Here is a 72,089-nt window from a genome sequence, read left to right on the forward strand (position 1 = left end):
TATCTCATGGCTATTCTTTTCAGTGGACTCAATCGCCATTAGTCCCGTTCGATAGAGGAAAGCCGAGTTCATTTGATTTTTCAGATTCGAGGACGAATCTTTTTGAGGAAGGGGGGAATGATACGAGTCACAAAGGCCCAACCCAAGCTCAAGAAGGTGATGGGCTTAAATCAAGAAAATCAAGATTCGCTTTCTTGTTTTCAAGAAAGTCAAGAAACCGAATCTTGGCCCAATTTTGCTATTCGAAGCGATTTCAAGAATCAAGAAAATCAAGATTTCGAATCTTGGAAATCTTGGTCCAAGAAATCGAATCTTGCAGCCAAAGCGCATTGGATCTCCTTTACGAGCATCAACGACCCAATTTCGGTAGGAGAAGGATCACGAGCCCAAATTCTTGAAGGCGAGGCCCAATAACCAAATTCTAGCCCAATCAAGAAATTCCTTCATACTTAGTTGAAAATCAGGCCAAAATGTCAAAGGGACCAATTTATAAACATTTTAATTGTTTAATTTAATTTTTAAGCTTTAGAAACATACATGTAATGTGACACCCCTAAAGTGACCCTAGTCGGAAAGCGGTTTCAGGACCGGTAAACCGAGTCACCAAATTATTTGAATGTGATATTTATTGTCTAAAATATGTGATTATGAAGGTGTGAAAGTTTTAGGCTTCGATTTAGTAAATTGCATGTGAATTTAGTCAAAAGGACTTATGGGTGACATTTTTGAAATGTGATAGGCTAATCTTGTGACAGCCCAAAACTGACCCTAGTCGGGAAGTGGTTTCGGGACTGCTAAACCGAGTCACCGAAATGTTTGAATGTGATATTATTGTCTAAAATATGTGATTATGAATGTGTGGAAATTTTCAAGCTTCGATTTAGTCAATTGCATGTGAATTTAGTCCATAGGACTTATGTGAGAAAGTTTTAAAAAATGTGATAGGGTAATTTATAAGGACCAATTTAAGCAAGGAGTGAAAATATTGGCTTTGCATGTCAAATACCCCTTTTTTATACATAGTGGCCGGCCATGATGGAGCATATATTAGACTATGTGGTAAATTTCCATGAAGTGGACATTAGTTTAAGTAAAAGAAAAGAAATGATAAAAGAAATATTAAGGATACTAAAAGAAAAAAAAAAAGGAGGGAGGTTATCACCTTGTTCATCTTGGCCGGTTGTAGAGAGGAAGAGAGGAGGATAGCATTCGGTCATTTGAAACCTAAGGAAGGTTAGTCTTTTGTTTGGTTTTTGATAATTTTCACATTTTTGATATCATTGCTTTGTGTTCTTTAAACCCCATGGTTCAATTTTGTGAATTGATGATGATTTTGTGTTTTGCCATTGATGAGTGCTTGAGCTTTTTGATAGTTGTTGATGAAAAATGAAAGATATGTTAACGATTAATATGTTTTGTGTTGAAGTTTTTGGTGATTTTGAGTAGTTAGGGCTAAATTACAAAAATAAATTTTGAAGGACTCAAAGGTGAAATAAATGAAATGTATGGACTTATATGGGTACTAGGAAGATTCGGCCCTTAAGGAGTGTGACCAAATTTTGTGTATTTTGTGTTTTGTGGAATAAAGACTAAATTGTGAAAGTGCGAAATATTAGGGGTAAAAATGTAATTTACCCATTTATGCGTTATTAGACTAAATTGAATGAAAATATGTTAAAACGAGATTTATTTGAATATGTTAAGATCAAGAAACCAAGAAATTGGATTTAGATCGGGAAAATCGAAAGTAGTTGAGTAGCCGATCAATTAGTCGACGACATCCGAAGAAAGTTATAAGCAATTAGATATTAAATTTCGGAATAAATGTTAGTTATATATGCTGAAATGGAAATATGATAAATGTATATATAGCTGAATATGATATGTGTGAATTATATGTTAAATTAAGGCTTGGTAAGCTAGCTATTAAGGTGAAATGCTAATGTTAGTATTTGATTTGGTAATAATCTGTTTGGGGACAGCAGCAGTAAGGTGATTTTGGAAAATCGCCATAATTTGTAGGAGTTGAATTAGAAGCTGAGTGAATTATGTCATTAAAGCTTGAAGAGTCTATTTTCTTACAAAAGAAACTATAAAAACAAAAGAGTTACCGATCTTGAGATATTTGAAGTATTATGGGGCTGAGTCAAAATGACTACTGGATTCCCTGTTCTGTTTTTAGAAAATCATTATAAATTGTACAAAAATGATTATAAGATAAAATTTATATGCTTAGACTCCTTAATGAGTCTAGTTTCAAATGAGATCAAATACAACACATTTTGAATTCTGTAAAATGAGAAATTGGATTCATAGTGAAGAGTGGTCAGAATAGTCAAACAGTGAAACAGGGGAAAATTTAAGAAAAATCTGGTATTGATTGGCCAAGCCTAAAATTCTGAAAATTTTATGGATGGAAGATATACAAGTCTATATTCAGGGAAAATTAACGGCAAGTGATTTTGAGTTTAGTAGCTCCAGTTATAAATAATTTAGTAACTACTGCTCAGGAAAACAGCTCGTAGTGAATATGTGATTTTGTTGTAAACATTAATGAAAATTTGCCAATGAATTATTTATTGATTATTATAAAGCTTACTATAATCTATGTGTGTGAAAGTCGGATCAATATATATATTATTCTGAAAGTAATACTTGAATAGTCGATTAATGACTATTTTAAATTTTGTTGAACTTAAGCTCAAGAGCAAAGGGGAACTAGATCCGATAAAGGGAAGGAAAAAGTAATTGAATAGCCATTGAAGTCGTTCGACGACATTTGAGGTAAGTCTTCGAGTAATGACCCTACTTGAATTATATTGAAATGATTAGTCATACTATGACGGATAGTTGAATGTGCTTAGAGACTATGTTATAAAGCCAATTGAAATCATGCTCTTTGTGTGTGGCTATTGAGCCGAAATTTGAAAGGTTTAATAAATGTTTTGTGTTTGAGCCTTAGTAACGAAGAAATGATATGGATGTGTTATGATTATTGATATATGTGTGCATGAGCACTGGAATATATCCGGGCTAAGACCGAAGGCAATTACGCGAGTTGATATATCCGGGCTATGACCCGAAGGCAATTATGCGAGTTGATATATCCGGGCTAAGACCCGAAGGCAATTATGCAAGTTGATATATCCGGGTTAAGACCCGAAGGCAATTATGCAAGTTGATATGTCCGGGTTAAGACCCGAAGGCAAATGTGTTTGCGGCTATATCCGGTTAAATACCGAAGAGACTTGGGTTTGAATGTGAGCGCTTGGTGCTGTAATAAATTCTATTAATACGCTCGACTAAACCGAACGATAAGGTATGTTTGCATGTGCTTCAGAAAAGTCGATTAGTTTTAAATTGTCTTCGTGAAATCGACTAATGAATTTTCGGCTTTTAGAAAGGTTGATACCTTGTGTATATATGTTGATGAAGTGTGAAGTAAGTATGATTATGAGAATGTGTGTTAATAAAGTGACTTAGTTAGCTATGTGAATGTAATACTTTAGTCAAAGCCGATTTCATTACTTGAAACTTACTAAGCTTAAAATGCCTACCCGGTTGCTTTGGCTCTCTGTTTTATAGATTTTGTTCGTTAGCTATCGGATTCGGGATCAGCGAAGTCGAAGTCATCCACACTATCAAAGCTCTTTTGGTACTCTTTTAGTTGAACTCTGGATATGGCATGTATAGGACTACCCCCTGTTGTTTAAGTACTTTTTGTGATGTATGTGTGTAAAGCCATGCGAAAATGGCTCGTAGAAGTGGAGTATGGCATTAGACCATTTGTGTTTATGTATGTATATATGGTTTCACGATGTGACTATGGTTTGGAATGGAAGTGTTGGGCAAATGATCAGCCATTGGAATGGCTAAATATGATCATATGTGGACCTATGTATGACAAAACCCTAGTTGGTCCATGGTAACCACGAAATAGGTAAAGTTTACCTTGAAAACAGATGCTGACAGCAGCAGTGGTGTGGATTTGAAAAATCACAAAAATTTGTAGGAATGGAATTAAATAGTGAATAAATTATGTAATCGAACCTTGATGAATCTATTTTCATATGAAAGTAACAAAACAATCATATGAACAGTATATTAAGAGATATTAAAGTTCTCGTGAAACAGGGCCAGAACGGTTTCTGGATCTCCTGTTTCGACTTTGAAAATTTACCTTAAATTAAACAGAGATAATTAGGAGTCATACCATATATTTATAGATTCCTCTCTGAGTCTAGTTTCTATAGAAACAAACGGCATCAGTATTGGAGCCCTGTACAAGGAGATATCCAAGTCGTAATGCGCAAAGGTCAGGGTAGTCGATCCCTGTAACATGGGAGACTTTGACTAATAAACTGTACTAATTGGCCCGACCAAAAATTCTAGAAAAAAATATGTAGATGGGCATGTGAGTCTAGTTTCAGGGAAAAATAACGAAACTGATTTTCGAGTTGTGAAACTCAAGATATGATTTTTAAAGCGACTATTACGCAGATTGGCAGTGTCTGGAAAATTTTTAAAAGTCTGTTAACACCTTGTGTTCGACCCCGGTGACGGTCTCGGGTTCGGGGTGTTACAATTGATTGGTATCAGAGCTACGGTTTAGTCGATTCTAGGACTACCGTAATGCGTTGGGTCTAGCTATACATGCCATTTTATGTGATTATTTGATAGTGTGGATATTTCTGACATTTGCAAATGTGTTTATTTATAGTAATGGATCCCGATCCCGACCGAGCGGTAGCTGATGATCTTGAGAGTGTAGCGCCTGCTCCCGCACAAGGGACAGTGCCGGCGGACTCTCAACCTAATGCTAGTAACCCGAATGATGAAGCTAGACAAGCTTTCTATAGCGTGATGAATGATTGGTTCAACCAATACATTCGAACTAATACGGCTGTTCCACAACCCCATTCCCGACAAACACCACCCCCACCTACAATACCTCCGGTAACTGACCAAATAAGGTCAAATAAGCCCCAGTTGACAGAATCCGAAAACATGGGGCTACTGAATTTAAAGCTACGGATAGTGACGATGCCGAGCAAGCTGAATTTTGGTTGGACAACACTATCCGGGTACTCGATGAGCTATCTTGTACACCCGATGAATGCCTAAAGTGTGCTATCTCCTTGCTACGTGATTCTGCCTACTATTGGTGGAGTACTCTGACTTCTGTTGTGCCCCGGGAGCAAGTAACTTGGGAGTTTTTCCAAACTGAGTTTCGGAAAAAGTATATCAGTCAGAGATTTGTTGATCAAAAACGGAAGGAATTTCTTGAGCTTAAGCAAGGTTCTATGTCAGTTACTGATTACGAGCGAAAATTTGTTAGACTTAGTAGATACGCTCGGGAATTGTTTCGTCCGAGGCTGTCATGTGTAAACGCTTCGAAGATGGGCTGAATGAAGATATAAAAATGTTCGTTGGCATTCTTGAAATACGAGAGTTGGTAGTACTTGTCGAGCGAGCTTGTAAAGCCGAAGAGCTTAGAAAGGAAAAACAAAAAGTTGATGTGGGAACTGGGAGTTTCGTAAAAGATCCTCGGGAAAGTCTCTTCAACAGGCATCGAAGAAATTTGAGATGATGTGGGCCGGTCTAGAGGCACTTCGGGCCTTTTTAGACGAGATCGTGATCGACCCCCTGTGGGTACACGAGGCACTTCGGTCGCCAGTGTTGGGAATGAACGTCGAGACAGAACGGAATGTCGACATTGCGGTAAATGGCATTCGGGGAGTTGTAGATTCCATGACCGCTCCTGTTACAAGTGCGGATCAGTGGACCACTTCATTAAAGATTGCCCGAGGCTGTCTGAATAGAATGTAAATTAGAGTGGGAAACCGGGTGCTACCACTGCTCGAGGTAGACATCTAGAAATACGGGCAATGCTAGTGGTGGTCAGAGAGGATCTAGAGATGCTACGACCAGATCCGAGGCTCGTGCACCTGCTAGAGCATATGCTATACGTGCCCGCGAGGATGCTTCTTCGCCTGATGTTATTACCGGTACTTTTACTCTCTTTGATACTAATGTAATTGCTTTGATTGACCCCGGTTCTACTCATTCTTACATATGTGAAACCTTAGCATCCAGTAAGACTTTACCTATTGAGTCTACTGAGTTTGTAATTCGGGTGTCAAATCCCTTGGGTCGTTACGTGCTTGTCGACAAAGTGTGTAAGAAATGTCCCCTAGCAATTCGAGGTTCCTGTTTTCCGGCGGACTTGATGCTTTTGCCGTTTGATGAATTTGATGTTATTCTCGGGTTGGATTGGTTGACCGTGCATGATGCGGTTGTGAATTGCAAAAGTAAGACTATTGATTTGAGGTGCGCAAATAACGAAGTAATCCGAGTTGAGTCTACGGACTTGGATGGGTTGCCAGCTGTAATATCCTCAATGTTGGCCCAGAAATATGTAAGAAAAGGGTGCGAAGTATACCTTGCGTATGTACTGGATGACCAAGAATTAGAAAGGAAACCTGAATCTGTGCCGGTGGTTTGTGAATACCCGGATGTTTTTCCTGAAGAATTGTCGGGTTTACCACCTGTTCGGGAGATAGAGTTTGGTATTGAGCTTGTACCTGGGACTACGCCGATTTCGATAGCTCCGTATCGTATGGCACCAACTGAGTTAAAAGAGTTGAAAGCTCAGCTGCAAGAATTGACGGATAGAGGTTTCGCTCGGCCAAGTTTCTCACCTTGGGGTGCACCAGTATTGTTCGTGAAAAAGAAGGACGGAACCATGAGGTTGTGCATTGACTATCGTCAACTGAATAAAGTGACGATAAAGAATAAATATCCATTACCGCGTATTGATGATTTGTTTGATCAACTAAAGGGGGCTCAGTGTTCAAATAGATTTGAGATCGGGTTATTATCAGTTGCGGATTCGAGATTCGGACGTACCCAAAACTGCTTTCAGAACGAGGTACGGTCACTACGAATTCTTAGTGATGCCGTTTGGGCTCACTAATGCCCCTGCAGTATTTATGGATTTGATGAATCGGATCTTCAGACCATATTTGGATCGGTTCGTAGTTGTGTTCATTGATGACATCTTGGTCTATTCAAGAGATGAGACCGAACATGCTGAGCACCTGAGACTAGTGTTGCAAATTTTACGGGATAAGCAGTTATATGCTAAGTTCAGTAAGTGTGAGTTCTGGTTAAGAGAGGTTAGCTTCTTGGGTCATGTGGTATCCGCATCGGGTATTCGAGTTGACCCGAACAAAATTTCAGCCATACTTAACTGGAAACCTCCGAGAAATATTACTGAGGTTCGGAGCTTTTTGGGGCTCGCCGGTTATTACCGACGATTTGTCAAAGGTTTCTCGATGATAGCCACACCAATGACGAAGCTACTTCAAAGGGATGTTAAGTTCGAATGGACGGAGAAGTGTCAGAAAAGTTTCGATCAACTGAAAACTCATTTGACTGAAGCTCCAATTCTAGTGCAACCCGAATCAGGCAAGGAGTTTGTCATTTATAGTGACGCATCCCTACTTGGTTTGGGTTGCGTGTTGATGCAAGAAGGTCGAGTGGTGGCCTATGCGTCGAGACAATTAAAGCCACATGAGAAAAATTATCTGACCCATGATCTCGAACTAGCTGCCATCTATTTGCTTTAAAAATATGGCGACATTACTTATTTGGTGAAAAGTGCCATGTATTTTCGAATCACAAAAGTCTCAAATATTTGATGACTCAGAGAGACTTAAATCTGCGACAAAGACGTTGGCTTGAGTTGTTGAAAGATTACGAGCTTGTCATTGATTACCACCCGGGAAAGGCTAATGTGGTTGCGGACGCCTTAAGCCGGAAATCATTGTTTGCTTTACGAGCGATGAATGCACACTTGTCTGTTCTGCCCGACAATGTGTTAGTAGCTGAATTAAAAGCCAAACCATTATTGATTCATCAAATTCGTGAAGCCCAGAATGTTGATGATGAATTGGTTGCAAAACGGGCTGAGTGTGTTTCGAACAAGGAATCGGAGTTTCAAATTGATGGTGATGATTGTTTGAGGTTCAGAAGTCGTTTATGTGTTCCAAGGAATTCGGAACTCATTTCGATGATTCTGAACGAAGCCCATTGTAGCCGAATGTCAATTCACCCGGGGAGTACAAAAATGTACAACGATTTGAAACATCGGTTTTGGTGGCATGGTATGAAACAAGACATCTCCGACTTTGTTTTGAGATGTTTAATATGTCAACAAGTGAAAGCGGAACATCAAGTGCCTTCAGGACTACTTCAGCCGATCATGATACCCGAGTGGAAATGGGATCGAGTCACAATGGACCTTGTGTCCGGACTGCCATTGTCAGCAAGTAAGAAAGATGCGATTTGGGTTGTTGTCGATAGACTAACTAAGTCGGCTCACTTTATCCCCGTGCGTACGGATTTTTCATTGGATAAACTAGCTGAATTGTATGTTTCTCAGATTGTGAGATTACACGGGGTACCGATTTCTATTGTGTCGGATAGAGATCCGAGATTCACCTCGCGATTTTGGAAGAAATTGCAAGAAGCTTTGGGTACCAAGCTGCATTTTAGCACCGCTTTTCATCCACAAACCGATGGTCAATCCGAGCGGATAATTCAGATACTTGAGGATATGTTGAGATGTTGCATCCTCGAGTTCAGTAGTTCATGGGAACAGTATTTACCTTTGATTGAATTCGCTTACAACAATAGTTTTCAATCAAGTATTAAGATGGCACCTTACGAGGCTTTGTACGGTCGTAAATGCCGTACACCATTGTTTTGGACCGAGCTCGGTGAAAGTAAAATTTTCGGAGTTGATTTGATTAAAGATGCCGAGCAGAAAGTAAAGGTAATCCGTGAAAGTCTGAAGGTAGCCACAGATCGTCAAAAGTCGTATGCGGATTTGAAAAGAAAAGACATTGAATATCAGGTTGGAGATAAAGTGTTTCTTAAAGTTTCGCCTTGGAAAAAGGTACTCAGATTCGGCCGTAAGGGCAAATTGAGTCCGAGGTTCATTGGGCCGTATGAAATATCCGAAAGAATTGGTCCAGTGGCATATAGATTGATTTTACCCCCTGAACTTGAAAGGATTCACAACGTTTTTCATGTTTCGATGCTTCGACGTTATAGATCTGATCCGTCACATGTGATTAATCCCTTGGAAGTTGAAATTCAATCTGACTTGAGTTATGAAGAAGAACCGATTCGTATCCTAGCTCGTGAAGTGAAAGAGTTGCGAAACAAAAGGGTTCCGTTAGTTAAGGTGCTATGGCTCAAACACGGGATCGAGGAAGCTACTTGGGAAACTGAGAGCTCAATGAAAGAACGATACCCAAACCTATTCACCGGTAAGATTTTCGGGGACGAAAATTTCTTAAGTGGGGGAGAGTTGTGACAGCCCAAAACTGACCCTAGTCGGGAAGTGGTTTCGGGACTGCTAAACCGAGTCACCGAAATGTTTGAATGTGATATTATTGTCTAAAATATGTGATTATGAATGTGTGGAAAATTTCAAGCTTTGATTTAGTCAATTGCATGTGAATTTAGTCCATAGGACTTATGTGAGAAAGTTTTAAAAATGTGATAGGGTAATTTATAAGGACCAATTTAAGTAAGGAGTGAAAATATTGGCTTTGCATGTCAAATACCCCTTTTTTATACATAGTGGCCGGCCATGATGGAGCATATATTAGACTATGTGGTAAATTTCCATGAAGTGGACATTATTTTAAGTAAAAGAAAAGAAATGATAAAAGAAATATTAAGGATACTAAAAGAAAAAAAAAGAAGGAGGGAGGTTATCACCTTGTTCATCTTGGCCGGTTGTAGAGAGGAAGAGAGGAGGGTAGCATTCGGTCATTTGAAACCTAAGGAAGGTTAGTCTTTTGTTTGGTTTTTGATAATTTTCACATTTTTGATATCATTGCTTTGTGTTCTTTAAACCCCATGGTTCAATTTTGTGAATTGATGATGATTTTGTGTTTTGCCATTGATGAGTGCTTGAGCTTTTTGATAGTTGTTGATGAAAAATGAAAGATATGTTAAAGATTAATATGTTTTGTGTTGAAGTTTTTGGTGATTTTGAGTAGTTAAGACTAAATTGTGAAAGTGCGAAATATTAGGGGTAAAAATGTAATTTACCCATTTATGCGTTATTAGACTAAATTGAATGAAAATATGTTAAAACGAGATTTATTTGAATATGATAAATGTATATATAGCTGAATATGATATGTGTGAATTATATGTTAAATTAAGGCTTGGTAAGCTAGCTATTAAGGTGAAATGCTAATGTTAGTATTTGATTTGGTAATAATCTGTTTGGGGACAGCAGCAGTAAGGTGATTTTGGAAAATCGCCATAATTTGTAGGAGTTGAATTAGAAGCTGAGTGAATTATGTCATTAAAGCTTGAAGAGTCTATTTTCTTACAAAAGAAACTATAAAACAAAAGAGTTACCGATCTTGAGATATTTGAAGTATTGTGGGGCTGAGTCAAAATGACTACTGGATTCCCTGTTCTGTTTTAGAAAATCATTATAAATTGTAAAAAAATGATTATAAGATAAAATTTATATGCTCAGACTCCTTAATGAGTCTAGTTTCAAATGAGATCAAATACAACACATTTTGAATTCTGTAAAATGAGAAATTGGATTCGTAGTGAAGAGTGGTCAGAATAGTCAAACAGTGAAACAGGGGAAACTTTAAGAAAAATCTGGTATTGATTGGCCAAGCCTAAAATTCTGAAAATTTTATGGATGGAAGATATACGAGTCTATATTCAGGGAAAATTAACAGCAAGTGATTTGGAGTTTAGTAGCTCCAGTTATAAATAATTTAGTAACTACTGCTCAGGAAAACAGCTCGTAGTGAATATGTGATTTTGTTGTAAACACTAATGAAAATTTGCCAATGAATTATTTATTGATTATTATAAAGCTTACTATAATCTATGTGTGTGAAAGTCGGATCAATATATATATTATTCTGAAAGTAATACTTGAATAGTCGATTAATGACTATTTTAAATTTTGTTGAACTTAAGCTCAAGAGCAAAGGGGAACTAGATCCGATAAAGGGAAGGAAAAAGTAATTGAATAGTCATTGAAGTCGTTCGACGACATCTGAGGTAAGTCTTCGAGTAATGACCCTACTTGAATTATATTGAAATGATTAGTCATACTATGACGGATAGTCGAATGTGCTTAGAGACTATGTTATAAAGCCAATTGAAATCATGCTCTTTGTGTGTGGCTATTGAGCCGAAATTTGAAAGGTTTAATAAATGTTTTGTGTTTGAGCCTTAGTAACGAAGAAATGATATGGATGTGTTATGATTATTGATATATGTGTGCATGAGCATTGGAATATATCCGGGCTAAGACCCGAAGGCAATTACGCGAGTTGATATATCCGGGCTATGACCCGAAGGCAATTACGCGAGTTGATATGTCCGGGCTATGACCCGAAGGCAATTATGCGAGTTGATATATCCGGGCTAAGACCCGAAGGCAATTATGCAAGTTGATATATCCGGGCTAAGACCCGAAGGCAATTATGCAAGTTGATATGTCCGGGTTAAGACCCGAAGGCAAATGTGTTTGCGGCTATATCCGGTTAAATACCGAAGAGACTTGGGTTTGAATGTGAGCGCTTGGTGCTGTAATAAATTCTATTAATACGCTCGACTAAACCGAACGATAAGGTATGTTTGCATGTGCTTCAGAAAAGTCGATTAGTTTTAAATAGTCTTCGTGAAATCGACTAATGAATTTTCGGCTTTTAGAAAGGTTGATACCTTGTGTATATATATGTTGATGAAGTGTGAAGTAAGTATGATTATGAGAATGTGTGTTAATAAAGTGACTTAGTTAGCTATGTGAATGTAATACTTTAGTCAAAGCCGATTTCATTACTTGAAACTTACTAAGCTTAAAATGCTTACCCGGTTGCTTTGGCTCTCTGTTTTATAGATTTTGTTCGTTAGCTATCGGATTCGGGATCAGCGAAGTCGAAGTCATCCACACTATCAAAGCTCTTTTGGTACTCTTTTAGTTGAACTCTGGATATGGCATGTATAGGACTACCCCCTGTTGTTTAAGTACTTTTTGGGATGTATGTGTGTAAAGCCATGCGAAAATGGCTCGTAGAAGTGGAGTATGGCATTAGACCATTTGTGTTTATGTATGTATATATGGTTTCACGATGTGACTATGGTTTGGAATGGAAGTGTTGGTCAAATGATCAGCCATTGGAATGGCTAAATATGATCATATGTGGACCTATGTATGACAAAACCCTAGTTGGTCCATGGTAACCACGAAATAGGTAAAGTTTACCTTGAAAACAGATGCTGACAGCAGCAGTGGTGTGGATTTTAAAAATCACAAAAATTTGTAGGAATGGAATTAAATAGTGAATAAATTATGTAATCGAACCTTGATGAATCTATTTTCATATGAAAGTAACGAAACAATCATATGAACAGTATATTAAGAGATATTAAAGTTCTCGTGAAACAGGGCCAGAACGGTTTCTGGATCTCCTGTTTCGACTTTGAAAATTTACCTTAAATTAACCAGAGATAATTAGGAGTCATATCATATATGTATAGATTCCTCTCTGAGTCTAGTTTCTATAGAAACAAACGGCATCAGTATTGGAGCCCTGTACAAGGAGATATCCAAGTCGTAATGCGCAAAGGTCAGGGTAGTCGATCCCTGTAACATGGGAGACTTTGACTAATAAACTGTACTAATTGGCCCGACCAAAAATTCTAGAAAAAAATATGTAGATGGGCATGTGAGTCTAGTTTCAGGGAAAAATCGCGAAACTGATTTTCGAGTTGTGAAACTCAAGATATGATTTTTAAAGCGACTATTACGCAGATTGGCAGTGTCTGGAAAATTTTTAAAAGTCTGTTAACACCTGGTGTTCGACTCCGGTGACGGTCTCGGGTTCGGGGTGTTACATAAAATGTGATGTTAAGTAAGTTTTGATGCCTTTATTCTACATGAGTTGTATATAATTGAATTGGATAATATGGTGATGAATCGGAAGCTTTGGCACTAAGTGTGCGATTTAATTAGCTCTGGATACTTGAGGCACCAAGTGTGTGATACCGACTTAGTCTCGGTTATTCGAGATGGCACTAAGTGTGCGGAAATATTTAGCTTCGGCTAATCTTATAGCACTAAGTGTATAGATGTGTAAAAAAAACAAATAACTTATGGAAAGTCATAATATTCATCATGAGGTAAGTACAAAAGTGAATAAGTACGAGAAGCTTAAGGTATGTATAATGCCTAAGTGATAGATGATGTTATGTATATGAATCATTGAGTTGATATAGTTATATGGATTGAAATTGCACAAATACTCAGAGGTTATCATTTTATGTTTATATCCTATAAATGTTTTGAGTACGAGCTTACTAAGCTTTTGAAAGCTTACTCTGTGTGATTACTGTCTATTTTACAGTTATCATAGCTACTGTAGGCTTGGGGATAGTCTAGGATCGTCACCACACTATCGATCTCATTTTGGTACTTTTAAAAATGTAAATATTTGAAGTATGGCATGTATAGGCTAGTAGTTGTGAAGTATGTTTTGTGATGTATATAGTTAGCCATGAGATTTGGCTTATTTGTGTTTCAACTCATATTTGATAATGGCTTATGATATGTGATGTTAATTTGCAACTATGGTATGTCTTAATTGGATAAAGAAGAAGGTAATTTTGATGAGTTCTTGGTATGAGAATGAATGATGTATGTTTTAGAATAAAGAATGGTTGATGGGTTGTACATATATGTTTGTTTCCTTGTTGTAGGTTGCCCCATAATGGGTGGCAAGATGGCTTAAACCAAGCTTGCATTATGCCACATGATCATGGCACACAGGCGTGCCTATTGGCCGTGGGTGAAAGTCAGTATGGTTACCCTGATTTGGCATGACTGGTTCACATGGGTGTGTCTGATACCCGTGTAAGGCACACGGGCGTGTGACCTTAACAGAATAGAAAAATTTCCTAAGTGTTGAAAGTTGTGAACATTTTTAGTCCCGACCTATTCCTGATTCATGTTTAAGGTCTCATTGACCTAAGAAAGGGACTTATGTTGATGTTTGACTATGATGCTATGATGTTTATGAAATGAATGCGAAGTGTTTAGATATGTTTGGTAATGTCGTTTAACCCTAGTCCGGTGATGGATACGGGTTAGGGGTGTTACATTTGATTGGTATCAGAGCTATGGTTTAGTCGGTTCTAGAACTACCATAGCTTATGTGAGTCTAGCTATACATGCATATATCTGAACCGTGATAGTGTGATGACTTTTGACATTGAAATGTGCTTTTATATAGCAAATAGATCCTGATAGAGCTGTAGCTGACGATGTTGAAAGCAATGTGCCTGCTTCCGTGCAAGGGACGGTGCAAGATAATTCCCGACCAGCTATGAGTAGCCGTGATAGCAAGGCTAAGCAAGCCTTCTATCAGATGATGAATGATTGGTTCACCCAATATATTAGAACCAATCCAGTTGTATAACAACCTCCACCCCTAGTTAGTCCTCCTCAGGCTTTTGATATGCCACAAGTGAATCCAGTACAGTTGAGTAAACCACCAGTTGACAAGGTTAGAAAATATGGAGCTGAAAAATTCTGAGCTACAACAAGTGATGATGCGGAAAAGGCTGAGTTCTGGTTAGAGAACAAAATAATAGTGTTTTATAAATTATCCTTGAGTCCCGAAGAATGTATAAAATGCGCTGTTTCACTTTTGAGAGACATGATGTATCATTGGTGGAAGACTTGGACATTAGTGGTTCCAAGTGAACGGGTTACATGGGATTTCTTTCAAGCTGAATTTTGAAAGAAATACATCAGTTAGAGATTTATTGATCAGAAACGTAAAGAGTTTATTTAGCTTAAGCAGGGCTGTATGTCTATTACAGAATACGAGTGAGAATTTGTAAGGTTGAGTCAGTATGCTGGTGAATGTGTATCTTCGGAAGCAATAATGTGCAAGAGATTTGAAAATGGCTTGAATGAAGATATTCACTTGTTAGTTGGGATTCTAGAAATTACAGAATTCGTGGTGCTTGTTGAATGAGCATGTAAAGCGGAGGATCGCGGGAAAGAGAAAAGAAAGGCTGAGTTCGAAGCTAGAGATGTACGAAAGAGATCATCGGGCAAATCATTTCAATCTGGATCTAAGAAGTTTAGAGATGATAGCAGTCATTCAAAGACTAGTGTGGGATATTCAAACAGAGGCCGTGTTAGATTGCAATCGAATTACAAATCTTCAACCACGTCTATTGCTAGTGTTAATAATGCAAATAATAAAAGGCCTGAATGTGAGCATTGTGGAAGACGACACTTTAGTGAATACTGGGGAAAAAGTAATAATCGAGCTTGTTATAGTTGTGGTTCGAGAAACCATTTTATTAAAGATTGCCTAGATCTAGTTGGAAAAGATAATGTTCAGAATCTGAGACAGAGTGGTATTGTTTCTTGAGGTAGATCTCCTAGAAATTCAATAACTATAAGTGGTAGTCAAAGAGGAACGAAAGACACAATTGTTATATCCAAGGTCGTGCACCTGCTAGAGCGTATGCTATTCGAGCTCGTGAGGAAGCTTCATCGCCAGATGTGATTACGGGTACATTTACTCTCTATGATACTTATGTGATTGCTTTGATAGATCCTGGATCAACACATTCATATATATGTATGAACTTAGTAAATAGTAAGACTTTGTCTGTAAAGTCTACTAAATTTGTAATTAGAGTTTCAAACCCCTTAGGCAGATGTGCCTTGGTTGATAAAGGCTACAGGAATTGTCCGTTAATGTTTCGAGACAATTATTTTCCTACTGATTTGATGTTGTTACCTTTTGATGATTTTGATATTATTCTGGGAATGGATTGGTTAACTTTGCATGATGCTGTGGTGAATTGCAAACGAAAAACTATTGATTTGAGATGTAAGAATAATGAAATAGTCAGAGTTGAATCTAGTGATTTGAATGGGTTACCTACTGTGATATCTTCTATGAAAGCATTGAGTATTGCTAGAAAGGGTTGTGAAGCTTATTTTGCATATGTGATTGATTCAAATGTGTCAGAATAGAAAGTTGAATCTGTACCTGTTATCTGTGAGTTTCCTCATGTGTTTCCTGAAGAACTTCCGGGATTACCTCCAATTAAAGAGGTAGAATTTGGTATAGAATTTGTACCTGGTACTACTCCGATTTCGATAGCACCGTATAGAATGGCTCCGACCAAGTTAAAAGAATGAAAGTCTCAGTTGCAAGAATTGACTGATCAAGGATTTGTTAGACCGAGTTTCTCACCTTGGGGTGTTCCAGTTTTATTTGTGAAAAAGAAAGACGCTACAATGAGAATGTGTATAGATTATCGTTAGTTGAATAAAGTAACTGTCAGGAATAAGTATCCTAATCGCATGATTTTGTGATAGGTTTTAAATATTTATAATTAATCGTTCTTGAAACTAACTATTATCACGATGTAGGCAAGTGTACCTATCGAATAGTAGTATAGTTTTAGCAAGACTGGATTGTCGAACCCAAAGGAGCTAAAAGTACTAGTAATGACTGTCTTTTTATTATCTAGCCTAAGAATAAAGAGGTTTTTGTTTTAACTAACTAATTATCTAACTAAGAATTCACAGAGAATGGAATTGGGAAATTGCTTTTGGGAAAACAGATTGAATTAATACAACACCTAAGGAAAAATCCACCTAGACTTTACTTGTTATTCTGGCTCCGAATCGGATGATTTATTTATTTAACTTGTTCCATAGAGATCCCTAAGTTATGTTATTATCCCTATTCAAGACTATTAACGTCTAATCCCTAGATTGAATAATTGAGACCTTTCTCTAATTAACACCCTAAATGTAACATCTCGAAATAGGGCCTAAATGGAACAGTGGTTGCGAAACCACAAACTTGAGATAGAAAAGTTTATTTCGATTACTTTTTATGATTTACCAAGTGATTAGATGCATGTGTTAGAGTATTGATAAAAAATTTTATAGATTGCATGTTTAATTTTCCTATTAGGGCTTATTTGCAGAAGTTGCTATAACAGCCCGATTTAGGGCCTAAACGTAATGATGGTTTTATAACCACGAATTCAAAGTCAAAAAATTTATTCCGATTAAGTTTTAAGGTTTATTTATTGATTAAAATATTGTGTAAAAATATCGTTAAGTAATTTTACTGATAAAGTGCTTAATTGGACTTTTAGGACTAAATTGCAAAAGTTGCAAAATATGTGTTCTAATTCATAAGTACTTGATTGAAATGGGGGTTTAAAGAGGAGGTCCTTAAATGGTAATTAGACCATTATATTTCGTTTGGACAAAAATGGGCATGAATAGGACAAAATTTTAAAGAAATGCCTTAAGGGCATTTTAGTCATTTGGTAGTTAAAAGAAATAAAAAGGGAACATAAAGCCAAAATTGACTCATATTTTTCATGGAGGCCGAAATTAGCATGGGGGAAGCAATGGCTAGGGTTTTCAAGCTTTCCAAACTCAATAGTAAGTCAGTTCTAGCCCCGTTTTTCAAGTTCTTTACGATTTTGGAATCCTGGTAACTTGATTAAGCTTATTCTAGCAATAATTTAAGCTAGGGTTCATATTTGGAAAAATACCCATAGGTAAAATGTGTTTATTTTGATGTTTTATGGTAGAATATGAAGGCTAAAATTATGTTAAACAACTTTTGCTAAGTGGTTTTAAGCAAAAATGAGTAAAACGGCTTAATCGGTAAAAGTTGTTATTGTTCATAACTATGTGTTAGAGTGAGAATTTGATGTTTCCATAGAAGGGAAAAATGATCAGCATGTCATAAAACATAAGAATAAGGGATGAAGTTTAATTCCCAAGCCTAGGGGAAAAAGTGTAAATATGAAAAAGTTTAGGGGCAAAATTGTAATTTTGCCAAAGTTTGAGTTAATGACTGTTTTGAATAGTACATTAATTAAATAAGTAAAATATGATGTTTTAGATCTCGGAAAATGAGATTTGAATCTAGAATGGGAGAAAAATCGAAAATACCGTTTTAGTATCGAGGTAAGTTCATATGTATAATAAGCATTAATTTATGCATGTTTCAATGTAAAATTGATATATTTACTATGATTGCCGAGGTGTTGAAAGTAAGTATAATTATGGTGATTTAAATGTTCAATATTAATTTGACATAGAAATGAGAAAGTATGTAAGTTGGTATGATAATAATACTGTAATAATGTTGTAATTTATATTTGAAAGTTAAATTTAGTGAATTAATTGAATTATGTTAAATTAAATGTTTATGGTGCCAAGTTTATGAATTGATTTAAAAATTTGTCTATGGTACATGAAGTGCATTGAATTATCATACATAAATGTGATTTCTATGATTATGGATATTATGAGCAATTGTAAGTTCACATGATTTTTAATAATGCAATGTGTAATTTAATGTTATTACCTTGATATTAAATGAGATGTATGTTTATATGTAAGTAATACATCAATTTTACTTGTATTATGATATTTTATTATAATATTGGAAATATGTTTGTTGATAATTACTTGATTGGTGAAATTGTTGGAAATGAGATAGAAATCCCGGCTGAACCTTCAGAAAGATTGGATGATACAGATGGTATGTAGCTAGGTCACATGTATGGTGCTGAGTGCACATCATGTGTACAAGAGAGCTACGAGACATTATGATGTAGCTTGGTCGCATGGGTGATACTATGTGTACACCATGTAGGCAAGAGAGCTACGGAATATATGTAGCTAGGTCGCATGCGTGGTTCCAGGTGAAGGACACCATGTAGACAAGAGAGCTACGAGATAAACTAGCTAGGTCACATGGGTGGTACTAAGTGTTCACCATGTGTACGAGAAAGCCGAACTATATGATGGGTGGAGCTATGTGCTGAAACCACCAAGTATCGAGGATTGATCCGAAGTGTTCAACGGGAGACTTACTATGTACTGCTTTGTGAGTTTTGTGATGAATAAGTGCAAGAACTTGGTTATGTGAATCATGTGTTCATTAAGTGACCGGGATGTGGTAAGGTTATAAACAAGTAAGTTATACATGAGGATGATTTTATGGTGACCTTGTAATCATGAGCCTATACTTGTGATGTATGAAATGTGGTGAAAATGATTTGTGATATGTATGTTAAAATGAGATTAATACAAAGAAAGTGTGAAAGAGTGAATTAGCAATAAAACTGTTTTGGACAGTAGCAGTGATGTGACTTTGAAAAATCACCAAAAATAGTAGGAATTTAATTAGAGGCTAAATAAGATATTAAATTAAATCTTAATGAGTATATTTTCATATAAAAGAAATAGATCAATAAAATTAATTCTATATTATGAGATATTTCAGTTTTCGAGAGACTGGTTCAGAATGACTACGTGATCCCCTGTTCTGACTTGGAAAAATCATTAAAAATTGCACAAACATAATTAGGGGATATAATTTATATCTTTGAAATCCTTAATGATTCTAGTTTCAAATTAAATAAACGAGAACATCCTTTGAATTCTGTACGAGGATAAAATTGATTCATAGTGAAGAGTGGTCAGAATAGTTGAGCAGTGAAACAGGGGTAACTTCAATGAATAAACTGTACTAATTGGCTGGACAAAAAATTCTGAAAATTATATGGTAAGAATATATGTGAATCTAGTTTCAAGGAAAATTAACAGTTTGTAGTTTGGAGTTAATTTAGTTGCTGGTACTCTACTAGATAGCTTATTTTGAACCTGTTTATGATTGTAATAGTGAAATTATGTGTGTTTGTGATGGTAATATTCTGGGAACATATTGTGACTTTGTTTAAAGTATGATAATGTATTGTTTATTAATATTTACATACTTACTTACTAAGATATAATGCTTACTCCCTTCCTTTCCTTTTTCCTATAGTGTCGCAGATGTTAGCTCGGGTTGGAGGTCGCCGGAGGTTAAATCACACTATCAAACTATTGATCGATATATAAAGGTTTTAAAGTATTTTAAGTCTTTGGCATGTATGGAGACTCGTTTAATTGTTATTAAGTTGCTAGGAATTGGCTTAAAATATTGACCTATGTTATTTGAAGGTCTCTATTGTATAAAGTCATTTAATGTAGATAGTCTTGATTATGTTATTAATTAAATGATGCAATTTATGAATGTGCATGCTTGCCTATGTGTGTGGTTGAATTAAAACATGATATGGGCCTTGTACGCTCTTTTTAAGGGATAGCTTGAATGTGTTTGAAAAGTTTTTAAATTAGAGTGAAATTATGAATCAGTTTTTATACAATGACTAGTGATTAAGTCCGGTAATGCCTCGTACCCTGTTCCGGCGTCAAACACAGGGTAAGGGGTGTTAGAAGGGTTGCATTAACTCTATCTATGGATCCCCTTATTAGGTTTCACACTAATCTGGCGAAATCTTGTCACCCTATGTCTAGGTGCGCAAACAACTCCGCTTAATTATGACAAATGTACTCTTAGATAGGGTCTATTCCTCCTCTGAATAAGAGCTTATCTTGAGTCAGTATCCTGGAATATCAAAACAAGAATTAAGAACACATAATTAAGAACAAGTTAAATATTTATCATACAATTCAGAAAATAATAACAAGATTCGTCTTAGGTTTCATTCCCTTTAGGTATTTAGGGGTTGTAGTTCATAACTAAATAAGAAAAATAAGAAAACATCTCAGTATAATAAAGAATACAAAACATAAAGAAAACCCAAAACTCCTGAAGGGGAAATTGAAGGGAGATCTTCAGTCTTGACGGTGAATCCGGCTTCTGAGATGGATCAATCGGCTTCCTTGGAGTAATTCCTTACTTCCTATTCTCTACCTCCTTTTTTTTTCCTCATCTAGGGTGTATTTATAGGCTTTGGAATGCCTAAGAGCCCTCAAAATTAGCCTTTCCTGAATTTGACTCAACTTGGGCTCGGTAGGGACACGCCCGTGTGACAGGCCGTGTGAATTGTGCTTCGAAACTTCCAAATTGACACAGCCATGTGGTTTGCCTGTGTGAGGAGGTCCAGGCCGTGTTGATTTCATACTTTGGCCCATTTTCTCCTTTTTCGGCCCGTTTCTCGTTCATTTTGCTCTCATATGCTCTCCTAAGTATAAAACATGAAATTAAAGCATTAGGAGCATTGAATTTACCAATTCTAATAGGAAATCATCCATAAATGCGTTAAACATGGGGTAAAAATATGTATAAATTACGATTTATCAAATACCCCCACACTTAAGCATTTGCTTGTCCTCAAGCAAAATTCTCAACTCATAATCAAAATAAATTCTTCTCAACTTATAATTCCTATCAATAATATCTCAAAATAATCCATAGGTAATCATACATTGAGAATTCAACTAAAAGAACATAAAAGTTTCAAACATTCCAAGTTGAGTATTTAATCATGCAAACATAGGTGCCTCCCTTTATCTAAGTAATTACCTTTGATTCAGAATATCATAGAGTTTCACATCCTCACTAAAGATTCACTTAAATCGCTCGACGTGTTTAAGGACAATAACTGAAGCACTCAATAGTCAATAATGAAAAGTCATTACCATAGGCTTGCATGAAAATCAAATCTCTACAACTATAATTTAAGATGATACATCAATCAAAAGGTCTTTAGAGGGTTGTAATGAGGCTTGGTTAGGGGGTGTGGTCACAAGCTGAAAGAAAGGGTTAGAATCGAGATTGAGTTAAAAATTTGCCTAACTAGAAAAATAGCTAGTTTTCAATTGCGTACAACAAAGCTTTTCTCAAAATATGGAAGTTAACTTCTTTAGCTCAGAAGATTACTACTACTAATATGTATACTTGTTTTTTTTAAGAAAATATAATTACAAAGTAGAATAAAACATAGCTAAGTAACTATTTCAATTCAAATCTCGACAAAAAATGGGGCTCAAATTAGTTTAAGAGATTTCAACAATAATGGGTTCAGGGTTAATATTAAGGGTAATACAAGAAATGGGTTGTTAGGCTCAAGAGGGTTTCCTAGGGGTTTAATCGTGGAGGTAGGCTTTTCATGGCATGAGTGGGTTAATCCTAAGTGCCTTAATCATTTTGACATATCAAATGAAATGGTGTGGTATCGACATGCATAATTGAGCAAGTTCTAGAATAACAATTCAATACTGCCGCACTCAAATCAATAATAAAAGTGACATGAAAGAATTAATAGATGCTCAAAAGGCTCAAAAATCTCACAAAATTTATGGCTTTTTGATATTTAAAACGTGTGAATTCCAACTCAAAGTAATACCTAAACTTTGGGGAAACAACCTAAGATTTTAAATTCTTAAAAATCAACTTATCATGCTTGATTCTCTAATGTCTTAAGGTTTAAACAATTAATGTATAAATGCCTATGTTTTAATTCAAGATATATCAATTAAAATCATAAATCAATCAAAATTTATCCTAAATATGATATGAGAGCTTTTCTAGAGAACAAGGCAGTTATTTAGGGATTTTTCCGATAATGAAATAAATACCCCCCACGCTTAAGATGTACATTGCCCTCAATGTACAAAGATAGATATTAGACTATAAAAATAAGATGGGGGAGAAATGAAACTTACTGTATGATGAATTCCTCGAACTGGAGTTTTGGAGAGTAATCGGTTCGAGAGTGGAGGAGGATACTCCGGCGGTCGTAGAGGTTCATTAATCCATAAGTCCTGCGCCAAAAGAATATTATATCTAGTGGTAGCTATGGTCATGGTCAATCAGGACATGGCAGTCGTGGAGAACCTTTCCCGGTGAAGTTTTTAGTTCCTATGCGATGATGAGCTTAAAAGCTCTATATAACTATGATAAGATTAGGAACTTTTTAGGGGATATTAGGAAGAATAATTACTCATAAAGAAATAACCGAAATTGATAATTAAAAATAAATTTCTAAAATCTAATAAAAATAAAAAGTAGTTTTAATAAAAATTAAAAACATAAAATAATAAATAAATGTTTTTAAACATCTTCATCGCTGGATGGTTCGCGAGGTGGGACTGGTGATGAGATGTGGAGGTGCTAACAAATCTACTGTAGAGTAGCATCAATGTTGTTAAATCATTGAAAACACTGCTGCTCGAATCAAGTGAGGCGCTCAGAGATGTCAGCATATGAAGTCGCCGCATGAACTGGACGAGAGGGTGTGGTGGTTGAGTCGGTGGGTCCTCGTGTTGTGGAGGGACATCATCAGGAATGTCCTTGTAGGCCTCCTCCTCGATAGATTGGGCGAGACGATATTGGGGAGGGTAGGTTCCTTGGCCCCTCTCGATCATCCTCATGCTAAGCATGCTCGAGATGCCTTGTGGAGACATCTGGCCGATGATAGTAAGGGATGATTCTTGGGCCACGGTGCTGAGGAACCTAAAGTGTCGAGCCAACCGATTCACGTAGGTGCCAATGGAGATGACCCCCTTCCTATGCTGCTCCGTCTAGTGCTGAATCTCGAGGGCGATGAAATAGGCAAGGTCGATGACATGCCCGTGCGACATGAGTGTTGTTGACGCCAGTGCTCTCTCACCTCCCTGTAATCGTGTAAGCTAAAATGGCGTGTAGGTACCTCAGAGATGGAGGGAGAGCCGATGCCCTGGAGCGGCTAGGATTGTAGGTGGCCCCACCTGGTACTAGTGCACCCCAGCACCATGAAAGAGAACGATGGATGTGGCGGTTGAGAACATGTAAGTCATTCTCCTCATTGAATTTCTCTGTATATAAACCCAGTACAGCACCGAACTCTGGGACGCTTAGCTGGCGGACTAACCCACCTAGGTAAAACTAGACCGTGCCGGGATCACCATTGTTCGTTATTATAGTTTGAAGATGGAACGTTGAGCATAGTTCCATCGTGAGCGCGAGGTATGTCGGTTCAATGATCCCAAAGAATAGCTCCCAAGGGTCAATGGTTAAGAGGGCCCGAATCGCATCAGCCAACTAAACTTGTTCTACAGCAGCCCAGTCGATGCAGCGGCCCGCAATTAAAGGTTGGACCCGAAGTTTTTGGAAGAGTTCTTCTTGGGGCCCTCGAGGGAACTGAAGGAGAGGGTGATGAATTTTTGTGGAAACACATCCGCGTTCTGTAATTTCAGCCCATGTGATTCGCGAATTTCAAATTTGGGCGCGTCTGACATTCAGCACATGCCCGTGTTCCTTGGGAGTGTGGGTGCACACGACCGTGTCCGATGGCCGTGTCTGGTGTTGTTCGCTTCTCCCACGCTTGTGTATGAAGACCCACACCCGTGTCAATCTAACAGGTTCGACCAAGGGTGCTAGCCACGGGCGTGTCGCATACCGGTGTTGTTTTAATAGGTTCACCCATGGTTCTTCCACATAGGCGTGTCACAAGCCCGTGTTGTTTTGGCAGGCTCGACCACGGCCATGTCGTACGACCATGGCGTTTTATCGTAGCCCGTGTTTGGGGATCCCTTGCCTAGGTTTCACACGGCCCTAAGCACGCCCGTGTGCTTGGCTGTGTCTCAGTGGAAAACCTGTATTCAAGTGCTCTGTTAGTAAGTGAGCTGTTGAATACTAAATTTTAAAGAATTTAATGCAGTTATTGCTTGGGTTACCTCCTGAGAACCGCTTATTTTTAGTCTAAGATCAACTTACCTCTCCGTTGAATGATCATGGTGGTTTAAGGAGTTTATACTCCTCATTCCTGCTATTAATCTCATCAAAATAAGGTTTTAAATGGGTGTTGTGTACCTTAAATGTGCCGAACTTAGGGTGACTTACCTCAACTGTACCGAATGGAAAAATACTAAGTACCGTAAGAGGGATTTCTTCATTCGGTGTAGTAGTGACAATGTGAGGATCAACGGCATCTAATAAGACTTTATCTCCAACCTTAAGTTGATTTGGAATGATATTGAGCTTGTTCTATCGTAGATTCAGTTTGTCGGGTGTTCTCGATTTATGCGTCCGCCATTCATCTAACTCCTCGATTTGTAGCCTTCGATCGTCATGAATAGGTCCTCCACTATTGCTTGAGAATGGTTCATGTACTTCCTTCTAACTCATTTCCTACAAAGAAGGTTACACCATATTGTCAGTTTTAGTAGAATGGTTTAGACGATCACCTTCAATTTCTATTGTGCTACCAGAATTGCGAGCTTGAAGGGTGATTGTTTTGTCTCCCACACGGAGTGTGAGTTCACCTGTGCCAACATCAATAATTGTTTTACAGTTGCAAAAAAGGGCTTTCCTAGAATTAAAGGAGTGTTGTTATCCTTCTCAATGTCTAGAACAATGAAGTCAACGGGAAATATAAATTTATCGATTTTAACTAGCACATCTTCAATAATACCCCTAGGGAATCTTATAGTTTTATTTGCTAACATTTTGTAAGGCATGACGTTGATACTAGCCCCTAAATAAGCTAATGTATTATTAACATCTAAACTACCAATTAAGCAAGGAATCGTAAAACTCCCTGGATCTTTTAGCTTGTTCGGTAGCTTATTTTACAGAGTAGCTGAGCACACTGCATTTAGCTCCACATGCGATGCCTCGTCCAACTTCCACTTATTTGCTAAAAGCTCCTTTAAAAATTTCATTGTGTTTGGCATCTGCGATAGTGCTTCAATAAACGGTAAGTTAATGTGGAATGTTTTTAAGAGTTTAAGGAATTTACCAAATTTTTCATCTGAGCGGTCTTTCCTTATCGCGTTGGGGTATGGCACACGAGGTTTATATTCGACATGAACCATTTTGTTTTTATTGTGATCTACCTCACCTTGACCTTTGCTTACCATAGTTTCTTGCCTCGGTTCTGGATCAGGCTCAACAACTCCTTCTTCATCTTGAACATTAATCGCGTTAAACTGATCCCTTGGGTTAGGTTCAGTATTACTTGGCAAACTACCTTGTGGTCGTTTGGAGATTAATTTGGAAAGCTGGCCTATCTGAGTTTCGAGCCCTTGGATCGACGCTTGTTGATTTTTAAGTGCTGTCTCAGTATTCTGCAAACGTGTTTCTGACACCGATATAAACTTGGAGAGCATCTCTTCAAGGTTTGGCTTCTTTTCCTATTGGTAGGGTGGTTGTTGGTAGCCTAGAGGTGGTTGTGGTCTTTGATTTCCTTGACCACCCCACGAGAAATTGGGGTGGTTCCTCCAACCTGCGTTGTAAGTGTTACTATATGGATTGTTTTGAAGTCGAGGATTATTACCCATGTAATTTAATTGCTCGTTATCCATGTTGTGGCCATAGGGTTGGTGTTCCGAATGGCTTGTTCCACCTCCACTTGCTTTGCACTGCATTACTGGGTGAACCTGTGAAGAACTAAGAAGACCATCAATTTTCTTATTCAAGAGTTCTACTTGATTAGAGAGCATGGTGACTGAATCGTCGTTATAAACATCGGCTGTTTTCGTTGGCTTTGTCCTCATGACTTGCCACTGATAGTTATTCAGTGACATCTCCTCTATAAACTCATAGGCATCTTCAAGTGTTTTATTATTGATGGTTCCGCCAGCAGCTGCGTCAACCATTTGTCGAGTCAAAGGATTCAGGCCATTATGGAACGTTTGAACCTGTAACCAAAGCGGTAACCCATGGTGAGGGCACCTTCTCAAAAGGTCTTTGTATATCTCCCATGCATCGTAGAGTGTTTCTAAATCCATATGCACAAAAGAAGAGATATCATTACGTAATTTAGCCGTTTTAATCGGAAAAAAATATTTTAGTAAAAAATTTTCGGTCATTTGTTCCCAAGTAGTAATTGACCCTCATGGTAACGAGTTCAACCACTATTTAGCTTTGTTTCTTAATGAAAAGGGAAACAACTGAAGACGTATAGCATCATCAGAAACACCATTAATTTTAAATGTATCGCATAGTTCTAAGAAGTTGGCTAAATGAGCGTTGGGATCCTCATCCTGCAAACCATCAAACCGAATAAGTTGCTGTATCATTTGAATAGTGTTAGGTTTCAGTTCAAAAGTATTTGCAGCTACAGTAGGTATAACTATGCTTGATTCAGTTCCTGTTAAAGAAGGTTTAGCATAATCATACATAGTGCGTGGAGCAGGATTTTGATTAACCGCAATTGCAGGAGGTAGCTGATTGTCTTGGTTTTCAGCCATCTCTTCGGTTAGGGGTTGAGTATCATCCTTTTTGTCGTTCTCTGTGTATCTTAAGCTTTGCCTTATTTCTCTTTGGTTTTTGCGAACTGTGCGATCTATTTCTTCGTCAAAAATTAGTGGTCCTGACGGGTTTCTTCTAGTCATAAACTATAAAAACCTGCCAAAAGAAGGAAAAAGTAAATTATAAAAAATAATAATAAATTAAATTAAATTGCAAGAAAAATAAATGGCTAAAGTAATAAAAATTGAGCGTTCCTAATATCTTAGTTCCCCGGCAATGGCGCAAAAAATTTGATCGCATGATTTCGTGATAGGTTTTAAATATTTATAATTAATCGTTCTTGAAACTAACTATTATCGCAATGTAGGCAAGTGTACCTATCGAACAGTAGTATAGTTTTAGCAAGACCGGATTGTCGAACCCAAAGGAACTAAAACTACTAGTAATGACTGTCTTTTTATTATCTAGCCTAAGAATAAAGTGGTTTTTATTTTAACTAACTAATTATCTAACTAAGAATTCACAGAGAATGGAGTTGGGAAATTGCTTTTGGGAAAATCAATTGAATTAATATAATACCTAATGAAAAATCCACCTAGACTTTACCTGTTATTCTCGCTCCGAATCAGACGATTTATTCATTTAACTTGTTCCATAGAGATCCCCAAGTTATGTTATTTTCCCTATCCAAGACTAATAACGTCTAATCCCTAGATTGAATAATTGAGACCTTTCTCTAATTAACACCCTAGGGTTGCATTAACTCAATCTATGGATCCCCTTATTAGGTTTCACCCTAATCCGACAAAATCTTGTCACCCTATGTCTAGGCGCGCAAACAACTCCGCTTAATTATGACAAATTTACTCTTAGACAAGGTCTATTCTTCCTCTGAATAAGAGCTTATCTTGAATCAGTATTCTGGGATATCAAAACAAGAATTAAGAACACATAATTAAGAACAAGCTAAATATTTATCATACAATTCAGAAAATAATAACAAGATTCGTCTTAGATTTCATTCCCTGTAGGTATTTAGGGGTTTTAGTTCATAACTAAATAAGAGAACATCTCGAATAATAAAGAATACAAAACATAAAGAAAACCCAAAACTCCTGAAGGGGAAATTGATGGGAGATCTTCAGTCTTGATAGTGAATCCGACTTCTGAGATAGATCTATCGACTTCCTTCGAGTAATTCCTTACTTCATGTTCTCTGCCTCCCTTTTTCTTCCTCCTCTAGGGTGTATTTATAGGCTTTGGAATACCTAAGAACCCTCAAAATTAGCCTTTTCCGAATTGGACTCGACTTGGTCTCGGCAGGGACACACTCGTGTGACATGCCCGTGTGAATCGTGCTTCGAAACTGCCAAATTGGCACGGCTGTGTGGTTTGCCTGTGTGAGGAGGTCCAGGCCGTATTGATTTTGTACTTTTGCCCATTTTCTCCATTTTCGGCCCATTTCTCGTTCCTTTTGCTCTCCTATGCTCTTCTAAGTATAAAACATGAAATTAAAGCATTAGGAGCATCGAATTCACCAATTCTAATAGGAAATCATCCATAAAATGCGTTAAACATGGGGTAAAAATATGTATAAATTACGGTTTATCATATCCTTTGCCCCGAATTGATGATTTGTTTGATCAGTTGAAAGGAATTACTGTGTTTTCAAAAATAGATTTGAGATCGGGTTATTATCAATTGAGAGTGAAAGATTCTGATATTCTGAAGACTGCTTTCAGAACAAGGTACAGTCACTATGAATTTTTAGTTATGCCTTTCGGATTGACTAATGTGCTTGCTATCGTTATGGATTTGATGAATAGAATTTTCAGACCGTATTTAGATCAATTTGTTGTAGTATTCATTGATGATATATTGATTTATTCACCTGATGAATCTGAACACGCCGAGCATTTGAGAATAGTGCTACAGACACTGCGAGATAAATAGTTGTATGCAAAGTTTACTAAATTTGAATAATGGTTGCGAGAAGTTGGTTTCTTGGGTCATTTTGTGTCAGCCTCTAGTATCTGAGTTGAACCTCATCTATTTTGGATTGGAAACCTCCGAGAAATGTTTCAGAAGTTCGTAGTTTTCTGGGACTTGCTGGATACTATAGAAGATTCGTAAAAGGTTTCTCGATGATTGCGACTCCGTTGACAAAATTGCTCCAGAAAGATGTGAAGTTTGAGTGGTCTGAAAAATGTCACAAAAGCTTTGATCAGTTGAAAGCCGTGTTGACTGAAGCTCCAATATTGGTACAACCTGAATCGGGTAAAGTATTTGTGATTTATAGTGATGCTTTGTTGATTGGTTTGGGATGTGTTTTAATGCAAGAAGGGAAATTTATAGCTTATGCATCGAGACAACTAAAGCCGCATAAAAAGAATTATCTAACTCACGACCTCGAGTTAGCTGCTATTGTGTTTGCTTTAAAGATTTGGCGTCACTATCTGTTTTGTGAGAAATGCCATGTGTTTTCTGATCATAAGAGTTTGAAGTATTTGATGACTCATAAAGATTTGAATTTGCGACAGAGAAGATGGTTAGAATTCTTGAAAGATTACTAACTTGTGATTGATTATCACCCAGGAAAAGCAAATGTTGTTGCAGATGCTTTGAGTCGAAAATCGTTATTTGCTTTGTGTGCGAAAAATGCTCATCTAGTTCTGTCTGAGGATGCTTCAATTTTAGCTGAATTGAAAGCAAGACCATTGTTTTTACAACATATTATTGAAGCTCAGAAAATAGATAATGAGATTTTAGCTAAACGAGTTTAATGTAATGTAGAGACTAATTCAGAATTCAGAGTTGATAAAGATAATTGTTTAAGATTTTGGTATAGGATTTGCATTCTGAGATATCCCGAGTTACTTCAAATGATTCTGAGTGAAGCTCACAGTAGTCGGTTATTTGTGCATCCAGGTAGTACTAAAATGTACAATAACTTGAAACAAAATTATTGGTGGTTCGGAATGAAAAGAGATATATCTGAATTTGTTTCTAAATGTTTGATTTTTCAGCAAGTTAAAGCTGAACATCAAGTGTCGTCTGAGTTACTACAACCGATTATGATTTTAGAGTGGAAATGGGGTCGAGTGACCATGGACTTTGTGTCGGGTTTACCTCTATCTCCGAGGAAGAAAGATGCCATTTGGGTTGTAGTTGATCGTTTGACAAAATTAGCTCATTTTATTCCAGTTCGATCTGATTATTCACCTGATAGATTAGCTAAATTATACATTTCTGATATAGTAAGATTGCATGGTGTGCCATTATCTATAGTATCAGACCGAGATCTGAGATTCACATTGAGATTTTGTAAGAAATTGCAAGATGCTCTAGGTACTATATTGCATTTTAGCACTGCTTATCATCCGCAAACAGATGATCAATCTGAACGGATTATTCAGATACTTGAGAATATGTTGAGATGTTACATTCTTGAGTTTGAAGTTACGTGGGTACAACATTTACCTTTGATTGAATTCGCTTATAATAACAGTTTCCAGTCGAGCATCAAAATGGCACCATACGAAGCTTTATACGGTCGTAAATGTCGTACACCTTTCTATTGGACAGAGCTCAATGAAAATAAGATTCACGGGGTTGATTTGATAAAAGAAACTGAACAGAAAGTAGAAGTGATCCGAGATTTTTTTAAAGTAGATTCTGCTCATCAGAAATCATATGCAGATTTGAAAAGAAAAGATATTGAGTTTGATATCAGTGAAAAAGTATTTTTGAAAGTGTCTCCATGGAAGAAAGTGATTCGATTTGGTAGAAAAGGCAAATTGACTCCAAGATTTATCGGGCTGTATGAAATTATCGAGTGTATTGTGCTGGTTGCATATAGATTGTTGTTGCCACTGAACTAGAAAAGATTCATAATGTATTTCATGTATCAATGCTTTGACGGTACAGATCTGATCCTTCACATGTAATTCTTTCATCTAAGATTGAAATTCGGTCCGATATGAACTACGAAGAAAACCAATTCGAATCTTAGCTCGAGAGGTTAAAGAGTTACGTATAAGAAGATTCCGTTAGTTAAAGTGATGTGGCATCGGCCCGGTATTGAAGAAGCAATGTGGGAGCCTAAAGATACTATGAAACAATAGTATCCAAATCTATTTCACGGTAAGATTTTTGGGGACGACAATCCCTAAAGGGGAGAATTGTAACAGTCTGGTTTTGATCTTAGTCAGAATAGTGGTTTCGGGACCACAAATTTGAGTTCGAAAAATATTTTTATATTGTTTTTTGTGCCTATTATAAGTGAATAGACATGTGTGAAAATCTCGTGTGAAAATTTAATTGTTTGTGTGCCTAATTTGCAAAAAGGACCTAATCGCATAAAATGTAAAAGCTGAGTGCTAGATGTTAAAGTGCCTATTTGAAATGGCTTTCTAAAGTAAGGGTCCTTATGTTGTTATCTGTCCATTGGGAATGTTAATGGACTAAAACAACCATTCATTAAAAGGTTTTATAATTGTTTATAAAAGGGCAAAATGGGAAAATGATTATTAAGTAATTAAAATAAAACAAACGCATGAAATTAGCCATTTGTTCATGCTATTCCACCGAAAATACAAAGAAAAGGAAAAGAGTAAGCTTACTTAGGGTTCGGCACTTTGAATGGTGAATTAGGTATGTGTTTTGCTCGGTTTTTGATAATTTTTATGTTTTGTAATCGTTGCTTCGTGTAATATTGAACCCATGCTTCAATTTACGATTTTGGTGATGATTTTGAAATGTGCCATTGATGAAAATGTGAGCTTTATGATGTTAGTTGATAAATTATGGAAGCTTGATGTTGGGTTTAAATGTTTTGTTTTTGGATTTTTGATGAAATTGAGTAATTTGGGCTAAATTGTGAAAATATTATTTTGGGGGACTAAAATGTGAAATAAATGAAATGTATGGACTAGTATGAGTACAAGGAGAATTCGGATAAGCTTGTGTATATGCAAATTATGTGTATTTTGTGATTTTGTGAAATAGGGACTAAAGTGTCGAATGTGAAAATGTGAGGGCTAGTTTGCAAAATGTCCTAATTGTGTACATATGAATTGTTTTGAATTATTTGGTGAATAAAAGGGTTAATTTTGAATACATTTTGATCAAGAAAAGAGGAATTTAGACTTAGACCTAGGGAAATCAAAGATTGTAGAATAAACAGTCCGAGTCGACAAATTCCGAGTACGAGGTAAATTCGTACTTAAAATGTGATGTTAAGTAAGTTTTGATGCCTTTATTCTACATGAGTTGTATATAATTGAATTGGATAATATGGTGATGAATCGGAAGCTTTGGCACTAAATGTGCAATTTAAACTAGCTTTGGCACTAAGTGTGCGATACCGACTTAGTTTCAGTTATTCAAGATGGCACTAAGTGTGCGAAGATATTTAGCTTCGACTAACCTTACAGTACTAAGTGTACTGATGTGTAAAAAAAAGAATAACTGATGAAAAGTCTTATAACATTCATCATGAGGTAAGTACAAAAGTGAATAAGTACGGGAAGCTTCAGGTATGTATAATGCCTAAGTGATAAATGATGTTATGTATATAAATCATTGAGTTGATATAGTTATATGGATTGAAATTGCACAAATACTCATAGGTTATCATTTTTGTTTATTTAGTATGAATGTTTTTAGTACGAGCTTACTGAGCTTTTGAAAGCTTACTCTGTGTGATTACTGTCTGTTTTACAGTTATCGTAGCTACTGAAGGCTCGGGGATAGTCGAGGATCGTCACCACACTATCGATCTCATTTTTGTACTTTTGAAAATGTAAATATTTTAAGTATGGCATGTATAGGCTAGTAGTTGTGAAGTATGTTTTGTGCTGTATATAGTTAGCCATGAAATTTGACTAATTTGTGTTTGAACTCATATTTGATAATGGCTTATGATATGCGATGTTAATTTGCAACTATGGTATGTCTTAATTGGATAAAGAAGAAGGTAAGTTTGATGAGTTCTTGGTATGAGAATGAATGATGTATGTTTTAGAATAAAGAATGGTTGATTGGGTTGTACATATATGTTTGTTTCCTTGTTGTAGGTTGAACCATAATGGGTGGCAAGATGGCTTAAACCAAGCCTGCATTGTGCCACACGATCATGGCACACGGGCGTGCCTATTGGCCGTGGGTGAAAGTTAGTATGGTTACCCTGATTTGGCATGGCTGGTTTACATGGGTGTGTCTGATACCCGTGTAAGGCACACGGTCTGGTCACACGGCGTGTGACCTTAACAGAATAGAAAATTTTCCTAAGTGTGGAAAGTTGTGAACATGTTTGCTTAGTCCCGACCTCTTCCTAATGCATGTTTAAGGTCTCATTGACCTAAGAAAGGGACTCATGTTGATGTTTGACTATGATGCTATGATGTTTATGAAATGACTGCGAAGTCTTTAGATATGTTTGGTAATGCCGTTTAACCCTATTCCGGCGATGCATACGGGTTAGGGGTGTTACATCATCAAATGCCAGTAACATAAGGTTAGCCGGAAAACAATGACCCTGAATCGTCAAGGGACAATTCTTACAGACTTTATCAACCAGGACTGACTTGCCTAATGGGTTCAACACTCTAATTAGAAATTTTGTACGTTCAATGATATATTCATACTAGACACCAATCTCATGCAAATGTATGAATGCGTCGATCCTGGATCAATTAAGGTAACAACACAAGTATTAAAAAGAGAAAAGGTACCTATGATGACATCAGGAGCATAGGCTTCCTCTCAAGCTTGTATTGCATACGTTCTTGCCAGGGCTCGAGCATCTGATTTCTCGGTGTCTTTGACCTTAACCCGACTACCACTAGTACTTTTAGGATATCTCGGAGGTCTACCTCGTGAAATAGGAGCACTTGATTTCGGGGCTACTTCCCCCTCTTTATCGATTCTCTATACGAAGTCTCTGAGGAAGTGGTCAAGCGAACCACATCTAAAACACGCACCGCTCTTTATTCTCCACTCTCCGAAGTGAAATTTATTGTAGCTTTTACACCTTGGCTTTTGGTCATCTACACTCTCTACACTAGTCACCATTGGGGAAGAAGACTTTTGGTTACGCCGTTTGGAGCTTCTCGCTCTACCTGAATATCCTACCGATGAAGTGGAGCATTCATATTGGCTCCTTGATTTCTTTGTGGAAAATGAGAACCTCCTACCGCTGGATCTCTTGCTTAAAACTAAAGCTTCTCTTTTTGCTTGCTTCCTTTCATTATTGAGCTCTTTTGCCTTCTTGGCCCGATCTGCTAATGCAGTAAACTCTCGTATCTCAAGGATCCCAATCAACAGCTTGATTCCTCATTCAGACCTTCCTCGAAGCGTTTACACATTTCTGACTCTATTTGAACCCATTCAGTCGTATACAGACTTAGCCTTACAAACTCTCTTTCACATTCCATTACAGTCTTATTTCCTTGTTTGAGTTCCAAGAACTCCTTTCACTTCGAGTCTAGGAACCTCTAACTGATGTATTTCTTCTTAAACTCTGCTTGGAAAAATTCCTAAGTAATGTTTTCCTTTGGCACCACTGAAGATTCAGTCTTCCACCAGTGGTATGCAGTATCCTTCAGAAGAGATACAACACACTTTAAACACTCCTCAAGCATGCACGATAATTCGTCTAACACTTGTATATTGTTCACGAGCCAAAACTTGGCTCGTTCAGCATCATCATCAATCTTAACTATAAATCCCTCAGCCCCGTACTTTCTAAGCTTGTCTACAAGGGCTTTACCAATTCTCATAGGTGCTGTACCTTGTGGCACTTCCTCATCAGGTCGGTTAGAGGGTGGGGGAGGTCGTGGTATGTTGGGGGATTTCTCAAATAATCTCCAAACCACTAATCTATCATATTAAAGAAGGCGGCTCTGGCCTCTTCCCGGCCATCAGATATAGACCTTCTGCTACTATTAGAAACAACTCGTTGTACGGAAGCTGGAGCATGGCTTTTAGCTCCCTCAGACTCATCTTGCTCTTGATTGGAAGATATTTACTATATTCAAAGACGATTAAGCAGTTAGGAGATGTCACACTATCAACGTTCGTATAATGGCATGTATAGCTAAACTCAATACACTTTACGTAGTCCTAGAACTGACTAAACCGTAGCTCTGATACCACTAAACGTAACACCCTTTAACCGTAGCTGATATCGGGACCAGGAACGAGGCGTTACCAAATATGTACTCTAACATTTTCAGGAAATACGGGTTGTAAAATTTTGTTCCAATTTAAAACTAATCAAATGACATCTTAGTGTTCTTATTACGGACCAATGAGATCCAAAACATACATTTAAGAAAGGTCTAAGACTAAACCGAGGACCTGAAATAGTTCTTGAAAAATTTTCTAAGTTAAGCCTCACACATTTGGGACACGCCTGTGTCCCCTACCCGTGTGGAGGCAATGCATACGCCTATTGCTTTGGGACACGCCTGTGTCCCCTACCCATATGGAATTAATTGAATTTATTTTCTATTTCAAACCTATAGGGTTTTTCACAAAGCCAATCACACACCGTGTCCTTGGCCCGTGTCCTTCATACGGCCTAGACACGCCCGTGTGGTTGCCCATGTCTAAAAACTCGAGCATTTTGTTTATGACGTCATTATGCCTTCAAGGACACACGGCCAAGACACACGCCCGTGTGCTAGGCAGTGCCCTCCACATGGTTGAGACACACAGCCGTGTCTCTGCTTGTGTCTTTACTACCATGTATTCTGACTTAAAATGTTTGGGCGTAGGAGACACACGACCATACCACACGCCCATAGGGCAATCTGTGTGTCACACACAGCCTAAACACATGCCCGTGTGTCTACCCGTGTGGACCTTGTTAGGCTATTTTCCAAGCCTTTAGTCACCCTCTAACATCCACTATCACTTATAGACTCTAATGATATTTAACATGGCCTAATTATACTATTAAATGAGCTTAATAAAACTAATTGCATGTAACCTCATCTCATCGATTTTTATACATGCTAGATTACCCCATTTATATTAAGGATTTCCATGACTTGTAACTCAATTAAGCTTGGCTCGACATCTTAACTCATTGCCAAATTTTTGCCTAACCACCCCATGTGTTTTGGTGATATTATATATGACTAATTGCACCATATTTAATCATCACAAGAACATTAGAACATAACATGCACAATTTGGCAGGTCATAACTTACACCAAAATGAGCCAATTCCCCTGGCCATATACAAGTGAAATATATACTTTTATAAGCCTTCATATTGGCTTCAAATGACACATATAATAAAATAACAAAAGCCCTATACATGCGATTGAATAAAATAAGAGTATCTATATACCAAAGCTAGACAAGATGATAGTGTGTTGATTCTCCAACCGTCTTCCGACCTCTACGACTCTTCGAGCTCTGTAAGACAAGGAAAAGAGAGGGGTAAGCATTTACATGCTTAGTAAGCCTGAATAAATGGAAAGTAAACTTACCGATTAGTTAGCATACATCCATATTAGGCAAAGAAACCAACAAGCATGAACTAGTTTTCTCTATCACATGCACCCAATTAACAAGTTAGTCTCACAACAATACACCATGTAGATTTGTCTTAGATGAGCTCATCATCCAACATTTTCATTTTCATATCTCATGTTAATCCCGTTAAGTCTCTTGGAAATCTCGATGGATTATCCATTTACTGTCAAGTAGTAAGAGCGATCGTCTTAAGTATATAGTCCAGGATAAATTCAGACCCTAATCGGATTACCCATTCAGGCTAAATCCACAATGCACACATATTCATAAGGAGGCTCGATCAGTCATGGAACACCCATATGGGCTAGATCCTTTCTATATTTGAGATCAACGGATTACCCGTCTGGCCTAAATCCTTTTCTACATTACATGTAGGATCTCAAGTCACTTAAGCCATGGTTTATCCATCAAATTTCCCTATTGACTTCAACCAGGCTATTTATTATCATATCATTATTATTAACACATTTCCTGGATTTTCATGCCATCACTATAACCAATTATCCTACATTATTAAACATGCCACAGACATATTAATAGTTTACTTAAAGTTATTCAAACTTACCTGGTACTCATTTCAGTTTTGCATTTTGGTTATTCCGGTAAGTAAAGAATACAAACCTTGTGTGCCATACGCAAAAGTGACAAGGAAAGACTGCACAAAAGAACAATTCGGTAAATTCCTTAAATTATTAAAAAAGTTACATATTAACTTATCGTTTATTGAAGCTCTTTTGCAGATGCCAAAGGCAGTCAAATTCTTAAAGGAGCTTTTAAAAAATAAACGAAAGTTGGATGAGGTGTCGCATGTGGAGTTGAATGCAGTTTGCTCAGCCAAATTACAGAATAAGCTACCCAACAAATTGAAAGATCCAGGAAGTTTTACGATTCCTTGTTTAATTGGTAGTTTAGATGTTCATAATGCATTGGCTGACTTAGGAGCAAGCATTACTGTTATGCCTTATAAAATGTTTAGGCAGCTAGGTCTTGGTAAACCCGAACAAACTAGGATGAGTATTCAATTGGCTGGTAAAACCGTTAGATTTCCTAAGGGTATCATTGAAGATGTTCTTGTTAAGATCGATAAATCTATATACCCAGTAGACTTTATTGTTCTAGACATGGAAGAGGATAGTGACACACCTTTAATTTTAGGTCAACCCTTTTTAGCGACTGCTAAAACCATTATTGATGTTGGCACAAGTGAACTCACTCTTCGTGTGCGAGGCGAAACAATCACCCTTCAAGCTCGTAATTCAAGTAACACATCCAAAATTGAAGGTGGTTGTATAAATCATTCTACTAGTATTGATCATGTGGTGAAACCTTATGTGCAGTAAATAGTTACGAAGAACGCATATGAGCCGTGTTCAAACAACAACAAAGGACCTATCCATGAAGAACGAAGGTTACAAATCAAGGAGCTAGATGAATGACAGACACAGAAATTGAGAACACCTGATAAATCAAAACCGACCCAAGACGAGCTCAATACCTCACCAAATCAACTTAAGGTAGGAGACAAAGTATTACTAGATGCAGCAGATCCTCGCATTACCACTTCTCAACCTAATGAAGAAATTCCAATTACGGTACTCAGTATTTTCCCAAATGGTACAGTCGAGGTAAATCATCCCAAATTCAGCACTTTTAAGGTAAACAATACTCATTTTAAACCTTATGTTGATAAAGTTTATAGCAGGGATGAGGAGTGTAAACTCCTCACACCACATTGACCATGCAGAAAAGAGGTAAGTTGAGCTTAGACTATAAATAAGCCCTTCTCGGGAGGCAACCCGAACATTTACAGTGTTAATTTCTTTCAATCTTAGTTTTTAACATCTAACATACAAACCGAATCATGGAACGCAGGCTTTCTAAATACCGCACAGCTAGGCATACGTACATGCATTAGGCCGTGTGAAAACAGGGTAAGATTTTTCCCCAACACGGGGTACAAATAAGTTGCCACGGTCGTTCGATATGGCCGTGGGTGAAACTGCCAGAACAACTCGGGCGTGAAACAAGCCCATGCCTGGAAACCATGGTTGAAACTGAGAATATAACACGGACGTGCGACACACCCATGCCATCCACCCGGGGTCGACACTGTCAAAACGAACACAAGCTTGGACCTATATACACGGGTGTGGGAGAAGCAATCGAAGATTTAAACAGCCGTACAACATGGCCGTGTACACCAATGCGCCCAATTTCGAAAACCACGAAACACACTGGCTGAAACGAAGGCACACAGGCGTGCCCCATGACCGTGTGCCCCAATTTCTCTATAAACACCTATTATCTATTTTAGCTTTATCTTTATATTTTGAAATTACTTTTTATTTCCTGTCAATACTATTTTTTCTTAAGTTTTTACAATTTTTATTTTCGGTTATTTCATTACGAGTAAATATGCTTCATTATATTTCATAAAGAGTTCCTGATTTTATCACAATCATAAAGAGCTCCAAAGCTCATCATCAAACAGGAACTAAAAACTTCAATGGCGCAGTACTTATGGACTAATGAACCTCTACCACCACCGGAGTATCCTTCTCCACTTTTCATCATTGCTTTGGCTAATTACTCTCCATCACTCCAATTCAAAGAGTTCATTCATCATTCAGGAGGTTTCACTTCTCTCCCTATCTTATGATTATAAATCTATCTTTGTCAATATATCTTTCTTTGTACATTGAGGGCAATGTGCAACTTAAGTGTGGGAGGTCTTTTATATCATCATTAGAAATCCCTGAATTTTGTCTTATTCTCATGTGAATCACTCATATCACTATTAGAATGAATTTTAATTAATTTATGATTTTTATTGATATGTCTTGAATTAAAACATAGGCAATTATGCATTGATTGTTTAAACTTTAAGACATTAGGGAATGAAGCATGATAAGTTGATTTGAAGAATTAAAAACTTTTAGGTTGTTTTCCTAAGTTTAGGTATTATCTTGAGTTGAAATTCACAAGTTTAAACATCAAAAAGCCATAATTTTTGTGAGATCTTGAGCCTTTAGAGCATATTTTATTCCTTTCATGATCACTTTCATTATGGGTGCATCAGTTTTGATTTTTTTATTCTAGAACTTGCTTGATTATGCATGTTAAGACCACACCATTGATTTGATATGTCAAGATGATAAAGGCACTTAGGTTTAACCCACTCACTCCACAAAAGCCTACCTTCATAGTTAACCCTTAGTGAACCCCTTTGAGCCTAACAAGCCATTAATTGATTCACCCTCAATATTAACCCATAACCCATTATTGTTGAAATCCCCTAATTTGATCCCAATTTTTGTTGAGATTTGATTTGAATTAATTGCTTGGCTATGTTTTGCTCTTCTATGTATTTGACTTGTTCATAAGAAAAAATACGAATGTACTTCAATACATATTAGTTGTAATGCGTCGTTTTTGAGCTTGAATGTTAATTCCACATTTTGAGAAGAAGCTCACTTGTATTCAATTGATGACTAGTTATTTTTCTAGATAAGTGATTTTTCAATTCAATCTCGATTCTAACCTTTTGTTTTAGCTTGTGACCACACCCCCTAACCAAAGACACATTACAACCCTCTAAAAGACCTTTTTGATTGATGTATCAGCTTAATATATAGTGGTGGAGATTTGATTTTCAGGCAAGCCTATGGTAATAACTTTTCATATTGACTAATGAGTGCTTTTATTGATATCCTTAAACACCTTGAGTGATTTGAGTGAATCTTTAGTGAGGATGTTAAAATTTGTGATATTTTGATCAAAGGTAATCACTTAGGTAAGGGGAGACACCTATGTTTTCGTGATAAAATGCTCAACTTGGAATGTTTTAAACTTTGATGAACTTTTAGTTGAATTTTCAATGCATGAATACTTATGGATTATTTTGAGATATTATTGATAGGGATTATAAATTGAGAAGGATTTATTTTGATTGTGAGTTGAGGATTTTGCTTCAGGACAAGCAAATGCTTAAGTGTGGGCATATTTGATAAACCATAATTTATACATATTTTTATCCCATGCATAGCGCATTTATGAATGGTTTCTCTTTAGATTTGGTGAATTCGATTCTCCTAATCCTTTAATCTCATGTTTTTTTACTTAGGAGAGCATAGGAGAGTAAAAAGAGCGAGAAACGGGCCGAAAATAGAGAAAATAGACCCACGTGGGAAATCAACATGACTGGACTTCCTCACACAGGCATGGCACACGGTCGTGTCCATTTTGCAAGATTGAAGCACGACTTACATAGGTAGACTACACGCCCGTGCCTATTCAATAGCCTTGACCATGAGCTGGAGTAATCGTACACGGGCGTGTCCCTGCCAAGCCGAAGTATAGTCCTATTCAGAAAAGGCCAATTTTTAAGGTTCTTAGGCATCCAAAAGCCTATTTACACACCTGAAGAGGCACTTATGGAGAGAATGCAGAGTAGGAAGTAAGGAATTACTAAAGAAAAGCCGATTGATCCATCTCAGAAGCTAGATTCATCATCAAGACTGAAGATCTCCTGTCAAGTTCCTTCAGGAGTTTTGGGTTTTCTTATGTTTTGTTATCTTTGTCCTTTTGAGATGTTTTCTTTCATAAGTATGAACTAAACCCCTTAAATATCTAAGGGGAATGAAACCTAAGACAGATCTTGTTATTATTATCTGAATTGTATGATAAATATTTGACTTGTTCTTAATTATGTGTTCCTAATTCTTGTTTTAATATTCCAGGATATTGATTCAAGTTAACGCTCTTATGCAGAGGGGGAATAGACCCTATCTAGGAGTAAAATTTTCATATTTAGGAAGAGTTGATTGCGCGCTTAGAGATAGGGTGACAAGATTTTGCCGGATTAGGGTGAAACTTAATAAGAGAATCCATAGATCGAGTTAATTCAATTCTAGGGTGTTAATTAGAAAGAGATTTCAATTATTCAACCTAGGGTTAGACATTATTAGTCTCGAGAGAGATAATTATTTAACTTAGGGATTTCTACGGATCAAGTCAAATGAATAAATCGTCTATTCAGAGTCAAATAACAAGTGAAGTCTAGGTGGATTTTTCCTTAGGTATTGTCTCAATTAAATGAATTTTCCCCAAAGTATTTCCCCAAGATTTCACTCTGTGCATTCTTAGTTAGTAATTAGTTTAGATAACCAAATCTCTAAATTTTTAGGCTAGATAATAAAAAAGGAAGTAAATACTAGTACTCGTAGTTCCTTTGGGTTTGACAATCCGGTCTTGCTGAACTATACTATTGTTCGATAGGTACACTTGCCTTAATCGTGATAATAAGCTAGTCTCACGAATGATTCATTTATAAATCTTTAAAACCTATTACGAATATCACGCATCAAGTTTTTGGCGCCGTTGCCGGGGAACTAGGATATTAGGAGCACTCGATTTTTATTACTTTATCTATTTTACTTTTATTACAATCTAAATTTTTATTTTATTTTCTAATTCTTTATTTATTTTCTTCTGACAGGTTTTTTCTAATTTATGACCAAAAGAAACCTGTCAGGACCACTACTTTTTGACAGTGAGATCGACCGCACAGTTCGTAGAAATAGACGAGAAATAAGGCAAAGCCTAAGATACACAGAGGACGAGCAAGAGGACGATACTTCAACCACAACTAAGGAGATGGCTAAAACCCTAGAAAATCTGCTACCTCCTGCGATTGCTGCTGATTCAGTAAATCAGAATCCTGCTCCACGCACTATGTATGGTTATGCTAAACCAAATTTAACAGGAACTGAGTAATGTATAGTTAGACCTGCTATTGCTGCAAATAATTTTGAATTAAAACCTAACACAATTCAAATGATACAACAGTTTGTTTAGTTTGATGGTTTGCAGGATGAGGATCCCAATGCTCACTTGGAAAATTTCCTAGAATTTTGTGATACATTTAAAATTAATGGCATTTCCTTCTATTGTTTCCCTTTTTCATTAAGGAATAAGGATAAACAATGGTTGAACTCATTACCATGAGGGTCAATCACTACTTGAAAACAAATGATCGAAAAGTTTTTATTAAAATATTTTCCGCCAGCTAAAACAACCAAATTACGTAATGATATCTCCTCTTTTGTGCAGATGGATTTAGAAACACTCTACAATGCATGGGAGAGATACAAGGACCTTTTGCAAAGATGTCCTCACCATGGGTTACCACTCTGGCTATAGGTTCAAACGCTTCACAACGGCCTGAATCCTTCGACTCGGTAGATGATTGACGTACCCGCTGGCAGGACTATCAGTAATAAGACAGCTGAGGCAGCTTACGAATGTAACACCCCGAATTTGGGCCTAGAAGTATTGGGCCTTGAGTGCGGGTCCGTAAGGAGGTTGTATATAGGTATTTAATTATGCAATGAAATAACACAATTAAATGTTTGCTTTAGTGGTTAATGGCTTTGAGAAGTGTTGGAGAAATCTTGGGTTTAAACTTGGGCTTTAGCAAAAATTTTGGTATTAAGTGAAAAAAAACTGGATGCTTGGATGAGGGCCTTTTAAATTATTGTGGTAAATAAATGACACAAGGAAGCATGTAGTCTAGTGGTTGTGGCGTCATTAAGGTTGTATGGGAGCCTGGGTTCAAGCCTTGGCTCTTGCAATTTATTTTGGTTTTTTTTAGGGAACCTGGACTTTCGCCTTTAGACCTTATAATTAATTGGGGATAAAATATGACACAAAAAGCCTTGTGGCTTAGTGGCAAGTAGCATGTGGAGCATCTGAAGGGAGGCATGGGTTCGAATCCCATGGCAAGCAAGGAGCATTTATTTTGCTAACAGGGGGTGGCAAGAGTTGGTGTTGAATTTAAGCTCTGATGTTGGAAGGATCCCACATCGGGAAGCTAACATAAGAGGGGATGCGAAGCTGGCTTTAAATAGAGAGAACCATGAGGAGAGTAGAGGTACCTTTCTTAGCTGATCCCTTTCGTTGTATGGCGTGCTCGTTTGGGTTGGGCGTCGGCTAAGAGTGCTCGGAGCGTGGATTAACTCCAGTCTCCTATCCGGTGTGTATTTCTCACTACTCTAGCTGTAGGATGGTTACTTCGGGTCGCGATGGGCCGAAAGGGCCATGTGGGCCCAATGGGCCTACGGGCCCAATTGGATAAGTTGTTTGATTGTGTAGTGAATATTGGACTAGGCTAGATGAATCTCATATTTGTGGCTAGATTTGGGCTAAAAGGGCCACACGAGCATGTGGGCCCATTTGGGCTGAGAAAGGGCTTTAGGCCCATTCGTATTGTTATCCCTATTTAGAATACTTTAGTTTACCAAATTACCAAAATACCCCTGGTTTGTAAAATTACTAAAATACCCTTGGTTTGTAAAATCACCAAAATACCCCTGGTTTGTAAAATTACCAAAATACCCTTATTTTACAAAATTACCAAAATACCCCTAGTTTGTAAAATTATCAACATACCCTTAGTTTATAAAATTACCAAAATACCCCTGATTTGTGAAATTACTGAAATACCCTCGACCTGTAAACTTATTAAAATACCATCGACTTGTAAAATTACCAAAGCACCCTCGATTTACATAATTACCGTTTTACCCTCGATTTACAGAATTATCGTTTTACCCTCGATTTATAGAATTACAATTTTACCCTTGATTTACAAAATTACTGTTTTACCCTCGATTTACAAAATTACTAAAATACCCTTGTATTACAAAATTATCAAAATACCATCGATCAGTAAAATTAGCAAATTACCCTGGTCTGTAAAATTACTAAAATACCCCTGGTTTGTAAAATTACCATAATACCCCTAGTTTGTAAAATTACCAAAATACCACTGGTTTGTGAAATTACCAAAATACCCTCAATTTGTAAAATTACCAAAATATCCCTGATTTACAAAATTACAGAAATACCCTTGCCTTTCTAAAAATTATAGAAATACCATTAGTTTATAAAATTACTGAAATGCCATTGGTTTACAAAATTACTGAAACACCCTTGTAGGGTTAAATGACTAAAATACCCCTATTAGGTAAAAAGACCGTAAAGCCCCTGTAGGGTAAAGTGACCGTAATACCCCTGTATGGTAAAATGACGAATATGCCCTTATATTCCGTATGACTGATGTGCTTAGGATTTACATATATTGATATTGGATTAGTTAAGTTTGAGTGACAGGTAGTGGTTATCGTAGGCGATTGATTTTGGAAACGTTTCAACTTCAACCCGTAACAAGTGTGTACTAACCCTCGTAATAGCTTAGATTAATATTTGCTGAGAAGCCGAAATGCTAAAATACTAGTATTTTGGGAACTTGTAATGTTGCGTTTGGGTATAGATGCGATAAATACGATAAGATCGGTGTTTGGACCGATGGAACATGTAAGAACTCAATTTTGTGCACGATGGTAAGTTGGGCCTCAATGGGCTGGAATTGGGCTTAATGGGCTAAATCGGCATTCGTAGGGCCCATTAGAGGTTTTGGGCCCAAAAGCCCGAGTTTGATAAAGTGGGTTAAAGATCATTGTTTAAACACTAGAAAATATTGATAATTATTGATGAACATGGAAAACCCTAATATATGGTAAAATTACGAAATTACCCTTATAATGTGAAAAATGACTGTTTTGCCCTTGTGGGCAAGTGACTGACTTGGACTGTGTGGTTGACGGATTTGATTGTGAATATATGTTGGTGATATGATTAACTTGACTGTGATTGTTTGATTCAAATATGGGCTTGACATTCTGCATACATGACATGTTGCATGGGTTGGGTTTTATAAATGGAGGAAGTGCTAAAAGGGCTATGCCCCAGTTTACCGAAAAGGGCTTTGCCCCAGTTTACCGAAAAGGGCTTTGCCCCAGTTTATCAAAAGGGCTTTGCCCCAGTTATTAAAAGAGGCTAGGCCTCCAGATATATGATAAAACAGTTATGCTGCCAGTGGTGTGTTGGTTGAGTGGGTTGAATCATTCCCCACATGGTGTGTTGGTTGGTACGGGTGGAGAGTAGCGGATGGTGGGTTGAGTAGTCTCCCCAAATGGGCTTGCATACATCCATTGACATTACATGTGATATTCAAATGGGCCTAAGGGCCATACCATTTATAGTAAAGGCTTCGACCAATGATATGATTTATGAAAAGGCTTCGGCCCAGTGATATGATTTATGATAAGGCTTCAGCCCAGTGATATGATTTATGATAAGGCTTCGGCCCAGTGATATGATTTATGATAAGGCTTCGGCCTAGTGATATGTTTTATGAAAAGGCTTCGGCTCAGTAACCGTTAAACAAAAGGCTTCGGCCCAGTATATGCCAAGACTAAATAAGGCTTTGGCCCAGATTGTACTGACACTGTGTTTTCACTGTTTGTTTGTTATTGGGATTACACACTGAGTTTTCGTAAACTCACCCCGTTTCTAACTGTGCAGGTAATCCCTAAGCTTAGATGGTTTGGAGCTGCGAGGGACTTGGAGATGGCCACACTACTGTTTCTGTTTCTTTTAATTGCAATAAGTAGCCGATTTATTTCTTTATAAGTTTTATCTTATTAATATTATTATTTGGTTTTGGGTTGTAATAAGGCCATTTTAATTATTTTTCTGGGATTATTTTATTTTATACGCTATATTTTTCTGATAACAATAAGAGTTAGACCTAGGGAGCATTTCCAAAATGATAATTGTTTTCAAAATAGCGCAACGATACAATTAATCGATTTATCAAAAATATCGACTTAAATGAATTCCAACTCGTTTTTCTCAAAACCGAACCTCGCAACAAAGTGTGGCAATGGTTATGGGCATGTCTAGGATTGGATCCAATTAGGAGCATTGGTACTTAAGCAGCCTTCACGACTCACCTCCTCTGTTTCGGACACCTACTTGGTGCACAGCTTCCATTCACTTTATTAACTTAGCAAAGACTATCTTTTAAAACACTAAGAAGGACGTTGAAAGAGGCATTGGTTTTCTTAAAACCTTCAATGTGACACGTCGGATACGGCCATAACGTCTGGGCCGGGTTTAGGGTGTTACATTTAGTAGTATCAGAGCCAGGTTACAAAACTCGACTGTGGTATGGGTAGCAGAAAATTATTGTTATTATTTTTTTTCTTTTTTCAAAATTGGGGTTTGAAAAGGGTTTTTCTAAAATTTTGTTTTGAAATCTCTCAACGAAACTTGACTTGTTTCTAAAAAGATGTTACTGGAGGTGTGGCACACCGAGTCTCCGGTACCAAATCTGTAAGTTCTCTAACTCTGTTTACTGTTATAGATTGAAATGCTATATTGAGAAACTACTATAGATAGTAGCACAATACTGAAACTCTCTAGTTAGAGTAAATTGTAACGCTTGAATTTAGATTTAGTATTTATTTGGAGTGCGTTCTGGAAATGTAGAAATTGTTTGCATGTGAAATCTATCTGCTCCGATGGATAAATGTTTTGGGTGTATGTTAGTATTATTAGTATCAGAGTGAGCAGCAGAAATGTGGTGGTGTAGTCTGAGAGTGGAAAATTTTGAGGACGAAATTTCTTTAAGGGGGGTAGAATTGTAACACCCCAAATTTGGGCCTAGAAGTATTGGGCCTTGAGTGCGGGTCCGTAAGGAGGTTGTAAATAGGTATTTCATTGTGCAATGAAATAACACAATTAAATGTTTGCTTTAGTGGTTAATGGCTTTGAGAAGTGTTGGAGAAATCTTGGGTTTAAACTTGGGCTTTAGCAAAAATTTTGGTATTAAGTGAAAAAAAAACCTGGATGCTTGGATGAGGGCCTTTTAAATTATTGGGGTAAATAAATGACACAAGGAAGCATGTAGTCTAGTGGTTGTGGCGTCATTAAGGTTGTATGGGAGCTTGGGTTCAAGCCTTGGCTCTTGCAATTTATTTTGGTTTTTTTTTAGGGAACCTGGACTTTCGCCTTTAGATCTTATAATTAATTGGGGATAAAATATGACACAAAAAGCCTTATGGCTTAGTGACAAGTAGCGTGTAGAGCATTTGAGGGGAGGCATGGGTTCGAATCCCATGGCAAGCAAGGAGCATTTATTTTGCTAACAGGGGGCGACAAGAGTTGGTGTTGAATTTAAACTATGATGTTGGAAGGATCCAACATCGGGAAGCTAACATAAGAGGGGATGCGAAGCTGGCTTTAAATAGAGAGAACCATGAGGAGAGTAGAGGTACCTTTCTTAGTTGATCCCTTTCGTTGTATGGCGTGCTCGTTTGGGTTGGGCGTCGGCTAAGAGTGCTCGGAGCGTGGATTAACTCCAGTCTCCTATCAGGTGTGTATGTCTCACTACTCTAGCTGTAGGATGGCTACTTCGGGCCGAAAGGGCCATGTGGGCCCAATGGGCCTGTAACACCCCTATCCCGTAACCGTCGCCGGAATAGGTAAGGGGCATTACCGGACTTGTAACTCATGTCAGAACAGTAAAATTTTAAACTTTTTCTTGAAATAAAGACCATTCATTTAAATAAGTACTAAGCACAGCCAGAGATAAAATTTAAACTTCACTAAGTAAACATTCAAAAGATGCCATTTACGCATGGCTTATATACATTGACCAAAAATATTCTTCCGCCACTAGTCTATTCTATACATGCCATAAAATAGTTCTAAACATAACAGTAACAAGCAGTGGATAGTGATAGTGTGACTAGTTGCTGACGATCCCCGAGCCTATAGCTTCGCAATGAGATCTATAAAACAGAGGAAACAGAGTAAACGGAGTAAGCATTACAATGCTTAGTAAGTTTTAAGCAGTGTCAACAGATAACAATCAAATTATAACATAGTTGTTCGTATTTTTATTTCACTCTTCCTTCGGGCATACCATCCCTTTACCGAATATGCACATCTCATCATATACAATAGGCAGATAAACTTTCACATAAAAGTGAGCTCATGTGACATAGATATATCGTATGATTTCACATAACCTCTCGCACTGATCCGATGTCACATAATCATAGGAATAGTCTCATAGATTGCTCTCGTATGCATCACATAACTACCTTATGATTTAGTGCAAATCAAGCTCACATATAAACTTGGAGTACATACCTGTTTAACCTTTCGCATTGAATATATTTATAAGCAATTCTTATTACGAAGTCTTATAGCTTTAACCTCTACTCGGATTATCGGTGAGACCTTTAGCTCAGACGAAATCTCCACACGAAGTTATCAGGTCTTACCCGGACAAAATCTCCACACGTAGTCATCGGGTCTTACCCGGACATAATCTCCACACATAGTCATCGGGCTTACCCGGACATAATCTCCACACGTAGTCATCGGGTCTTTAGAGCTCGGATATAGTACGAGCACGAAGCTTACGGACATTAATCAGTGATAATATTCTCGCATAAAGCCTGCGGGGTTTTAACCCGGATATAGTACTGACACAAATGCCCTTCGGGACTTATCACATTTATACACTTTCACATCCATCACGTTGGCCACTCGGCCCTGTCACATATATACACTTTCACATTCATCACATCGGCCATTAGGCCTTATCACATATATACACTTTCACATTCATCACATCGGCCATTAGGCCTTATCACATATATACACTTTCACATTCATCACATCGGCTATTAGGCTTTATCACATATATACGCTTTCACATTCATCACATCGGCTATTAGGCCTTATCACATATATACACTTTCACATTCATCACATCGGCTATTAGGCCTTATCACATATATACACTTTCACATTCATCACATCGGCCATTAGGCCTTATCACATATATATATACACTTTCACATTCATCACATTGGCCATTCGGCCTTATCACATATATACACTTTCACATTCATCATATCGGCCATTAGGCCTTATCACATATATATACACTTTCACATTCATCACATCGGCCATTAGGCCTTATCACATATATATATACACTTTCACATTCATCACATTGGCCATTCGGCCTTATCACATATATACACTTTCACATTCATCATATCGGCCATTAGGCCTTATCACATATATATACACTTTCACATTCATCACATCGGCTATTAGGCCTTATCACATATATACACTTTCACATTTATTCAAATATACTTCACATACCACATATACTATCATGTACAGACTTGGTCTTGGCCGAATCTACATCCATCACTTTCCAATGAATAATTCAATTTTACGCCATACTATCATTTCATATTAGAATACTCATAAGCTTACAATATCACGATTTAGAATTCAAGTATGGGTTTAATCACTACCTTATGAGCAACTAAAACAAGTTTTATCCATGTTTACAACAAGATCACATATTCACTACGAGCTGTTTTCCTGAGCAATGGTCACTAAATTATTTATAACCAGAGCTACAAAACTCTAAATCACTTGCCGTTAATTTTTCCTGAATATAGACTCGTATATCTTCCATCCATAAAATTTCCAGAATTTTAGGTTTGGCCAATCAATACCAGATTTTTCTTAAAGTTTCCCCTGTTTCACTGTTTGACTAATCTGACCACTCTTCACTACGAATCAAATTTCTCATTTTACAGAATTCAAAATGTGTTGTATTTGATTTCATTTGAAACTAGACTCATTAAGGAGTCTAAGCATATAAATTTTATCTTATAACCATTTTTGTACATTTTATAATGATTTTCTAAAAACAGAACAGGGGATTTCGGAGTCATTCTGACACAGTCCTGCACAACTTTAAATATCTCTTTATAGGCAATTTCTTTGCTTACACGGTCTCTTTTATAAGAAACTAGACTAACTAAGCTTTGATTACATATTTTATTCAGCCTATAATTCCACACCAACAATTTATAGTGATTTTCTAAAATCACGTTACTGCTGCTGTCCAAAGCAAATTATTACAATTTGCTCTTAAATTTCCAAGTCCAAACACTTATGAACTTACCATTTGAGTTTAAGACATATCATGGCCACATCATATCTTATTAAATCAACTCATTATGTCCTATTATGATTGAATTTACTCAACGTTTAATCACTTAAAACTTACCTCGGAAGTTGCCGAACGATTACGACGGCTCTTCGATCACTTTTTTCCTTTCCCTTATCCAACTTTGATCCTCTAGGCTCTTGAGCTAAATCAAACAAATTTACTTCTCAATCAAACAAATACATACGGCAACCATATACATTTCAAAAACCAATTCATTCGTATCATTTGTCCATATATTAGCTTTTAGCTTATTTGGTCATTAGAGCGACCTATTTAACTTTCAAGCATTCATTTCTAATTTTAATTAAACAATGCCGAATGCCATTAGCTACTAATGCCACACACACACATGTGCATAAAATTCATCCATACATAACCTCTAGCTCATTCGGTCATTCATCTCTCAAACCTATCAAAGTTTCATGTCAAACTTCCCTGGCCGAATACACATATAAGCACATAATGCACATTTAGAATTTTTTATTTACTTCATGATACATTCGGCCTTGGCAACAATTTCATTAGAAATCCCTATTAGCCACTTCATCAATCAATTATATCATCTACTTAATATTTCATAACTTATCATGCTAGCTGAATATTATTTATTCAAGTTCATCATCTTCATATTCGGCATTAGCATCAAATATAATAGCCCATTTCTTCCCACTTTGAATCTATGCATCCATTTAATCATAGTTTGTTCAAGCACTCATACAACAAGATTCATCCAATTTAACAAGAAACAAAAACTTTATTCCTCCATAGCTATAATGGCCGAAAGATCTAGACATCTCAATACCGAAATTTCTAACATGGGTTGCCTAAAGAATTTGGTAGGGAGTTCAAATTTATCTAGCATTTCAAGTAACTTAACACATCCATATAGCTAACATGCTAGTAGTATCAAGGCATCAACTAAAATTTTGAAGCCTCTTAGCCGAATCCTAACTCTCCAACAACTCTAATTTCATCCATGAGATAAATAGAAGTAGGCTAACCCTCCAAAGTATGTGTAAACCTCCAAAAGCAACATTGAACATACCTTAATCTCAAGAACCACCTTGGCGGAACTTCCCCTCTTCTTCTTCCTTCCATTCACGGCAATGGAGGAGCAACCTAGCTCATTTTTTTGTTTCTCCCCTACTAACCACTGTTATTTCTTTACCCATGTTCTTTATTTTATTAATTCTAACATAAAACACTAACATAAAATGTTTATAATACATTTTAACCCATAGCATGGCTGGCCACTAATCAAATTTTGGGTACTTTGACATGCAAACCCACAACTTTAATAGTTTAACATTTTAATCACTTGGACATTTGCCTATCATATTTTTAAAGTTTCTCAAATATGCCCTTTTTAGCTAAATTTCACATCCAAATGACAAAATTAAAGCATGAAATTTTCACACATACTTATTCACAAATAATAAGCATAGAATATAACAATTATTTATTTTTGTAACTCGGTTTTGTGGTCCCGAAACCACTTTCCGACTAGGGTCAAATTAGGGGTGTCACAGGGCCTACGGGCCCAATTGGATAAGTTGTTTGATTGTGTAGTAAATATTGGACTAGGCTAGGTGAATCTCATATCTGTGGCTAGATTTGGGCTAAAAGGGCCACACGAGCGTGTGGGCCCATTTGGGCTGAGAAAGGGCTTTAGGCCCATTCGTATTGTTATCCCTGTTTAGAATACTTTAGTTTACCAAATTACCAAAATACCACTGGTTTGTAAAATTACTAAAATACCCTTGGTTTGTAAAATCACCAAAATACCCCTGGTTTCTAAAATTACCAAAATACCCTTGTTTTACAAAATTACCAAAATACCCTTAGTTTGTAAAATTACCAAATACCCCTAGTTTGTAAAACTACCAAAATACCCCTAGTTTGTAAAATTATCAAAATAACCTTAGTTTGCAAAATTACCAAAATACCCCTGATTTATGAAATTACTGAAATACCCTCGACTTGTAAAATTATTAAAATACCCTCGACTTGTAAAATTACCAAAGTACCCTCGATTTACATAATTACTGTTTTACCCTCGATTTACAGAATTATCGTTTTACCCTCGATTTATAGAATTACTATTTTACCCTCGATTTACAGAATTACTGTTTTACCCTCGATTTACAAAATTACTAAAATACCCTTGTATTACAAAATTACCAAAATACCCTCGATCAGTAAAATTACCAAATTACCCTGGTCTGTAAAATTACTAAAATACCCCTGGTTTGTAAAATTACCATAATACCCCTAGTTTGTAAAATTACCAAAATACTACTGGTTTGTGAAATTACCAAAATACCCTCAATTTGTAAAATTACCAAAATACCCTTAGTTTGTAAAATTACCAAAATACCCTGATTTCTGAAATTACTGAAATACCCTCAACCTGTAAAATTATTAAAATACCCTCGACTTGTAAAATTACCAAAGTACCCTCGATTTACATAATTACTGTTTTACCCTCGATTTATAGAATTATCGTTTTACCCTTGATTTATAGAATTACTATTTTACCCTTGATTTACAGAATTATTGTTTTACCCTCGATTTACAAAATTACTAAAATACCCTTGTATTACAAAATTACCAAAATACCCTCGATCAGTAAAATTAGCAAATTACCCTGGTCTGTAAAATTACTAAAATACCCTTGGTTTGTAAAATTACCATAATACCCCTAGTTTGTAAAATTACCAAAATACCACTAGTTTGTGAAATTACCAAAATACCCTCAATTTGTAAAATTACCAAAATGCCCCTAATTTACAAAATTACAAAAATACCCTTGACTTTCTAAAAATTATAGAAATACCATTGGTTTGTAGATTTACCAAAACACCATTGTAGGGTGAAATGACTAAAATACCCCTATTAGGTAAAAAGACCGTAAAGCCCCTGTAGGGTAAAGTGACCGTAATACCCTTGTATGGTAAAATGACGAATATGCCCTTATGTTCCGTATGACTGATGTGCTTAGGATTTACATATATTGATATTGGATTAGTTAAGTTTGAGTGACAGGTGGTGGTTATCGTAGGCGATTGATTTTAGAAACGTTTCAACTTCAACCCATAACAGGTGTGTACTAACCCTCGTAATAGCTTAGATTAATATTTGCTGAAAAGCCGAAATGCTAAAATACCAGTATTTCGGGAACTTGTAATGTTGCGTTTGGGTATAGATGTGATAAATACGATAAGATCGGTGTTTGGATCGATGAAACATGTAAGAACTCAATTTTGTGCACGATGGTACGTTGGGCCTCAATGGGCTAGAATCGGGCCTAATGGGCTTCGGACCCATTTGGGTAAAACTGATAGAAAACAGAAGCAAGAAACTGTGGTAAGTAAAGGTACAGGTGAGGTGGACCACAATGACCAGAAATCGGTAAGTAAAGAATACAAACCTCGTGTGCCATACCTAAACGCGACAAGGAAAGACTGCACAGAAGAACAATTCAGTAAATTTCTTAAATTATTAAAAAAGTTACATATTAACTTATCGTTTATTGAAGCTCTTTCACAGATGCCAAACGCAATCAAATTCTTAAAGGAGCTTTTAACAAATAAACAAAATTTGGATGAGGCGTCGCATGTGGAGTTGAATGCAGTTTGCTCAGCCATATTACAGAATAAGCTACCCAACAAATTGAAAGATCTAGGGAGTTTTACGACTCCTTGTTTAATTGGTAGTTTAGATGTTCATAATGCATTGGCTGACTTTGGAGCAAGCATTAATGTTATGCCTTATAAAATGTTTAGATAGCTAGGTCTTGGGAAACCCAAGCAAACTAGGATGAGTATTCAATTGGCTGATAAAACCATTAGATTTCCTAAGGGTATCATTGAATATGTTCTTGTTAAGATCGATAAATTTATATGCCCATTAGACTTATAAAATGTATTCCATGTTTCGATGCTTCATAGATATCGATCTAATTCCTCACATGTGATTAGTCCATCAGAGATTGAGATTAAGCCTGATATCACATATGAGGAAGAACCAATTCGCATTCTGGCTCGCGAGGTTAAAGAATTGCGAAATAAGAAAATTTCATTAGCTAAAGTGTTGTGGCATAAACACGTAGCTGAGGAAGCAACATGGGAGCAAGAGGATGCAATGAAAGAGCATTATCTAAACTATTCACCGATAAGATTTTCGGGGACGAAAATCCCTAAGGGTGGAGAGTTGTAATAGCCCGATTTATACTCTAATCGAAACGATGGTTTCAAGACCACGAATCCAAGTCAGAAAAATACTTTAAAATTATTTTTTGTGTTTATTACGTGTGAATTCATATGTGTTAAATTTTTGTGTCTTAATTTTGTTGTTTGAGTTCCCAATTAAATAAAAGAACTTAATCATGTAAAATAAAAAATTGATGGTTAATTGTAAAAAGGCTAAAATGAATGTGTCTTTATAAGTGGAGATATTTAAAATGTAATTTGACCTAGTTAAAGGTGATGGACGGTTTTTACATTTTTATCTTAAGGTTAATTTGGTAAACTATGAATTAATAATGTTATAATAAAACATAAAAATAAAACAACCATGCATTTGTTCATATTTTTTATCAAAAGTTGAGAAAGAAAGGAAATAAAATATGCTTAGGGTATTTGGCCTTATCCAAGCTTGATTCAAGGTTAGTTTTTGTTCGGTTTTTGATAATTTTTACGTTTTTGAGATCGTTGCTAAGTTATTTATAAGACCCATGCTTGAATTTTTTATTTTGGTGAATATGTTGAGTTATGCCATTGTTGAAAGCTTGTGATTTTTGTTGTTTGATGGTAGAAAATAAAATATATGTGATAGATTAACATGTTTTGTATTGGATTTTTTGATGATTTTGAGTAATTAGGACTAAATTGAAAAAATAATAAATTAAGGGACTAAAATGTGAAATAAATGAAATATATGGACTTGTATAAGCATGGGTCAAATTCAGCCTAACATGGGTGTATTCAGATTTTGAATATTTTGTGTTTTGTGAAATAGGGACTAAATTGTGAAAAATGTAAAATGTTAGGGGCAAAAGTGTAATTTGCCCATTTATGCGTTTTTGGATGAATTTGATTGAATATCTGATTAAATAAGTTTAATTTATATTAATTTAGATCAAGAAAAGAGAAAATTGGATTTGGATTGGGGGAAAACTAAAGTTGTCGACTAGCCGATCCATTCCGTTTTTCATCGTTCGAGGTAAGTTTATAAGCAAATAGATGTTAATTTTAATTAAATGTGAACTACATATGCTGAAATGAATATGTGAATAAATACATGTATTAGCCGAATGTGTACAAGCTTGGCAGCTATGTTTATGAATTCGTTTCGACTGAGTTACGACTTACGAAAGCCCTGTATAAACCTTAGGAATAGCTAGGATACATATGTCATGACATAGGATTCCGATATGTGATGTGTGAGTAAGACCATGGCATCGATATATGTGTGTGAGTAAGACCACGTTTAATTTGTTGGCATCGATTTGTGATTCTGATATATTTGTGCGAGTATGACCACGTTTAATATGTTGGCATCGATATGTGATTCTGATATATGTGTGCGAGTAAGACCCTGTCTGGGACAATGGCGTCGATATGTGATTACATGTAAGACCACGTCTGGGATGTTGGCATTGTACGATATGTGTGATAATTCGAGTATCCTACCCAATTCTAAATGGTTCAACGGGCAAAGATAAGTTGCGTACGAATGTATAATTCCGCCGCTAAGTGACCAGGTATGTGATAGTTGATTACCTATTTGAAAATAAGGTAAGTTGTTTATTTGATATGTGGTACAAAACATATGTATGATGTTAGTTTGAATTTGTGAGTAATTGTGAAGTATATTCAGTCACAAGTTAAGTATAATTATGTGATATTAAGGTTTGATTAATGAGTATATGTAAACAAGTGTATAAAGATTCGGCTTTATGCATTGATAACATGATTTTAAGAGTGTATGAAGATTTGGTTTAGACATATGTATATTCGGCTAACATTATTTTCATCTATTAAGTACATGATTATATATATGAAACTTAAAGCTTGAGATCAAATGTGGTTATGTTATTATAATTTTCTTTAGTTAAATTAAGTTGTTCATTTGCTTATAACTTACTAAGCTATAAAAAAATAACTTTGTGTGTGTATGTTTGTTTCTATTTATAGATTTTGAATTCAAGTTACAAGCTTAGGGATCGTCAACAAAGTCTATCACACTATCAACTATCTTCGGTATTTTATAAGCTGAATTTATGGAACTATAGCATATATAGGCTAGATTATATTTTGAGATGTTTGATTTTGGTTAATGTAATCATGAGCCATGAGAAAATGGCTTAATACTTTGATATGCTTGAATTTAATGCTTTGTCTAAATGATGGTTATGCTTGGTTGTGATTTTGGTGTTTCGGATCTTATATATATTCATGTGAATTATGGTTGGTTATAATGTTAATGGTTATATAAACATTCTGTCTTGGCTTGAATCTATATTGAAAGTGTATTCAAAGTACATGTTATTGTGGAGTTGTTTATGTGTTTCGGCCATAGGATAAATAATGGTTGTTAATTTAGATTAGGTATATCATGTATTATTTAGGGAAAAATTCAAGATATATGTATAGGGTAAATTCGGTGTTCACTTATGGTCTATATTAATGATATGTATAATTTATGTTTTGTTTGTTATGCTAAGTCTGACACATTGGAATTTAGACTTATAATTGGAAATTAGGGGGTTGGTAAAGTTATGTGCTAATATGTTCGGTTATGCTTTGTTAGTTGAACTTATATATATATATGTGTGTGTGTGTGTGTGTTTATATTAAGGTTGGTATATGTGTATGTTAATTCTTTTTCTTGATAAGATATGTGTATATGAAGTGATAGCGTAAAATGAAGAAAATGAAACCTTGAAAATAGCATGATTATATTCGGTTGATGCAATGAGATAAATGACCATATGAATAGTGAATTTTGTATTGGTAAAACAAATAGGTAATATGATTTTTATATAATGCAATTATGATCAGTTTGAACAAAATAATAAGATCATGTTTTATTGGGTTTGTGAGTACCTTATTGGTTGATTATAATGGTATATATACACGAATATGCTTAGACATTTATTTCTGAAATGTTTAATAATGTACTTATGAAATGGACGTGATGATTTATGATTTTACAAACTAAAGTAGGTGTATATAAATTGAAGTTGATAGATTATTTCTTATAATAATCATTTGAATGCTTTAAATATTAAGATTGCATATATGTTTTGAGTATGAAATGAAGTTTATTAGGCTATAAGTTAAGCATTTAATTTCTATGATTATTTGTTTATGTTGAGTTAACAGTAATTCGAATAATTAGATAAATGGCATAATCAAAACGTGTTAGTTTGGTTTAAAAAAAATATTAGATGATTTACTTTGTAATGAAAGTCTGTTCTGAATTGTCTTATGATTGGTAATGTCTCGTGACCCCATTCCGGCGATGGATACGGGTTAGGGGTGTTACATTGTCATCCAGAACACAACGGCACAGGGGTTCGATACTTTAATCACAAACTCAGTAGACTTAACAGGCAAAGTCTTACTAAATACTAAGTTCTCACACACATAAGAATGAGTTGAACCAAGACCAATCAAGGCAATCACACTAGTATCATAGAGAGTGAATGTACCAGTAATAACATCAGAGGATGAAGCCTCCTCACGAGCACGAATGGCATAAGCTCTGGCAGTAGCGCGAGCCTCTGTAACGTCCTGATTTTCAGATTTATTCGCGGTTTTCAGTATTTTGGTAAAGATTTTTAAAATTTTGTATTTGGATGTGAAATTAATATTTTGAGTAGGTAAATGGGCTTATAGAAGGCCCATGTGTTGGCCAAAACCCGGTTGAATTTTTGAATTTTGGACTTAGGAGTTAGGGATTCTGGCTAGGTGGCCCTTGTATAGAGTTATGGGTAAATTGCATCACAAAAAGAGCCTTAGTAAAGTGGCAAGGGTGACGCCACTAGGCTCTTAAAAAGGTGGCGTGTGGAGCATTGGGGAAAGCATGGGATCGATTCCCTGTGTTGACAAATAGATGCATTTATTTTTAAGTGCTGGAGGGGTAAGTGTTGGAGTCCAGGTGGATTTTGCTAGAGGAGAGTTTGAATCAGTCCAAATGCTTGGATTAAGGAGTGATAAGGGGAGAGATTTAAGGGATTTGGAGAGAGGCTAAGAGTTGGTCGAATTAGGGGAATTAGAAAGGGGATTTCGGCAAAGGGGTATTAGGTGAGTATTTCGGCACTTAGGGTATTAAGTGGTGCCGTTTTCTTCTGCTTAAACACCTTAGGGTTGTTCTTTTCTCTCTTTTTCCTCTCTAGCCGAAACCACCATTCTCTCTATTCTTCTTTCTTCATTTTTTCTTCTTCAAAACCGTTCATCAACACTTGTGCCGAAACCACAAAAGCCGAAACCTCAAAAAATACATTAGTTGTGCCGATTTCTTCCAAGCCAAATCCTTCGATATTTTTGTGCCTAATAAATGGCAATCATCTTTTCTAAACCCTAGATACCTGTCGGCAATTCTACATCAAGGTTATAGCCCCACATTGTCATTTCCTTCATCACCCAAAAGCCGAAAAACCATAGATTTAGGGGCTTATAGCCGAAACATCAAAACTCCGGGAGTCGAGTTCTACCATCGTTTGAAAGATAAATCTGCATCAGATTGCGTGGAGATCAAAAAGGAGTAAGGGGTAAGTGTTTATCATCTCAGATCTGGTCCTATTTTACAAAGTTAGGAAAAGCCGAAATCCCTAAAATCGAGGGGGGCTGTCGATTTGGGCATGTGGCTCTAAGGGTTTTTAACTGACGTTTTCTGTCAATGATTAGTGTCTTCTTAAGTGTTGGATTGAAGGCGTGGGTTGTTAGAGCAATCGAATTCAGAGCTAGCTATCGATTTTGGCAAAAATGTAAGGTTTCAAAGGCTTTTAGGGACATGGTTCGATCATGGATAAGTAGGTTGTGGGTTTAGTGATTATGGTTTGTAAATAAGAACTGTGCTAATCAATTGTAGGACATCGGAAGAGATCTCAGTAGTAGTCGTCGCGATCAGGTGTGTACCGAACACCCTTTCTTAGTTCAATTCGGCAAAAGCCGAAATGCCAAAATTCTGGCATTTCATGGGCTTGTGAGTATGCGAATGCTCTCCAGACATAGAGTAATTGTTAGATCTAGCACCGCAAGGTGGTAAGTAAGTTCTTGTGATGTTTTAACGTACTTTGGAAAAAGGGTCTCGATGGGCCAAAATTGGGCCCAATGGGCTTACGGACCAATATGGGTAAGAGATGGGCAAATTAGCCTGTTAGTTAGATGGTGGAACCAAATGGCATAAAACTGTTGGAAATTACTGAAGTAGCTTGTGTAGTTGCTAAGTTACGAAAATTACCCCTAAAGAGCAAAATTACCGATATACCCCTAGGGTTTAAATTGGCTAAAATGCATGATTGATTAATACTGTATTTTACATGATATGCTTTTATTAATATCTGTTGCATGGGATTGGGGTATTGATGGAGGAAGTATTGAAGTGGTTTATCCACGTACTAGAGGCTTTGCCTCAACTTACTGATATTTGAGCAGCGTTGCTGCAACTGTGGAGTGTAGGGCTGGGTGGGTTGAGATATTCCCCACATGGAGTGTAGGGCTGGTACGGGTGCAGTGTAGCGGTTGGTGGGTTGAGTAGTCTCCCCAGATGGGTTGGCATGCATTACTACTATTGTTACCTATGTTACTGAACTGGGCCTATGGGCCACACTGTTATGTTAAAAGGGGCTAAGGCCTTGCTATTGTATTCTGAAAAGGGCTTCGATCCACTATGTACTGTTATCTGAATAGGGCTTAGGCCCAATGGGCTCGAGCTGATTTGGGCTTTGGATGGGTTTCTGTATACACTGTGTTTTCCCAAACTCACCCCTTTCTCTTCCATCTTTGTAGGTGAGCCCTAGTTGGTGGACTTGGAGCTGGGCGGGATTCAGAGTGGCCATGAAGATTGATTGCCGGTTTTAAATAAGTTTAGTATTTATTTTAGATTATTTTTATTATGGTTAAAGTTGTAATAAGGCCGCTCTTTTTAATTAATTTTATTTTTGGGGATTATTAAACTGGTTAGCACTAGGGTTCGTTTTATAAAAACTACTTGTTTTTAAAAGAACACGAAGACGCACAAAGTTTCCACAACGTAAATGTTTTTCCAAAAAAATAAATATTTTAAGCAGACTTAAACTTGTTTTGATGTTCGTAGACACGTAACCTGCTTAAAGTGTGGCAATGGATGTGTGCATGTCTAGGATTGGATCCGAGAAGAGCTTGGTACTTAAGCAGTCCTATAAGACTCACCTCCTCTTTTTTGGCTTCCTACCTGATGCACAGCTTCCACTCACTTTAACTTAAAACAAGAATATATTTTTGCTAAGCACTAAACAAAGAATTTAGATAAACACATGTTTTGAAACATCTCCATGTGACATACTAAATTCGGCTGTAACATCTGGGCCGGGTTTGGGGTGTTACATTTAGTGGTATCAGAGCCTGGTTGCAACAACTCGGCTGTGGATCGGGTCCAAAAATCTTTCAAAAAAAAGTTTTTCTATAAGTTTTCGAAGATGTTCAAAGTTTTTCTATTGTTACACGGGGTTAAATCAATAGTTTTAAAATAAAAGTGTTTTCAAATCAAATCTTTTTATTTCCGGTAAACAAAAACATGGGTTTTTTTAAATAGACTGATAAGGAAGTGGCACACTGAATCCCCGGCACCAAGTCTGTAAGTGTTCTTTTTCCTGCTTTAAATGTTTATATGGAACTGGACTGGAAATAATACTGTAGATAGTACTGAGCCTTAAAGATAGTGCTATTGATAATGTAGTATTAGGGCTACAAAACTGGGACCGTAGCTACATTGTGATTGCGCGAGAATAACTCTGAAACTCTATCTGATCATAAGACATTCTGTAATAAATAGTGGAACCAGTAAACTAATGTCAAAAAATTCGTAAACAGATAAATCGTTATGAGTACAAGGGTTACTCGGGGAAGAGGCCGTGGTCGAGGCTGAGGTAGCACTCAAGCTGGATCTGCGTCATATGAACACATACCAGCTGGCGAGGTACGTCCACCACCGGTTAATGAAAATGGGCCGTATGATCGGGCCGCAGGGGATGACGCTTTGTCTCAGGCCATTTGAGGGTTTTGGAAAGGGTGGCCGGAGCTAACATCCGGCCCATGAATAGGGGGTCCATTTCTGAACGACTTCGGGCCAACGGAGTTGAGATGTTTAGGGGCATATCTGGAGTGGCCTCAAATGTGGCTGAGTACTAGTTGGAAGCCACGGAGCGGATCATGGATGACCTGGACTGCTCAGTAGAACAGAAGTTGAAAGGGGCAGTGTCGTTGTTGCGGGATGAAGCGTATCAGTGGTGGATTACTGTGAGAGAGGGTACCCCAACTGAGAGGGTAACATGGGAGCTGTTCAAACAGACTTTTAAGGCAAAATATGTTGAAGCTAGCTATGTGGATGCACGCAGAAAGGAGTTCTTGAATCTGACTTAGGGAGATAAGACCATTGCTGAATATGAGGCGGAGCTTCTACGATTGAGTCGGTATGCTAATGGCATCGTTTCCACCGAATATGAGCGCAGCGTTCGTTTTGAGGATGGCCTCAGAGATGAATTAAGGGTGCTCATAGCTCTGCAGAGAGAGCGAGATTTCGCTGCACTGGTAGAGAAGGCTAAGATAGCCGAGGAGGTGAAACAAACTGAACAGAAGAATCGTGATAGGGATCGAAATCGGTTCAGGAGGGATGCTGGACCAGCGGGTGCTGCAAATCGAAATGTTAAGAGAGCTAGGATGGAGGAACCGGTTCGAGCAGTTCCGGTGAACACAGGTAGACCGCAAGCTTGTGGGGATTGCGGCAGAATGCATCAAAGAGAGTGCTGGAGGCGCTCTGGGGCTTGTCTTCATTGTGGGTCTAAGGAGCATAGGATTAAGGATTTTCCTAGGAGGGCCACTCAGGCTCAGGTGGCCGAACAAGGGGCTGTGCGACTGGCTCAACCTGTGAGGGATGGACCACCGCTGCCAAGAGGTCGTGGACAAGGTTGTGGTGGTAATGGCCGTGGACGTGGGGCACCCGGCAGGGGTATTGGTAACGCGGATACTCGTCAGCTAGCTTTGGTGTATGTTGCTCGTCGCCGCGAGGAGGGTGATGCACCTGATGTCATAACTGGTACGTTTTTTTTCTATGGTGTAACTTATACTGCTCTGATTGATGTGGGATCAACCCATTCATATGTGGCTTATAACATTTCTGGGGCACTGGGTGTGCACTCCGAGGAGACTGTATGTGGGGTGTCTGTGATAAGTCCTTTAGGTCATTCGGTTAAGGTAGAGAAACTCTTCAAGGAGGTGCCTCTGGAGATTCAAGGCGGGGTTTTCTGTGGGGATTTGATGGAGTTACCGCTTGAAGAATTCGATTTGATACTAGGGATGGATTGGTTGACCAAGCATAAGGCAACTTTGGATTGTGCAGCTAAGAGGATGGAGTTAAGGACTGTCAATGATGAAGAGGTAATGATTATTGGAGAACGAAGGGATTACTTATCCAATGTAGTATCGGAGTTGAGGGCTGAGAAACTGATGCGCAAGGGGTGCGAGGGATATCTGGCTTTGGTAAGCCAAGCTGAAACTGAGGATCTGACTGTGGAGACCATCAGAACTGTTAGGGAATTTCGGGATGTTTTTCTGGAAGAGCTTCCTGGATTACCTCCGAATCGGGAAGTTGAGTTTGGAATCGATTTGTTGCCTGGAACAGCTCCAGTATCTATTGCACCCTATAGGATGGCACCGAAGGAGTTAGTGGAACTGAAGGCTCAAATTCAAGAGTTGTTAGATAGAGGCTTCATTAGGCCCAGTGTGTCTCCTTGGGGAGCACCGGTCCTGTTTGTGAAGAAAAAGGACGGAACGATGCGCATGTGCATCGATTATCGCCAGTTGAACAAACTGACGATTAAGAATAAGTATCCACTACCACGGATTGACGATCTGTTCGATCAACTGAGGGGAGCTTCGGTATTCTCCAAAATCGATCTTCGTTCTGGATACCATCAGCTAAGGGTAAAAGAAGGGGATATTCATAAAATAGCATTCCAAACTCGATATGGACATTATGAGTTTTTGCTCATGCCGTTTGGGCTGACGAACGCACCTGTAGTTTTTATGGATCTGATGAATCGAGTATTCCAACCTTACTTGGATCGGTTCGTAGTCGTCTTTATCGACGATATCCTGGTATACTCTGAAACAGAGACGAAACATGATGAGCATCTCCATATTGTGCTGCAAGTGTTAAGGGAAAAGGAGCTCAATGCGAAATTCAGCAAGTGTGAATTCTGGTTGAGGGAGGTAACCTTCCTAGGGCATGTGGTCTCTGCCGAGGGGATTAAGGTGGATCCTCGTAAAATTGAAGCGATTCTGGAATGGAAGCCACCTAGGTCAGTATCGAAAATTCGGAGTTTCCTAGGGTTGGCAGGTTACTACAGAAGGTTTGTGGAGGGTTTCTCGGTGATGGCGGCACCCTTGACAAAACTCATAAGGAAAGAAGTACCATTTGTCTGGACCGAGAAATAGCAAAAAGCTTTTGATCGGTTGAAAAAGGTATTGACCGAAGCGCCAGTGTTGATTCAACCGGTGTCTGGGAAGGACTTTACGGTATACAGCGATGCGTCGCATGTGGGGTTAGGTTGTGTACTGATGCAAGAGGGCAAGGTGGTCGCTTACGCATCGCGACAGCTTAAGGCTCATGAGGTGAATTACCCTACGCATGATTTGGAGCTAGCAGCGGTGATTTTTGTGTTAAAAATTTTGAGACACTACTTATATGGGGAAAAGTGCATTATATACACGGATCATAAAAGCTTAAAGTATCTGTTGACTCAGAAGGAGTTGAACCTTAGGCAATGTAGATAGGTGGAGTTGCTTAAGGATTACGACTGTTCAATAGAGTACCACCCAGGAAAGGCTAATGTGATGGCGGATGCATTGAGTCGAAGGGTTGTTACTGACTTGAGAGCTTTGTTCGCACGTTTAAGTCTGTAAGATGATGGAAGCTTGTTGGCAGAACTGCAAGTAAGGCCTACTTGGACTGAGCAGATTAAGGAAAAACAGTTGAAGGATGATTCATTAGCTCTTCGGTTCCAGTAAGTTAAGAATGGTGAGAACGAGGATTTTGGGTTGAACACTGAAGGAGTTCTGTGCTTTCGTGGAAGGGTTTGTATTCCAAAGGACCCTGAATTGAGGCAGTTAATTCTGAAAGAGGCTCATGGTGGACTCTGTGCCATGCATCCTGGAGGGAATAAGTTATATCGAAACTTGCGAGAGGTGTACTGGTGGCCCAGATTAAAACGAGAGGTGACTGAATTTGTTGGGAAATGTCTGACGTGCCCGCAGGTTAAGGCTGAGCACCAATTGCCTTTGGGATTACTGCAACCTGTGAAAATTTCCGCTATGGAAGTGGGAAAGAGTAACAAGGGACTTTGTGAGTGGGTTACCTTTGACACCCACAAAGAAAGATTCTGTGTGGGTGGTTGTGGATAGGTTAACAAAATCTGCTCATTTCATACCTGTTCGTACCGACTACTCACTACAAAAGTGGCCAAGTTATATGTGGCGAAAGTAGTGCGACTGCATGGGGTGCCAGTGTCGATAATTTCTGATCGAGACCCTAGGTTTACATCTCGGTTTTGGTGAAAGTTGCAGGAAGCGTTGGGTACACGATTGGATTTTAGTACCGCTTTTCACCCACAGACGGATGGACAGTCAGAAAAGGGTTATTCAGGTTCTGGAGGATATGTTGAGAGGTTGTATCATTGACTTTCGTGGAAGTTGGGAGGACTACTTGCCATTGGCGGAGTTTGCTTACAATAACAACTATCAAGCAAGTATTCAGATGGCACCATATGAAGCACTTTATGGGCGAAGATGTCGTACGCTGAAGTGTTGGACAGAGTTGGATGAACGACGAGTGCTTGGGCCGGAATTGGTGGCAGACACTGAAAGCAAGGTTAGGCTGATAAGGGATTGGTTAAAGGAGGCATCCGATAGATAGAAGTCGTATGCGGATCGGAAGCGCAAAGAGATTGAGTTCGCTGTTGGGGATATGGTTTTCTTGAAGGTTTCCCCTTGGAAGAAAATTTTGAGATTTGGTAAGAAGGGTAAGTTAAGCCCACGATTTATTGGGCCTTATCGAATTGTTAAGCGGGTTGGACCAGTGGCTTATCAGCTAGAGTTACCACCAGAACTGCATCGTATCCACGACGTTTTTCATGTATCCATGCTGAGGAGGTATCGATCTGACCCAACTCATATCATACCAGTTGCAGAAATTGAAGTACAGTCAGATTTAACCTTCGAAGAGGAACCTATGCAAATACTTGATCATGACGTCAAGGTGTTGAGAAGGAAATCAGTTCCACTAGTGAAAGTACTTTGGAGGAACCATGGCAAAGAAGAAGCTACTTGGGAGACTGAGAAGGCTATGCATCAACAGTACCCTCAACTGTTCTAATAAGGTAAAATTTCGAGGTCGAAATTTCTTTAAGAAGGGTAGAGTTGTAACGTCCTGATTTTCAGATTTATTCGCGGTTTTCAATATTTTGGTAAAGATTTTTAAAATTTTGTATTTGGATGTGAAATTAATATTTTGAGTAGGTAAATGGGCTTATAGAAGGCCCATGTGTTGGCCAAAACCCGGTTGAATTTTTGAATTTTGGACTTAGAAGTTAGGGATTCTGGCTAGGTGGCCCTTGTATAGAGTTATGGGTAAATTGCATCACAAAAAGAGCCTTAGTAAAGTGGCAAGGGTGACGCCACTAGGCTCCTAAAAAGGTGGCGTGTGGAGCATTGGGGAAAGCATGGGATCGATTCCCTGTGCTGACAAATAGATGCATTTATTTTTAAGTGCTAGGGGGTAAGTGTTGGAGTCCAGGTGGATTCTGCTAGAGGAGAGTTTGAATCAGTCCAAATGCTTGGATTAAGGAGTGATAAGGGGAGAGATTTAAGGGATTTGGAGAGAGGCTAAGAGTTGGCTGAATTAGGGGAATTAGAAAGGGGATTTCGGCAGAGGGGTGTTAGGTGAGTATTTCGGCACTTAGGGTATTGAGTGGTGTCGTTTTCTTCTGCTTAAACACCTTAGGGTTGTTCTTTTCTCTCTTTTTCCTCTCTAGCCGAAACCACCATTCTCTCTATTCTTCTTTCTTCATTTTTTCTTCTTCAAAATCGTTCATCAAACCTGCTGTTCATCAACACTTGTGCTAAAACCACAAAAGCTGAAACCTCGAAAAATACATTAGTTGTGCCGATTTTTTCCAAGCCAAATCCTTCGATATTTTTGTGCCTAATAAACGGCAATCATCTTTTCTAAACCCTAGATACCTGTCGGCAATTCTACATCAAGGTTATAGCCCCACATTGTCATCTCCTTCATCACCCAAAAGCCGAAAAACCATAGATTTGGGGGCTTATAGCCATAGATTTGGGGGCTTATAGCCGAAACTTCAAAACTCCGAGAGTCGAGTTCTACCGTCGTTTGAAAGATAAATCTGCGTCAAATTGCGTGGAGATCAAAAAGGAGTAAGGGGTAAGTGTTCATCATCTCAGATCTGGTTCTATTTTACAAAGTTAGGAAAAGCCGAAGTCCCTAAAATCTAGGGAGGCTGTCGATTTGGGCATGTGGCTCTAAGGGTTTTTAACTGACGTTTTCTATCAATGATTAGTGTCTTCTTAAGTGTTGGATTGAAGGCGTGGGTTGTTGGAGCAATCGGATTCAGAGCTAGCTATCGATTTTGGCAAAAATGTAAGGTTTCAAAGGCTTTTAGGGACATGGTTCGATCATGGATAAGTAGGTTGTGGGTTTAGTGATTATGGTTTGTAAATAAGAACTGTGCTAATCAATTGTAGGGCATCGAAAGAGATCTTAGTAGCAGTCGTCGCGAATCAGGTGTGTACCGAACACCTTTTCTTAGTTCAATTCGGCAAAAGCCGAAATGCCAAAATTTCGGCATTTCATGGGCTTGTGAGTATGCGAATGCTCTCCAGACATAGAGTAATTGTTAGATCTAGAACCGTAAGGTGGTAAGTAAGTTCGTGTGACATTTTAACGTACTTCGAAAAAAGGGTCTCGATGGACCAAAACTGGGCCCAATGGGCTTACGGACCAATATGGGTAAGAGATGGGCAAATTAGCCTGTTAGTTAAATGGTGGAACCAAATGGCATAAAACTGTTGGAAATTACTGAAGTAGCTTGTGTAGTTGCTAAGTTACGAAAATTACCCCTAAAGAGCAAAATTACCGATATACCCTTAGGGTTTAAATTGGCTAAAATGCATGATTGATTAATACTGTATTTTACATGATATGCTTTTATTAATATCTGTTGCATGGGATTGGGGTATTGATGGAGGAAGTATTGAAGTGGTTTATCCACGTACTGGAGGCTTTGCCTCAACTTACTGATATTTGAGCAGCGTTGTTGCAACTGTGGAGTGTAGGGCTGGGTGGGTTGAGATATTCCCCACATGGAGTGTAGGGCTGGTACGGGTGTAGTGTAGCGGTTGGTGGGTTGAGTAGTCTCCCCAGATGGGTTGGCATACATTACTACTATTGTTACCTATGTTACTGAACTGGGCCTATGGGCCACATTGTTATGTTAAAAGGGGCTAAGGCCTTGCTACTGTATTCTGAAAAGGGCTTCGGTCCACTGTGTACTGTTATCTGAATAGGGCTTAGGCCCAATGGGCTCGAGCTGATTTGGGCTTTGGATGGGCTTCTGTATACACTGAGTTTCCCCAAACTCACCCCTTTCTCTTCCATCCTTCCAGGTGAGCCCTAGTTGGTGGACTTGGAGCTGGGCGGGATTCAGAGTGGCCATGAAGATTGATTGCTGGTTTTAAATAAGTTTAGTATTTATTTTAGATTATTTTTGTTATGGTTAAAGTTGTAATAAGGCCGCTCTTTTTAATTAATTTTATTTTTTGGGGATTATTAAACTGGTTAGCACTAGGGTTCGTTTTATAAAAACTACTTGTTTTTAAAAGAACACGAAGACGCACAAAGTTTCCGCAACGTAAATGTTTTTCCAAAAAAATAAATATTTTAAGCAGACTTAAACTTGTTTTGATGTTCGTAGACATGTAACCTGCTTAAAGTGTGGCAATGGATGTGTGCATGTCTAGGATTGGATCCGGGAAGAGCTTGGTACTTAAGCAGTCCTATAAGACTCACCTCCTCTTTTCTGGCTTCCTACCTGGTGCACGGCTTCCACTCACTTTAACTTAAAACAAGAATATATTTTTGCTAAGCACTAAACAAAGAATTTAGATAAACACATGTTTTGCAACATCTCCATGTGACATACTAAATTCGGCCGTAACGTTTGGGCCGGGTTTGGGGTGTTACAACCTCAGATCGAACTGCTGTGTCTTTAGTTCCTGTCTAACTGCTACTCACATTACCCTTATTTTTGGGTGGTCTACTTCGAGTTGCCATGTTACTCGGTCTCGTATTCTACTTCATGTCTTGCTAAACCAACTCAGGGCTTTCACGAATAAAGTAATCCATCGATCGACATTTAAAACAAGCACGATCATTCAATCTACAACTACCGGGATGTCGTTTACCACAATGTTTGCACTCAGGTTGGTTCGGTCGGATGTTACTAACACTAGCTACTAAAGTAGCTCTCAAACTCATGGGTGGTCTGTCTCGATCACGTCTAGAATAGCCTGCAATAGCTTTTGAACAGCTAAAATCATCTCTGAATTTCTTCGATGCCAACTAAAATGTTTTACCAGATGAGCTTTTTCGTGAATCTCTAGCTTCAAAGTTAGCTTTTCTTTTCTCTTTCCTGAGCTCTTCGACTATGCAAGCTCGCTCGACTAGTACTACGAACTCTTTTATTTCAAGTATGCCAACTAACAGTTTAATATCTTCGTTCAACCCATCTTCGAATCTTTTACACATTATGGCTTCGGTCAATACACATTCACGAGCATATCTACTGAGTCTCACAAATTTCTGCTTATATTCTGTCACGGTCGTACGACCCTATTTCAACTCCAGAAATTCTTTGAGTTTCTGGTCGATAAATCTTTTACTAATGTATTTCTTACAGAACTCAGTCAGAAAGAACTCCCAGGTCTCCCGTTCTTTCGAAACCACCGATACTAGTGTATTCCACTAGTGATATGCGGTGTCTCGTAACAAGGATATGGCACATTTTAGACACTCATCAGGTGTACAAGATAGCTCATCAAACATGAGGATAGTATTATAAAGCCAAAATTCAGCTCGCTCAGCATCATCATCATCAGTGGCTCTAAATTTTTCAACCCCTTGTTTTCTAATTTTGTCAATAGGAGGCTTATGTGATCCCAATGGATCAATCACTTGAGGTATAACGGGTGTCGAAGATGGATTAATCAGGGGTGGAGGTTGTTGTGCACCTGAATTTGTCCAGATATACTAAGTAAACCAGTTATTCATCATCTGGTAAAAGGCTTGTTTAGCCTCTCCCTCCTGGTTACTCGAGGTCAATTGAGAATCAACTGGCGCTGTCCCTTGCACGAGAGTAGGCGCTATACTCTCAACATCATCAGCTACAGCTCGATCGAGATCCATTTACTATACGAAAACACATTTTCAAATGTCAGGAGTCATCATAGTATCACAGTATAAAATATGGTATGTATAGCTAGACTTACACGCGCTACGTTTGTCCTAGAATTGGCTAAACCGTAGCTCTGATACCAATTAAATGTAATACCCCTAACCCATATCCATCGCTGAATTAGGGTTATGAGGCATTACTGATCAAACACAGTTCAGAACAAGCATTTATTATAATTCATGTTTCGTGATTCAACCACATGAATACTCTTATTCTATTCAAAATTTCAAATCCTAAATATCAATACATATCATATATCAAGCATATGTCAAAACAATTATTTTAAGTTAACTAACATACATCAAGATCATATTCCACATGTTTAAAAAATCCACTGCTCGAATTATATGAGTTTTTTCATTTATGGCATTCTACTAATCAAATTATAATTAACTATTAACAAAACAATTTCATGTGCACTAAACCCTATTATCAATAACCATTTCCAAGCTCAAATGACAAAACTAACATATCAAATTATAAACTTTGCACATTTGCATATTAAACCAATTTGGCCATATTACACGACTAAATGTCCATTAACAATAATGAAAATAGTTAGCATTATCACTTGGCCAAATATGCCACTTTTTACATTACACAAGTTTATGCGCATATTACCAACCATTCAAACTTCATCTATTAGGTCATTAATACAACATACAAATGATTCATACCATTTCTATACGACTTAATAAACCTAATTTATAAACACAAACAAATATTACCAATTGATCAAATCTCACTTATAAAAGAAAATAACCAACTTAAGCACTTCTCACTTGACTAATAATAATCATTTCATAAATATCAATGCTGAATTAAGACATGCCAATTTCACATGTCATACATCATATCAAAATGTGATATACAAGACCAATTCATCTATTATCTATTCAACTAGCAAAAATTAACTTCTACATAATTGTCAATTAACAATTGAATCTATAGGCATTTCACATACAATACATACTCATTATTTTACCTATTACTAAGCCAAACTATAAAATCATACTTAAACTTTTTGATTACCAAAACATATAACCAACACCTCAAACATATATACCTAGAGATATACTTTCAATATAAACCAATTGCATGACTAATAATCATAGACTTTAACATCATTACCAAGCCAAACATAATACATATATACACACTCATAAGCATATACTTTTGAATCAAACTTTAATATCTCATACTTATACATATCATGTGGCCAAATATACTTCACAAATACACATATATTTACATTAGCATAATGTATAATTTGCATCACATATCAAATAACCAACTTACCTTATTTTCAAATAAGTAATCAACTATCTCATACCTGATCACTTTAGCTCGATTTACACATTCGATCACAACTTATCATTGCCCGTTGAACCATTCGGAATTGGATAGGATACTCGAATAATTACACATATCGTACAATGCCAACGTCCCAGACGTGGTCTTACATGTAATCACATATCGATGCCACTATCCCAGACAGGGTCTTACACGAATCAAATACAATGTCGATGTCCTAGACATGGTCTTACACAAGAACACATAATGGAAATCCTATGTCATGACATATATATCCTAGCTATTCATAAGATTCGTACGG

The 72,089-nt window shown here is 37.4% G+C and overlaps 2 non-coding genes across 2 annotated transcripts; one reads left to right on the forward strand and one right to left on the reverse strand.

The window, feature by feature from the left end:
• The first annotated feature begins 26,627 nt into the window (after positions 1 to 26,627).
• Positions 26,628 to 26,734, forward strand: LOC121231166 (small nucleolar RNA R71). Its single transcript, XR_005929233.1, has one exon. It is a non-coding gene; the product is annotated as a small nucleolar RNA R71 (small nucleolar RNA).
• Positions 26,735 to 42,791: 16,057 nt separating this feature from the next.
• On the reverse strand, positions 42,792 to 42,898 carry LOC121231079 (small nucleolar RNA R71). Its single transcript, XR_005929147.1, has one exon. It is a non-coding gene; the product is annotated as a small nucleolar RNA R71 (small nucleolar RNA).
• Positions 42,899 to 72,089: the final 29,191 nt, after the last annotated feature.

This window comes from Gossypium hirsutum, chromosome A06 (genome assembly GCF_007990345.1).
Source record: "Gossypium hirsutum isolate 1008001.06 chromosome A06, Gossypium_hirsutum_v2.1, whole genome shotgun sequence".
Lineage (NCBI taxonomy): Eukaryota > Viridiplantae > Streptophyta > Magnoliopsida > Malvales > Malvaceae > Gossypium > Gossypium hirsutum.